General features: G+C 32.8%; 1 long non-coding RNA gene and 2 pseudogenes across 1 annotated transcript in view; 2 read left to right on the top strand and 1 right to left on the bottom strand.

Annotated features, from left to right (window-relative positions):
- Nucleotides 1–1,805, top strand: part of LOC149494809 (uncharacterized) — a 2,200-nt gene extending 395 nt beyond the window's left edge. Inside the window, exons 1-2 of the long non-coding RNA XR_016321883.1 lie at nt 1–266; nt 1,005–1,805. The exon at nt 1–266 is cut by the window's left edge and continues 395 nt beyond it. This is a non-coding gene — a long non-coding RNA (uncharacterized LOC149494809). The remainder of the gene's footprint in view (nt 267–1,004) is intronic.
- A 528-nt stretch (nt 1,806–2,333) lies between these two features.
- On the bottom strand, nt 2,334–6,365 carry LOC149494808 (uncharacterized; annotated as a pseudogene).
- A 26,541-nt stretch (nt 6,366–32,906) lies between these two features.
- Nucleotides 32,907–42,897, top strand: LOC149494807 (receptor-like protein 6; annotated as a pseudogene).
- The last annotated feature ends 29,192 nt before the right edge of the window (nt 42,898–72,089 follow it).

The following is a 72,089-nucleotide window of genomic DNA, read 5'->3' as shown; positions in this document are numbered from 1 at the left end:
AAAAAACCCATGGAAGGGCGGCTAGCAGAAGGTTCAAGGGCTATTTCCGGCCAAACAAGGCACACTTAGCTCAAATCGGATATATATTTGAGGTCCTTGCACGATTTCGAACACTTTGGTGTATGTGTTGCTCAATTCTGGCGAAGGTTGATTTTCCGGCCACCGTGCACGGCGACGGCGGGCCGGCGACACTCCGGCAAGGCACCAAAAGGCAGAATCTTCCTCTCCTCGTGTAGACTGTGGATTCGTTGTCCGATTATCGATCGGTACACTCTAAGACTCAATTCGCAATTTTCGAATAAATTCCGAATTAATGAATTAATTGAGTATTTAAGTGAATTAAATTGAACATTGTTAAATATAATTCATGAATATTAGGTATAAGAGTGATATCGAAATAAGAATTCTAGCTAGGAATTATATAAGTTAATTTTCGGAATTTTAAGAAATATAAATAGGAGGAATTAAAATTTATGGTATTATGGAAATATGCTTGTAGGTTAATATAAAGTAAAATTTAATTGGTATTAATATTATTATTATTATTCTCATGATAAAATACTTAACGAATAGTATCAGCATTAATATTATTATTCTTAATGATTATTATTATTAGTATTATTAGATGTATCTAAAGGTTATAAATTAGAATAAATAAATAAATAAGGAAACATTATATATATATAAATATACGATTGAGTTTGATATGTGAGTAGAGCGACTAGTCCAAAACTAATAATTAGGGTAAGATACATTTCTCGAATTAGACCTCTTATGTAGAATTTTCTTATTATTTTATTTTAGATGTTTATAAAGTCCCGAAAGGTGAAGACAAATGCTAGAAGCGTGCAGTAATAAAGATAGTCCGCTTGCATTCATGCATTCACGGCTAATTGTTATCATGCATTATTTTCTTGAATTGCCATATTATGATGCATTATTTGTTGATATTAAAAATTGTTTGATTACTTGTGTTGTGATATTGCTATGCGTTGTTTGTGTAGAATTGGGATGAAGTGGGTCACCATGGGTTTGTAAGGCTGTTCTTTGTGATATGGATCCTGAACATGATGAACTGATGAAATTTGACCGTTAGCCGGGTAAATGGGAGATCGGCGCCCCCGTATGCACTTGATGATATGAACTGTATAGAAACCACAGGATGGCCTCTTGTTGTTGCGCACCTGATAATCTAGATTTGATCGCAGCCAACAGGGTGGCCTCCTGTTGTGTGCGCCTGATGATCTAGATTGGATGGAGACCACCGGTTGCCTCATGTTGGTATGGAAAAGAAAAGAGAGAATGGAAAAACAATGAGAGAACTAGTCATGTGAGGATTAGACCAGTCGGCCAGGTATGGGGGATTGGCTCCCTGGTGCACACGTGAGTGGATGGGCCTTGTGGGAGGACAGCTCATCAGGGGTTTCGGTGACGCCACTGACTAATTTCCACGTGATGTGATTATATGAAGGTGATAATAAATGTGATTGCTGTTGTGTTGCCATTTGTGTAACAAACTGCATGATCATGTAACTAATAGAGTGACCAGATAAAAATATTTTAGCATTTGTGTGATTGTGTGGGGTGAGAGGGTTATCTAACCCTACTCATCGAGTTTGGCGCTCACCCTTGCCTACTATTTTTTTTAGGTAATAGAAACGAAGAAATGCCCCTATGGAGTTGAAACATTAATTATAGAAGACTGTTAATATACATGTAAAGGTAGAGTTCCGCAATTGTATTCCTGTTGGGTTGTAAATGAATAATAAGAGTCCATATTAAATATATGAACTGTATTTTGGATACGTATGTGAAATAAGTTATTGGGCCTGAATCCACAATAGAATATGAGTTTTAAATAATTTAGGCTTACTACGGGCTTCGGGGGCCTTAAGTCCACCGAGGTCCTAGTGCCGGTCCGGCTAGCGGAAATGGGTCGTGACATGAAGTGAATTGTCGATATCCTTGTTTGTCCTATATGTCTTTATTAGATTTGTTTGATGATATATGCAATCTCTCTAGTAAAATCTAACACCAAATTGACAATATTAATTTTATTTATTTATTAGTTTTTTTTATTCATTGGATGTTGCGCAGGCTGAAATAATATTATTGATCACATACAATAGGAGTATTTCCCTTTTAACTCGCTAAATTAAAATAAATTCTTATGGTGAAGGAGACTCAAACCCAAGACCTTATACTCAACCCAGTGCAATTTTTTTTTTTTCCTGTAAAAGGAAAAAAATAAAGCAAAATAAAAACACACTAGCAGACTTACGTACACAATTATTTGGGATAAGTTCATGCATTCACAGATTTGTAAATGGAACTGCAAGCTTATAACTTTTCCTCTGAGGTTTCAGTACGGAATTTGAAGCAATTGACGCCACTATAAACACCATCATGCTTGACTGAAACATTTAAATTGCCGTCAGTAAGGGTGTCTTGTTGAGTGTAGGAGAAGGGAACATTGCATGATCCAAGTGTTGCAAGAAGACTAACTGTCATCTTTGTCATTGGCGACACACTAACTGGGATTGTTTTTGTCAATTGGAGTGATCCATTTATCGTAGTTCCCCACTCGTATTCCTTTTCCCATTTTTCGTTCACTTCAATGGAAGAATCCATAATCTTTGGAATCCCAAGTGAGACTTTCATACTAATAGAAGTTGAGGTTGAGGTACTAGTAGTCCATTCATACTTCCAGGCTTCTGTGTATGACATTTTCACCTCTATTTTTTGGGTTTGTTGTGTACTGTTAGAGACACAGGAGCGAGCCAATTTTAGGATTGATTCATCATAAACTGTGGCGTCGTCCAGCAGGTACTCCATGTTGTAAATTTGCTTCACTTTGACAAGCTCTTCTAGCACCAGTGACTCTGTCTGTCAATACACTACAAAAAAATCACAAAATTGCGACTGACAAATCGGTCACAAATTATGAGAAATCGATCGCTAATTCCATTTAGCGATCGATTTGCGACGGACATTAATCGGTCACAAAAGTGCTCGTCGCAAATTATTTTGCGACCGAATTACTAAGCGGTCGCAAATTAGCGACTGATTAATCGGTCGCAAAATCGGTCGCTAATCAGAGACCGATAAATCGGTCGCAAAAAGTGGCAGTCGCAATTATCAAACTCGGTCGCAAATCAGTCACAAATTCTCGGTTATACTTTGGTTGCAGTTCGGTCGCTAGTCGGTCGCAAAATATAATTACAGGCAAAAAAAATAATTTAATAATATTAAAAATCACATTTTTTCCAGTGTCAAAAATCGACATATATATACATCACAACCACAAGCATCATCATCAAGATCAACACAGTAACAATGTAAGAATGGAATTGTAAATGTAATGTACTATACAAAATATGAAAAAAATCACTGAAAGCTAAAACGGTCCGAAATCAAATCTACGAGGTCGGTCCTCTACACAATCCAGTGTCATAGTGTCGACAGGAGTATTTGCTGGATGTGTCGTAGTGTCGGCAGGAGTGACCAAGGTATCGACTGTTAATATTATTAAGTTATAATAAGTATTGCATTTAATATAAATAAATTAAAATTGAAAAAATTGATTAATTACTCGTGATATTCTCAAAACGATTTATATTTATGAACAAAAGAACGATCCTTTAGGACAGAGTGAGTATATATATTTACTCATGTGTTTCGAGAATTACGACAATATTTAGATAAAATACTTTAACAATGATAATACCAAATAAACCTTTACAATAAGTGTGAATCGAAGTTTTCATTGAGTGTATTTTGCAAAGTCATTGATTCAAAATAAAAAAATTGAGAATATAAATAGAAACTAGTTTAATCATTACAAATAGCTAACCTAATCGTTTGGAGCTTGTTCATGAAATTGAAGGGGCTTCATATTCAAATGAATCATTTTATTGTCTATCTTTGCATTTCCATGATTTTGTTGATTCTCTCCCTTTGTCGTCTGATTCATATTAGATTGTTGGTGCTGATTTTGTCCTTTCTTGATCTCATCATTTCCATCTACTGCTTGCAAATTTGGGTCTACAGCTACTGTACTATCACTTGGAAACTAATCAAAATCAAAATTATTATTAAACATTACTGTTCGTTTAAACTTTTAAAAAAAAAATTGATAAAGGGCGAAAGACAAACCTCAACTCTTTGTCACAGCAGAAGAAATCTTCTATACGTTCTTTTACCTCCAACATGAACGCTCAAATCACATTGCAAACAAAGCGAATTTCCATCTACTTCACAGTAAAAGAAAGCTGCAATTTTCCAAGAAAATATAATGTAATTTTTTCATCCAAATTCTAACTTAATTAAGTTGGTTAATTACAATTATTAATTACCAGGTGCATTTTCACATATGTCACAGCAAGGAACATCATTGGGATTTGCCAAACCTACTCGCACGTGCCGGCTAGCAAGCTTATTACATATATGTACCTGCCATTGGTCTTGTATAGATCAAAGCTTTCACTGTATATATGTATATATATTTTAGGGGAAAAAAAAAAGAAGTTTCAAATTGATTGATAAAAAAAAAGAGCTTGCCAACTTGATTAATATACAATTCAGAACCTCAAATATAGTTAAAGTGTAATTAATTAAAAATTGAAGGTGTTTATCATACAATTTTGATCAATATCTGGTTTTCATTAGGTTTAACTAATTTACAATTAAGAACACTAATTTGCAATAACTTTAGTGGTATTGTAATTATCTCAAAAAACTATAAGATTCTAAGAATTCAAACTCCAATCAGAGTGAAATTAATTTAATACTTAATAATACTTAAGTATTAACTTAATAATACTTAATAATATTTAATTTTAATTAATCCTTAATTAACAGTCAACTACATATTACTTAATAATATTAACCCTTATTAGAAACTAAAACATCCTAATTATTATCAAATTCATGCATATAACTTATTTTGAACACTAACAAAATTTAATTGAATACTTTACTTATAAAATTGAATACTTTACTTATAAAATTTCATCTAGGAATAAAATTACATTGATTAAACATTCATTAAATTACATATATAATTTTGCCTAAAATATAAAAAATTCCAAAATTATCATTACAATATCACATTTTCTTTTTTTCCTTTTCTCATTCATTTTAATAACCCAAACAATGCAAAATAACAACTAAAACAACTAAATAACAACTTATTTTTTGTCATGCAACTACAAGAACAACAAAAAAAAATAGAAGTTCCCAAAAAAAAAAAAAAGAAAACGAAAAAAAAAATAGAAACGTACCTGAACTGACGACCCCGAACGACAAGGAGACAACACTCTCCGGCGACCGGCGCTGCAATGGAGCAGAGAAGGATGCGGCAAATGGCTGGGAACGGTGCTGCACACGGTTGGGACGGCGTTGCGAATGGAGGAGGAGAAGAAAGGAGGAGAAGAAAGAAGAAGAAAGAAGAAGGAGGGCGCTGGCGTATTAAAGCCCTAAATTTTGCGACCGACCAATCGGTCGCAAATTATGTAAAAAATCGGTCGCAATTTTAAATTCTGCGACGTCGTTTTAATGTAGAGCAAAATTGAGACCGATTTGCGACCGCCAGTGTCGGTCGCAAATAATCAGTCGCTAATCCTTCGCAGAAATTTGGTGCTGAATTGCAGCGCGCAATTTTGCAACAGAAAACTATCTGGTCGCAAATTCATCGCAAAATCGGTCGCAAATGCGTCTTAAACATGTCACAAAATGGAAAACAAACTGGCAGAAATTATTAGCGCTACAATTAGCGACGGATTGAGCATCGGTCGCAAATCCGTCGCAAATTCTGTCGCAGTTTGGTCGCAAATTGGTCGGAAGATATTAACTATCACAATCATCGCAATTGGTTGCAAAATAATCACAAAATTGCGATCGACACAAATCGGTCGCAAATATCAATCGCAAAAATGTGTTTTTTTTGTAGTGATAGTCGTGGCCCAAGAGCTGCAGCGAGACAATTCACCGTGCCACCATAATCAGTTCTACGTAAAAATCTGTCATTGCCCTTTCTACGGAGGGCAATAGCATTGCCCTCAAGTTTGATTGGCCAAAACGATACTGCTGGATCGGAGTTGGAAGCATCAGTTGTAATTGGGTATATCCAATTTGGGGTAGCCCTCCAAAATTTTCCATTGGAATCGTGCTTCACAAGGATGCTTCCATCCAGATTGGTGAAGATTTGCTCCCCAACTCTGTTATCGCCAATATCAGTAACTCCAAATTCCATGTGATCGTCACCACCACCTCCATGGTAAAATAGGTATTTCCCCATTATCGCCCTTGATCGCCACATGTTTGGGCAGTATCACCAAAGATTCCTAATCAGTTACAGAAAGGTGAAGGAGTATGAATTACTATGATTTAAATGAGATGATAGTCAATATTTAGAGTTTTTGACAAATTAGGAATCATGGTTATTCAGATTTGATGGAAATAGAAGTAATGATGCATCAGCGTATATACAAGAGCAGACTTACTATACTTTGAGATTTCATGAATATGTAAAAATTGTGGTTCGTATTGATCTCACTATGCTTATATGAGAATAAATTCTAAGCCAAAATGATCAAGAGTTTATAAGTGATCATTGTTAAGATAGAAAAGATTGGTTAATAGTTCATAGACGTATTTATAAGTCATGGAAGATTTATGGATTTATGTGAGATATCTATGATTAAAAAAAAAAAAGTGAAATTGCTATGACTTAGTGAGTTCTATTTGGATGGAACTACCAAATCATTAGGGATAAATGGTCAAGTTGGGATAGTTTATATGGCACATTGCATGATTTGTATAACTTTGTGATTGTGTATAACTCTTTTATGTATTGAAATTTGGAACTTTGGTTTAATTTTTTTTTCTTGAGTGGAACTTGCAAGTATGCATGTATGACTATATGTATATATGCATGCCAGTATTTGAGATTAAGTATCATGATGAAATTAAGTTATTAACATTGTTATGAGAATAAGCTATATAATCTCAGGATATGTTCATATAATCTCATCATGCTTTATGAGAATTTACCTTATGCAAATCTTTGAATATGTTATTTAAATGAAATGCCTTGATATGTATCTGATATGACGATATGTTTGGTATGGGAGTTATATAGGTCATTGGATTGAGTGCTAGATAGAATAAGAGACATTTATGGATTTTTCTTGTAAGGGAATTAAAGAGGATAATTAAGGATCTAATCGGTTTTATGCAAAATAAGTTTATATTATAATTATGAGATTAAAATTTTTAAATATTGAATGGTTAAATTACCTATTATGGATGTTCATTTGGGAGAATCACGTATAGAACATAAGGATAATAAGTGTTAGTCGATTAAGGAAGAATAAATTAAGTCGGAAAAATATTATGAGATTTGTAATTGATTAATTCAAGCGAATTTCGAGGACGAAATTCTTTAAGGGGGGTAGAACTGTAACGCCCCATTTTTTTGTGTCTGAAATAGTAAGTTTACCGGTGTGTGAATAGTACCACCAGTCCGGAAGTCGATATTATTTTGGTCCGAAAAAATTACTATATATGTTTTATATTTTCTTTAATATTTTTGAAGTATGCACACATGATTTGTATGGGTAGAAAGTAAGTAATGAATATTTTTGGAGAATTTAGATAATTAGTAAATAGTGAATTATGGTATTATATTAATTAAGGAAATTAGAAAAATTATTTTTATGGAGTAAATTTGAGATGGTGTTATATTAATTAAGGAAATAAGAGGAATTATTTTTAAGGATTAAATTTGAGAATTTTGTGGAGATAAATAATATTTTAAAGGAAATTAGTTGGAGAATAATTTTTAGCCATTGGATGAGATTACTAATGACTTAATCTTAACCATCCAATTATGGTGAAAAGACTAAAATACCCTTGTTGCTCAAATAATTGAGCAACACTTCTTCTTTTTCTTCTTCTCCTCCATTTCCAACGCCAACTTCCTCTCTTCTTCTCTTCCTTGTTTTCTTCACTTATACTCACTAAATCCACCAAATTTACACCATTAAACTTGATTTAATTAATCAATCTTTCAGATTAAAGCTTGAGAAATGATTTTTGGTGAATAATTTCAAGTAATTTGGAGGACAAAGGGTGGAGAACCTCCTACCAAAGAGAAGGGCAAACTATGGCTTCAAGAGTCTTATTTAAGCTTATTAGAGCTTATGTTTAAGGTAAGTGTTCATAAACACTCTTACCTTGTTTAAATTTTTGATTTTGTGAAGTTTATACTACTTTATGAAAATTGGGAATTTTATATGAAATGATTTGATTATTGAACTTTGGTGGTATAAATGTGTTCTTAGGAGATTTCTAAGCATGCCTATATGTTGAATTGATGAGGAAAACATTTTCTTCTTCATTTTCCAAGAGTGGCAGAACCTATTGATGAATAAGGCCTTAAATTTTCTTGTTATTCTTTGTTGTTTTATGCTCTTAAGATGATATTTGATGAGTATTCAGTATGTGGTAGAAATCTCTACCTTGTATATAATTTAAGTAGCTGAAATTGGGAAAAAGTGTTATTGGGTGTAATTAAGGACTATTTTTTTATCCTTTTTATTTTCCATTGGTATCTGAGTTCTTCATGAAAGTTGTAGGTCTATTTCTTAGCTTTCTAACCCATCCTCTTGGGTCCAATTTGGATATATATAGCTCAACTTATGGCTGAAACACCCAAACTGACTCTGTTATGACGGGCCACATGCATCATGAATTGAGTGCCCATTTTGACCACTATAATGACAAGATTATGTTTTGAGTTCTTCATGAGAGTTGTTTCCCTGTATCTTGAGACTTCTCTGGTTTTGGATTGGTTTAATTTGAGTGTTTTGTTAAGGAGGAATTCAATAAACATTGGACTTGGTTCTGCTGAATTAGGTCTGGACTGTTGGTCTGTGTTCCTAGCTTTTGTTTTCTACCTTACAGATTGATCTGGGCTGTGGTCCTTTCATAATAATTGTAGCATTTTGTCTTAGCTTTCTAATGAATCTAATTTCATTCAAATTGGAGCCCTATAACTCAAGTTATGTCTTAATAACACAGCAAAGGTCAAATTTATCTTCATGCTGGAAATTTTCTATGTCTTGAATCATAGGTTTATTTGGATAAAAGTATGTATGAATCAGGTATGAGGAAGTTTCTCTTGATTATTTGTATGTTTTAGGATTTATTTGACAAAAATAAAACATAAGTTTGAAAAATGTTGTTGTGGATATGTTTAAATGGATATAATGTGAAAAGGTGTGGAATTGGTTTAGATAATGCATGATGAGGGTTGAAATGGATACTTTTGTGTATAAGAGTTATGTTAGCATGCTTGATTGGAGAAGAAAATTTCTCCCCTTGGTTTTCATTAAGAGGTCGAACCACCTTAGGGTAGTAAGGCTTTCTTAATTATTTTTTTATATATGACATAAGTATGATTATTGTGATAACTTTTATATGTTTAGAGTTTTAAAAAGAAATGGGTATTTAAGGTGTATGTGCTTTGAATTGTGAATAAGGAAAGTATGATTTTATATGATAAATTTCATTATGACTTTAAGAAAGTTTTAAAAGAAAAGGAATTTATGAGAAATTTCCTATATTAACACTACAAAAAAAACGCCATTTTGCGACTGACCAATCGGTCGCAAAATGGCTCATATCGGTCGCTAATTTCACGTAGCGACCGATCTGCGACCGATAGATATCGGTCGCAAAATACCTGGTCGCAAAGATTTTTTGCGACCGATTATTTCATCGGTCACAAATTAGCGACCGATATAATCGGTCGCAACTTTGAATAAAGCGGTTGTAATTTTTGGTCGTGGTTTAATTGGAAATTCAGTCGCAAATTTGGTCGCAGAAGATTCTGTCGCAATTTTTTTAAATCGGTAGCAAATCGATCGCAAAAGGTAAATTTAAAATTTTAATTTTTGGTATCAAATCGGTCGCAAATCGGTCGCAAAAGGGAAAAAAAAATTAAATATTATTATGAAACCATAATTTTTCCGCACCTGTGAAAATTGACATATATACATATATATCACACACGCAATTCAAGAACAATATAAAAATGTAATTTTTATTGTACTGAACAAATTAAAATATCAAAATACAAGTGAAAAACTAAAAAGGTCCAAAATCAAATCTATGCTGCTGCTCATCTGCAGGATCCGATGTCGGATCTCCCGATGTCGGATCGCCGGGAGGAGTACCTGCTGGATGTGATGTAGCGCCAGGAGGGGTGACCAAGGTATCGTCTGTAGCATTGGGATCAGGAGCCGGTAGTGGCTGCTGCTGAGACGTCGAAACATTTCGATCTGTAGCAGGCGCAGGATCAGAGGAAGAAGTACCAGCACCGGGCTCACCGGACAGCCGCATCACATGCGCTCTAAGCTCTGCAATCTGTCTCTGCTGATCAGCAAGCTGAGCCCGTATATCAGTATAGTGCTCGTCAGTGTGCTCGGGCTGTGGTGCTGCGCTGGCTGTAGAAGCGTGAGCTGCTGAGCCGCAGTAAAACTGTGATGCCTAAGACCCGATGCCATATACCTTCCTCTTCTTCTCGCCCCCTACAGCCTTGAGATAAAGCGCTACCTCGTCAATTCTTGACTCAGCTTCGGATTCATCGGTCTGAGAAGTAACAATACGCTCCCGAGCTGTAGTATAGTTCTCCTGAAAACAAAAAATTAATTAATCAATGCAATTGTAAGCTTTATTATATTGAACTTTGTACATCTTCGCAATGATTAGAGGGTAAATGTAAATATTATTCATTGTTACTTACATTGACGCTCAGCGCAAGTCTGTCGACAAACGTATTACGATCGTGGTCCTTCGTGTGAGTGTATGTAAACACCTCAATCGGTGTGGCTCACGACCTAATTGTTTAGCCTGTAATGAATTTTTATGCATGATATATTAATATATATAGTGTCCTTTCATTAAACATCAGTTTCATGTAAAGGGACTAGTTCACTTACTAATAATCGAGCTGTCTCTATAGCAGATATAGATCCGCCTATGTGTCGCGAAGGTCCTGCTCCATCACCACCAGTCTCACTGCGCCTGTTTTGTGCAAATATCTCCCGCTTTCTCTTGAATGCAGGATCCTCCCAAGCCTTTTGCCAGCTCTCCCATATCTCCTGAGACACGCACCGCTGCTTCTTACCGCTTCTTCTCATCCTATAGGTGAAGTCAGCATATCGTTCAGCGCATATCTTCTCCCAGGCTACTTTCAGCATAGCCGTAATGGCCTCGTCCCATATGAAATGTTTTTGCAAAAAATGAAATATAGCGTTTCAACACTAAGGATGTATCTTGATGAATTGTAAACATTGAATGATGATATAACTTAAACCAAAGAGTACCTGAAACTCCTCCCAATAAAAGTCTCTCACCTCTTGTGGTACGGCATCCCATGTGTATCCTTCTTTATGCAGCTGTAGCTTGATTATCCTCAAAATTTGCCTCGCTGCTCGAGAAGATGGATATATGCTGAAAAAAAAAACAGAAGTGAAATATAATTACACGAAAGCATCACAATCTGAACAAAATATGCCTGTGGAAAAATTGAATAAGTACTTACTGTCCCGCTACCAAAGTGAGGGTGATACGTGGATCTGATGAAGCTGCAAAAGAAGTGACAAATGTTATAAATTTTTAGATAATTAATATATAATTAAAATGACAGTTATGACATTTATGATTACCTTGCACAGTAGGTGACTGTGCAGCTGGTGGAGTCTGTACTAGTCCAAAAATGGGGGTAGAAGAGGAAGGAGTAGAAGGCTGTGATGGCGGCAGTACTGGACGCTGAGTAGAGGATGAAGCCCCAGACGTACCTGAAGAAGGATGTGATGGCGGCAGTACTGGTCGCTGAGCAGAGGACAAAGCCCCAGACGTACCTGAAGAAGGATGAGGGATCGACCCTCCTCGTCCACGTGCACTGCGTCTAGGGCCACGACCTCCACGCGAACCACTGCCGGACGCGTCAGAATCAAAGGCTCTGCCTCTAGCCATCTGTACTGCAGATATCAGAACCTAGATAAAATGAATTTATACAATTATATGAATTGTAGAACATGTGGTAAATATGAGTAAAGAAAGTTAATACCATTGAAATTCTTCATTAATAATATTAATTAGATATACATTTATCAATTTGTAACAGTAAAACTGCTCTAAGTTTTAAGTGTCTTCAATATCATCTGCTTCCTCCTCCTCTTCATCAGCTTCCTCTTCTTCATATTCGTCTTCTGAGGTACCCATGATGATTTGATCTTCTTCCTCTTCATCATCCGATGCTCCTATTTCAACATAAGATCGGCTTTCATCATCTAATCTATCTGTTAAATCTTTAACAACTTGCATCGGTTGCGTTTCAACCCTAACTTCTTGAAATGGCTCCGATACTGCGAGTGAAGCAGATTGTTTGGTTTCAAGTGCATGAACAACTGATCTAGCCTTGATTTTACACACTGCCATCCAATCGCTTCGATCTCGTTTAAACGATGGATATGGGACATAGTACACCTGTGCAGCTTGCATTTCCAACACAAAAGGTTCATACTTTGTATATCTTCTTCTTTGATTAATATCTACCAGATTATACTTAGGATGAACCTTCGTGCCAATGTTTGGCGTAGGATCAAACCATTCACATTTGAATAAGATTGTGCACTTCATTGGTAGGCCTGGATATTCTAACTCCAAAACCTCAACCAATTTCCCATAAAAATCGTTTGACACGTTACTGTAGTTTGATCCCTTTATGCACACACCGCTGTTCATTGTCTTTCTGCTTCTCCCATAACCCTCAGTGTGAAACTTGTAACCATTTACAAAGTAGCCAGAGTAGGCATTAGCAACCGGTAACGGCCCCTTTGCCAGATCCATAATAAATCTGTTACGAATATCGATTCCCGAGCTTCAAGCCTATGGGAAATAGTAATGACATGAGTGAGATTTAATAAATGTACATTCCATGTTGTGTACATTGAAAGTTACTTACATAATATTTGAACCATTCTGCAAATTCGGTGTCCAGCTTTGCATCAACTGCAGTATCAGTCAAATTGGGATTTTGAAGCCGCAAAAGATTGATATATTTCCTATTTATCAACGAACCAAATTAGCATAAGTATGATTTAACAACGGCCCACGTCAATTTTAGACTGTTTACATTATGTATACTTACTGTACATATGGTGTGATCTCTTCGCAATTCAATAAAATATAGGTTTGAGCCGCTTGTATCTCTGCATCAGTCAATCGTCTTTTTTTTTATTTACCAATCGTATGCCCAGGATAGGTGAAAATTTTTAGATTTCCTTCAAACTCAGATTGTACGCGATCTCCTCCGTCATCATTACGTGGCACTCTCCGATGCTTGGTGAAAACATGTTGGTCAAAGTAGTGTGAACAGAATGTGGAAGCTTCTTCCACCAAATATGCATTGCAAATGGATCCCTCGACCTTTGCCTTATTGCGCACATTCTTTTTAATTTTCTGCAGGTGTCTATCATTGTACAATGCCAATATGTAAGTATAAGTTCAAATAAATGATGTAATCATTAGAATGAGATGTTAGTGAATCACCTCTCAAATGGATACATCCATCGATATTGTACCGGTCTTGCTAAACGACATTCATAGGGCAAATGAACCGGCAGATGTTCCATAGAATTAAAGAAGCCGGGTGGAAAAATTCGCTCCAACTTGCACATCACTACTGGGATTTCTCGTGCTAATTGGTCCATATCATCGCATCGGATAACAGTCATCGTCAATTCCTTGAAAAAGAGACTTAATTCTGTCATTGCTTCCCAAATTTTTCCTGGTAATAATTCCCGGAATGCCACAGGGATCAATCTTTGCATGAAAACATGGCAGTCATGGCTTTTCATGCCAAACAATCTGTACTTCCTCATGTCCACACATCTACCCATATTTGAACAGTAGCCATCTGGAAACCTTAATGATCATAACCATTCGCACAATAATTGCCTTTGGGGTTTATCTAAACAATAACATGCCTTTGGAAACTTACCAGTAAGTACAGATTGCTCGAGTTCTGGTCGACGACAAATTTCCTTCATGTCTGCTCTCGCTTTTGCATTATCCTTGGTTTTCCCTTCAATGTTCATGACAGTGTTGAACAGATTTTCAAACACATTTTTTTCTATGTGCATGACATCAAGGTTATGACGGATAAGAAGTGAACTCCAGTATGGCAAATCCCAGAAGATGCTTCGCTTTTTCCACCCGCTATTCCTGCCAATTCTTGTATTTACCTCATCTGCACCTAACTCTGTAACTTTCATAAGCCCCAGATCTTCAATTTCTTGTAATATTTCAGCTCCAGACTTCACAGGTGGAGGGGGTTCAACAATAGTCGTGTTCTTTCTAAAGCATTGTCGATTTCTCCTCTAAGGGTGAGATTCTGGTAAGAATTTGCGATGACAATCAAACCAACATTGTTTACCTCCATTCTTTAGTGTAAATGCATTTGTGTTTTCCATGCAATGAGGACAAGCTAATTTGCCAACCGTACTTGACAGCGTTTTTCGCAAGTGTACGAAATCGCAACAAGTAATATAGAGTAAGAAAGTATCGTATCCACAGGGATTGTATATCAATTACCAAAATTATGTTAACCTATTATTATTTAGACGATGATAAGAGAGAATCGCTATAAGGAAAATAAAATTTAAAGTAAAAAACAGAAGAGATCAAACACAAAATTCAGGTGAAAAGAAATCAGAGAATTAAACTACTAGGGAAATTGATTTCACTTAATTCTATCCAGCTTATTCTATTAGTTCATTAATCAACTTTAATTGTTCAAGTAGGAGAAACAACCCTAGAGTTACTAACAAGCTCTCCCGATGTATTGTTAGCTATTCTAATCTAGTTTAATTACCTATCTTTTAATAGCGAAATCAAACATAAATCAGATCCTTAGGTTTTATGGTTGTTTTGTGAGTTCATAACTTAATAATCAATAACTTATGAAAACCCCCCTTGAGTCAAACCATATAGCTTCCGCGTCAAGTTATTATTCTCAAGTAACTTATTATCTTTTTCATGTCAATAATCCTTCTCCCGATAGTGATTATTGAAATAACTCAATCCAGGGGAAATTTTCTGCCTGGAAGCCTTAAGCACAATAATAAGTTATAACAAGAATAATGAAAAATAAATCTAATATTATAAACTGGAATCGAATTAAGTTACATCAAATCCCTAGTATAAAAGTTTAGCTGGACATAGTAATTAAATAAAACTTAGTCATACTTGAATCATTCATCATATTTAAAGACAATAATGAAAAGAAAGAAACAAGATGAAGAGTTTTAGAATAAAAACTGTATCACAACTATATGGATGGCTTCCTTGATTCTTGGCACAATTCTTGGATGCTTGAAGTCTTGAGAGAGAGTAAAGTATGTAGAGAGTAACACCAAAAAAAATGAGATCCCTAGCACTGAGGAGTTTTCTTCTTTATATAGAGCTCCTGGAGGTGAATCTGATTCCTTTTAGGAAATACAATCCTTATTTAGTGCAAAATCCTTTGTAGGAGATCATGACTGTTTAGGCTTTTGATTTCCTCTTGATTAGGACTCCTTTTTCTCCAAAAATAGGTCTAGGTCTTGTTTAGTGTGTTTAGGAAACTCCCCGAGGTCGGCCCATGTGAGAGAAAGCTTGATTTGCGTATCTAGTTCACGCTGGTTCCGCCTGCGCAGCACGGGCGTGCTTCATGGCACGGGCTGGGTGTGCTTTAGTCTGGAAGTCTGGCTAATGAAGCACGGGGTGTGCTAGGCAGCACGGGCTAATGATTTCCTGAGGCACGGGCGTGCTACCAAGCACAGGCAGGGCGTGCTTTCTTCTGGAAGTCTGCCTAGAATTGCCATGGGCATGCTAGGCTTAACACGCCCTGGTCCCATTATAGCACGGCCGTGCTCTCTTCTGTCTCTCCTTTGGTTTCCTTAGCTTCTAGCACAGTTGTGCCTTCTAGCACGGCCTGGGCATGCTAGAAGCTAAGTGTCTTGCATTGTAAAGTTCTTTTCTACGCCAAATTCCTACAATTATCTCTTAGATCGAGCGGGTTAAGAATCAAGGAAGCTTTGAATACAATTATACTAGAAGTGAATTAAAATCAAATTAAAGTAACAAAAACTTACTGAAATTCTAATAAAAACTATATTAAAAACACTATGAAATTAACTCCTATCAGTACTCCACCCAGATAACATTCCAAATGCTGGAAAATCACTGATGGTCCAAAGCAAAGCAGCTCGCATTATGAAATTCTGATTGGTCGAAATATCGAATGTCTCAACCCCATATTCCCATAAATAATTAAGTTCGGCAATCAAAGGCTGCAGAAACACATCAATTTTATGTTTTGGATTAGTAGGGCCAGGAACAATAACACACAAACACATATATTCATCTTTCATACACATTGACGGTGGTAGATTATATGGTGTGACAATGACAGGCCATGATGAATATTGTTGTCCTGATTGGCCAAACGGCTGAAACCCATCAGTACAAAGCCCCAATCTCACATTTTTCATATCAGCAGCAAACACAGGATGAATGTTATCAAAATATTTCCACGCTTCAGAGTCTGACGGATGAGTCATTATACCATCATCATATTCATGCAAAGCATGCCATGTCATGTGTTCAGCTGTCGCCTTAGATGCATATAACCTTTGAAGGCGAGGAACAAGAGGGAAATAATACATCTTCTTGAAAGCCTTCTCTCTTTATACTCTACCAGTCCCTTGACCCCGCCGTTGATATCTTGGAAGATTACAAAACTTGCATTCTCTGAATTCCGAGTCAACACCCCAGAATATCATACAATTATTACGACAGCAATCAATCTTTTCTACCGGTAGTCCCAATCCCCGAACTAATTTTTTTGTCCGATAAAAATTATCAACCATTGAATGGCCTTCAGGCAACATTTCCTTTGCTAACTGCACAAAATCATCGTAACACCTTTCTGAAAAATGGTGCTCCGCTTTCATGTGTAGTAATCGTGCAACAACAGACAGAACTGAATGATTCTTGCATCCAGGCCACAGTTCACTATTAGCTGCACTTAGCATGTCAAACAATTGTTGTGCTGCTACGTTTGGCGATTCCTCCATATTATCCCAATCACATTGTACTTTACTCGCATCGATTACCATATCATTGCATTGATTACCATACAGAAATTGATAAGGCTGAACTTCTAAACTTACCGGAATGGAGTGGCCTAACCCACTGGCAACTCGAGCTTCACCATGATGTATCCATTCGTAATAATTTTCCACGAACCCATTTTTGCACAAATGAAGTTTCACTGTATCGATATCTAAGAAGGCTCGATTTCGACACTTATTGTGATTACATGGACACCTCAACTTATTACCATCCATAAAACTGGGATTACCAACTGCAAACTGTATAAACACCTCCAATCCTTGCAGGAACTCTTGTCTTAATATCCCATTGACCTCGAACCTCCAGTACATCCAATCTCGATTATTTCGCATTTTTTTTTACCTAATTAACAATGTGTTTATGAAGGGTAAATTATATGTAATTGCATTAGTCTAAACCATCCTTAAAACATGCCACTAATGTAATGTTCAATTTACGCTTATAACTAACTAAGGTTATTTCTATAATAAGGGTACCTATATATAAATGTAAAATCACTAAGTTCATTTATTCACTAAGTTCATTTATTACCTTTACCCTAATAAAGGTAAGTGTACGATTCCACATATTGAATTTTTTTGAAAAAAATTCGGCAGCACTTCGACACAACTCAATCAAATCTCAAATATAAAAACACTTCAATAAACACTCTTATATCATACCAACATTCTCCAAAAGCAAAATGGCCACTACTAGGCCTCCAACCAAACCAAACGCATCATTCATTTAAAAAAAAAAAAATAAGAATAATAACAACAATAATAAAAAAAAATGCATTATTTCATAATTATAAAAAAAGAGTAATTTCAATTACATGTATCATAACATAATTATTATTAAAAAAAAATTCAAACTATCATGTTTATGTCTTATTTGAAAATTAAAATTACATATTTTTTAATATTATCATTTTTTTATTTATTACTATGTAGTTATAATATTTAGTTATCATATATATATATATATATATATATATATGTTAATTTATTAACACTAATAATGATATTAATGGTTTTTATTAGTTTTTTATAAAATAATTTTGCGAAGTTTCTACAAGTATATTTAAAATTATCTAAATATTATTTTATAAAAATAAAGGCAGATAATTGTCCACAATTATTTTGTTATTCCATTCATAATATTATCATATTGCCCACCATATTTTATAATAATTGATATTACATAGTGAAAAAATATACTGAACCATACTAGAAATCATTCTAGAAATCCAGCGTGGATATTTGGTTATTGAATCTTTTTCCTTTTTTAAATTTTACCTTACTGAACAAAGTTTTTTCTTTATTGTCTTATGTAATCACTTAATTGTTATTTTTTAATTTTTTTTTTCATAATCCTCATTTTTTAGGAAACAATACTTAAAAATAATATCAATCTAATTACTAACCCTACTCTTTATTAATATTTTTTTTCCAGTAAAAAATCACTCATACTCTTAAATTTGCCAGTTGTCAATATTAAATTTCTTAAAATTTTTAAGTGCATATAATTTAAATTTCCTTATCCCCTTCATCTTACAATCCTTTTATTTATCCTTAAATAATTTTTAATTATTTTTAGATTTTATCTTTTTGGGCTATCACTAATAATTGTTGGGCTTTTACTAATTATCTATATGAATTTTAAATATACTCTTATCCCAATCAAAACTTCAATTAAAATGTATCCCAAATAGAGAAAAATTATAAACTGAACAACTCGAAAAATTATCAATATTAAATTAATTAGAGAATCAATAGAAAAAGATGAACCCAAAAAACTTGAAAGATTCTACAGTTAATACAAACAATTAATCACAGGAATCAAGCTGCATGCAATACATAAAAATTTTAGCAAATTAAATTGAAAAGCAAAAAAATCATAGCCCATTCATAAATAGCAGCAACAAAACCCTAATTCTCCAAATTTAAAAATTCTAAAACTAATTACAGCTCCATAAAAGTAAAAAAATCACAACCCATTCAATAAACAGCAGCCAAAAAAATCCTAAATCTCCAAATTTAAAAATTATATAACTAATCACAGATTCACAGTAGCCAAAAATACTTTAAAAAAAATCATAAATTAAGTTTAAAAAACTCGTACCTCCAAAATTTGGTTTTAAAGCTTAGATAATTTCAGTTTTCGATTCAGTTATATAATGTATGTGATTAATACTTTTAAATTCACTTTTATTCTATTTTCCTTTCATATAAATAATCAAATAAATTGTATGCAAAAAAGATAGACCTAATAACAAAAAAGAAAATATACCCAGCAAACAAATATACAAAAAATTATGTCCAAATACACATAAATCGCAAAAAAAAAAAAAAAAAAAAAAAAAAAAAAAAAAAACGAAAAAAAAAAAATTTCGAAACACAAATCGCAAAATACCTCAACTTATGTCCAAGAAGACGGGTGGAGTGACCGGAGGGGCTGGAGTGGCGTCAGGAGGGGCTGGAGCGGCCTGCGAACAGAGGAGAGGAGAGGAGGAGGAGAAGAAAGAAAGAAGAAGAAAGAAGAAGGAGGGCGTCTGGCGTTTAAAGCCCTAAAAATTGCGACCGATCAGTCGGTCACAACTTCCATTACTATCGGTCGCAATTTTTAACCCTGCGACGTCGTTTTACTTCGCAGTAAATTTGCGACCGATTTGCGACTAAACAAGTCGGTCGCAATAATTCGGTCTCACATCTGTCGCACATCGTTCGCAAAATTTATTCCTAATTTTGAACCGCGCAATTTTGCGACGGAATAACCCTTAGTCGCAAAATCGGTCGCTAATCCATCGCATAGTAGTCACAAACTGAGAAACAAAATCGCGGGAATTTTTAGCGCTACAATTTGCGACTGTTTGTTCTTGTGTAGCAAATCAGTCGCAATTTCGCGACCGATATTTGGCGGTCGCTAATATCGGTCGCAAATTGGCGTTTTTTTTTGTAGTGTAAGTAATTATATTTAAGTATGAATTTTTCATGAGTTACTTACGTTCTAAAGTAAGCTTACATTATGAATTTAAGAAGACTAAAGAATAAGACAAGTTTTATGACAAGTGTTATGAATTAAGAATTAAAACAAGGATTTTGGGCTCTAATATACTTGGTGTGAATTTGATGCGTGATTTGATTTTATTATGTATGATGAGCATGCTCGGCATTTGATGCCATTATGATAAGAAGCTATGATCATATGCTAGGCACGTGAGTGTCTTATGTTAGGGCGGACGCGCTCTATTTGTTATGAATAAGATGGCGACCTAAGGCCATTATGAAAAGGTTGGCGACCTAAAGCCATTATGAAAACCTATCTGCTTCTCTTTCTTCTAAGTGTATGTGAGCCCCTTCGAAAATATTTGTAAGGAAAGTAAATGAATGAGATCATATTATTTTTGTAAACTTTACTTCGAAAATTAATGATTATGTTATCAAATGAATTTTCAAAGCATGATATTTCGGTACATGATTTTAAAAATAAATAGTATATGTATTGGTATAATAAATGTTCAAGTAATGAATTTATGATTTGAAAGAATTAAATTATTTATATTATTAATTATAAGTTGATATTCTAAGTAAAGAACTAAAGTATTTATGGTGATTAAATGTCTAAGTAAAAGATTTATGGTATAAAGAATTAAATTATTTATGTTATTAATTAATAGTTTATTTGATATTTCTTTGCTATAAATGTAAATGTATGTTGCAATTTAATGATTCTATGATTATAAATGATTTTATGAAATTTGTGTTTTAAGTAAGTTGCCAACGCAACTTTGGTAAGTATGTGAATTATGAGCACCACTGAGTTTTATACTCAGCGCGTCGATTTTTATCACGCGTAGCTTGAAGACCGTGGTTGCTACTTGAAGATCAGAAGAGTAGTATTAGAACAGAAGTGACTATTTTGGTAGTAGTATATTGAGATTTATGTAATTAAGAATTATGACATGTATAATTATTACATTTTCGGAGATTTTGTTATTTGAATGATAACTTAAGCATGTAATTATCACTTATGTTGGTGTATATATTTGGAGATAAACATAAGATTTATTAAATGATTGAATATAAATTAGTTTAAGATAGTTGGTATGATTATTCATTAAGACTTGATCTATATAATAAATGAAATTAATTGATGGATAGTTAAATGCTATTAAGGATTTATGTCGATATGAAGAGATAGAAGTGTTGTTGTGTTCTGATGATTATTTGGAGATGTTGGGAGAGTTTGGAGTTTAATTGGGAGTGTTTTGTATTCACATGTTTGGCGAGCTCAGTTTTAAAGGGAACTTCTTATAGTTTTTATATAGGATTTTTCCCAATCTATTTAAAAAAAAAAAAATTCATTACTCGCTAAACTTGTGAATACTCAATTACTTCTAATTCATAATCAAATTTTATGATTTATATGTTAAGTTAAGACGGTGTCTCTGGCACCGAATGTAGCATCCGCTGTTGGGTCTCTCGGGATTAGGCGGTGGGTGTTACAGAGCATCTTTAGGTTGCTCACTTTTTCGTCATTTTAATTTTTCAGGTTTCTTTGAGTATTGGCAACATCTCTTCTACATTCTTACCTACTAATTTGAATTAATTGTAATTAAAAAACTTTTAGATTTTGGAACTGTAGAGTTGGACTTAGTCTAAACCCGGTAGAATGTATGAAATTGTTTATGAAAAATGAATTCTCAAGTTCATATTTTTTAATTTAAAATGAATATTATTATAAAAAAAAAAATAGTAAATCTACATGTATATATTTTTCTTTTCAATAGTTATTTTAGTGTAAGTGGCTCCTAATGAGAAATTAAATTACCACACGTGAAGCGAAATTATATTGTTAATGCATTCGTTTTTTTTTAGGGGGTCGGGGGAGGGGTTTCTATAAATATTTTTATAATCTTAGATAAGACTAATGTGTCGAGATATGATTTTATTTCTCCATAAGTGTAATGTATTGTTAATTTTAATTGACTTTTTTCGTTATTTAGTAACGAGGAAAATTTTTAGGACAAAAAATTTAAACAAAAATGGTGACATAGTATCGGAAATGAAAATTCATTTTTTAACGATCTTATTTCCCTCAGTTTCATGCATAAAAAGAAAACAAGATTTTGGTGACAACTAGTGTTTTTCAAATGAAGAGAATGAAATAATTATTTTAACTTATCGCTGAATATATCATCAGATAACAGATGACATAAATAATTGATGTTCACATATGTCTGTCACTTTGCTTGGAGAGAAAATAAAGCTTAAGTATTGTCAATTGTCACTTTTTTAAGGACTTTGATAAATATAAAATGTAATTTAAAATATTTATGGAATGTAATAATTATTCTATTTTTATGTTTGTTTGTAAATATACAATGTAACTAGCACTACTTTTTTAAAAATTGTATGTCCTACTTTTTTTAAAAATTATTGTATCTCGTACGTTTCGGTATCTCGTGTCTTGTTTCCGTGCTACCTAGCTCTTGGTATATGAGACTACCAATAAAAAATGAAATATTTTTTTAATTTATTTTTATACCGTTAAAATAAGAAATTAAGTATTTTTTATTTTATGTTTATGATTTATTATACATGATTATTTATTATTTGAAATGTTAATATATTACTTATTTAGTGTACTGTATCCTAAGCGTGTGAATGTCTTACTTTTTAAAAAATTGTCATATCCATAGGTTTCTGTATCTCGTGTTCCTTGTCCATACAACTTAGCTCCGGGTATATGAGACTACTTAATATACCAAACTAATCAACCAAGGTTTTTTTATTACCGATAAAAATGAATCGTTTTTTTAATTTATTTTTATACCATTAAAATAAAAAATTAAGTTTTTATTTTATGTTTATAATTTATTATAAATGATTGTTTATTTATTTGAAATATTAATGTATTACTTTTTTAGTGTAGTGTGTCCTAAGTATATGAATGTCCTACTTTTTAAAAATTATCGTATCCATACGTTTCCATATCTCGTGTTCCGTGTTCGTGCAACTTAGCTCCTGGTATATATGACTATTTCATACATCAAGCTAATCAGCTAAGTTTTTTTTATTACCAATAAAAATGAAGTGTTTCTTTCAATTTGTTTTTGTGTCATTGAAACAAGAAATTAAGTATTTTTTATTTTATATTTATGATTTATTATAAATGATTATTTATTTATTTAAAACATTAATGTATTATTTATTTAGTATATTATGTCCTAAGCGTGTGAATATCCTACCTTTTTTAAAAATTATCGTATCTCGTACATTCTTGTGTCTCGTGTTCCATTTCCGTGCAACTTAGCTCCTGGTATATAAGACTACTCTATGTACTAAGCTAATCAACCAAGGTTTTTTTATATCAATAAAAATGAAGTATTTTTTTAATATGTTTTGTGTAATTGAAATAAGAAATTAAGTATGTTTTATTTTATGTTTATGACTTATTATAAATGATTGTTTATTTATTTGAAATATTAATGTATTACTTATTTAGTGTACTATGTTCTAAGCGTGTGGATGTCCTGCCTTTTTAAAAAATTGTCATATCTCATACGTTCCTATATCTTGTGTCTTATTTCCGTGCAACCTAGCTCTGGTAGATGAGACTACTCTATGCACCAAGCTAATCAACCAGGGGTTGTTTTTTATTACCAATAAAAATGAAGTATTTTTGTTTTTAATTTGTTTTTGCGTAATTGAAATAAGAAATTATGTATTTTTTTATTTTATGTTTATGATTTAATATAAATGATTGTTTATTTAATTGCAATACTAATGTATTACTTATTTAATGTATTATGTCTTAAGCGTGTGGATGTCCTATCTTTTTTAAAAATTATCGTATCTCATACATTCTTGTATCTTGTGTCCCGTGTCCGTGCAACCTAGCTCCTGATATATGACACTACTCAATACATCAAGCTAATCAACCAAAGTTTTTTTTTTTTATTATCAATAAAAAATAATTTTTTTTTAATTTGTTTTTGTCTCATTGAAATAAAAAATTAATTTTTTTATTTTATGTTTATAGTTTATTATAAATGATTATTTATTTATTTAAAATCTTAATGTATTACTTAGACTTGGCCACGGTTCCGGAACCGGCAGTTTCGGTTCCAGAAAAACTGGAACCGGAACCGAACCGAAAAGGTCCGGTTCCGGTTCCGGTTTGGAACCGTCCAGTTCCGGTTACAAAACTGACAGTTCCGATCGATTTTCCGGCGAATCGCATGATTTTAAATTTTAAAATTTGAAGGCCGGTTTAAAAAAAAAAATATTTGAACATAAAAAATTAAAAAATACACCTAAAAAATTTTAAATTTTGAAGACCGGTTTAAAAAAAAATTATTTGAACATAAAAAATTAAAAAAATACTTCAATTAAATTTATTTTTTTAAGGACTCGAATTGTTGAGCGTTGAACATAATTATTTTTTTTAAAAAAAATTTCAACTGAATTTTTTTTTTTAAAGTTTGAACATAATTAAAAAAAAAAAATTGGGTTTAATTTTTTTTTTTGTTTTAAAAAAAAATTAAGTTGCCTACGTATCCTCTTGGGGTTTAGAGGAATCAAAGCCCACGTAGTTCTTACTTACTTTATACCAATTTCACCCCTTTTACCTTAATCGCTATTTGCACCACCGGTTAATGTTCCCGTTGAGGACCCATCGTATAAATCAAATAAATCTTCATTTTCTTTTGGATTTTCTTGGGCTCTTAGTTCGGCTTTGGTCCAATCATCCACGCACGCTTGTGCTTCTAATGAATCGGGTGTCATACGAGATCGTGTTTCATCAAGTATGTTTCCTCCTTGACTAAAAGCTTGTTCAACCGCAACAGTGGAGACCGGAGCTGCTAAAATTTGTTTTGCAAGTAAAGAAAGAATTGGAAAAGTATTTGCGTGACGACTCCACCAATCTAAAATTGGAAAATCTGCATCTGCATAATCATCACTAAACTCAAAAGAAGTTGTTAGATAATTATCAAATTCAGAAATAGAACTGGATTCCCTTGTTCTTTTTTGTCTTTGCAATAAAACTTGTTGAGCAACACCAACACCACTTACCCTTTGTGTTGAAAATTGTGGAATATTAGATTGAGAAGAAGTAGAAATAGAAGTAGATGAACTAGAAACTTGAACAAATTCATTATATAATTGCATAATATTTTGTTTAACTTCATGCATTACTACATTTATATTAACATTATCTTCTACATCAAGATTTAATACGTCATAATAAATAGTCAAATAATCACATAAAACATCCATTCTACATCTAGGATCAAATATAATAGCAACAAGATAAAGAGGTGGTATATTTTTAAAATAAGATAACCATTTTTTTTTCATTGAAAAAATACAATCTTTTAATAAATCATCATTTTGAAATTCTTGGAGTGCAGTAACAATATTAATACACATAGGTAAAAATAAATTAGATGTGGGATAATAAACCCCACTAAATTTATAGGTAGCATCATTAAAAATTTTTAAAATATCTAAAATTTTTGCACAAATCTCCCAATTTTGTGGATATAAATTAATATCCTCAATATTATTAGTAACAAAAAAACATAATAATTCTTTATAAGAAAAAGACTCGTTTAGTAATTCATATGTTGAATTCCAACGAGTTGGGACATCCCTTGGAAAACGTTTTGGTCTTTTATTATTTTCTTTACAAAATTTAGCCCAACTTTTCATCACTTGGGGATGTGTCCATAAATATGAAATAGCTTTTTTAATTGGAGAAATAAAAGAATCAAGAATTTTTAAACCATCTTGTACACATAAATTTAAAATATGGCATGCACATCTTATATGAAAAAATTTACCACCAATATTTGGTTCACAAATTTTTTTTAAATTCAATAATTGATCTAGTATTTGCAGAAGTATTATCAAATGAAATTGAAAAAATTTTTTTTGTCAACTTATATTCATCTAAAATTGAAACAATTACTTTATAAATATTATATGCAGTATGTTTATCATCAAAAACACGAAAACCAATAATTCTTTTTTGAATTTTCCAATCATCATCAATCCAATGACATGTAATACCCATATAAGAATGCATTTGCCAATGATCACTCCAAACATCACAACAAATTGAAACACGAATTTTCAATTGAGAAAATAAAAGCTCTAACTCTTTTTTTCCTTTATTATATAAAGAAATAATAGTTCGTTTTACAGTATTTCTTGGTACTCTTTTAGCAGAAGGATTTAAAGCTTTTTGACAATAATTATTAAAACCTACTTTTTCACCAAAACTAAAAGATAAATGTTCCATAGAAATCATTTTTGCTAATTCTTCTTTTTGTATTTTTTCAGAATATTTAAATAAAGAAAGGTTAGAAGCGTACCCGAAAATTTGTTGTTGAGACCGATCAACTCCTATTTTTGTTGGATGTTTTGTCTCCAAATGCTTCCAAAATGATCCATAGCCGCCCGCTTATTTAAATTTATAAGATTTTGCACAATAATTGCAAATTACATCGTACATTTTCTCACCTTTGAATTTTTTTGTGAAATGAATGGAAAATATGTCGGAACTTTGTCTTGCTCTTGGAACAATTTTTGCTCGTTGCTCTTGCTCTTGCTCTTCATCTTCTTGAAATTGCTCATTAAATTCAGATTCTTGAGTTGGAACATCCAAATTTTCATTTGGAAAACCTTCAAAATTAAATTGGTCGGGAATCATATCATAGATGTCGTTTGTAGGGATAGATGATTCTCCAATTTTTCCCTTGCCCTTACCCGAATTTGAGTTTCCTCCACTTGCCATTATATGATAATAAAATATAATTTGGAAAATTGAATAAAAAAAATTAGAGAGAATAATTATTTAATAAGAGAGATTGTAGAGTAGAGAAGAATAAATGAATAATATAGAGTAAAGCGTAGTATATTGTAGAGAGAGTAAGTAGAGAGAGTTGAGATTTTTTTGTAATGAATTTGTAAATAAAATGAGGTATTTATAATAAATCCAAAAATTCATTTTTCCAAAAATACCCTTGAAACTAGCTGTTATGTAGCCGTTTATGGCTGTTGGGAGGGGTAATTAAGACATTTCACAACAAATTAAAAAAAAAAAAAAAGCAGGTCTGACAGTTACAACGGCTAGAATCGCCGGTTTGAATCGGTTCGAACCTGCGGTTCCAGTCCGGTTCCAACCGGTTCCCTGGAACCGCCGGTTCTGGTTCCTCATTTGCTGGAACCGGAACCGAACCGGATTTTTCCGGTTCCGGTTCGTCCCGGTTCCGGTTCTCATGGTTCCAGTTACGGTTCCGGGCCGGTTCGAACCGACGGTTCCGGTTCCCGGAATCGTAATATGGCCATGACTAGTATTACTTATTTAGTTTAGTGTGTCCTAAGCTTGTAGATATCCTACTTTTTTAAAAATTGTCGTAACTTGTACGTTTTAATTTATATTTTTAAATTGTTTATATATTGTTTATTTAATAGTTATATATTGTTCATTCACAATTTTTTAATCGTGTGAATTACTTATTAATTATTTTGTAGGAAGAAATTAATTTATATTAATATATTAAATGCTAGAGATAATCTTTTTTATAGATATTATCTTGATAAAGAGATTATCTGAAAATATAAAATAATTGATATTCTTACAATTGTTACAATCGTGCTAAATTATATTAGAATTCTAATATCTGTCATTCTATAATCCAAAATACTGTCAAATGGTAAATTGTGTTAGAATTCTAACATCTGTCATTCTATAATCCAAAATAATGCCAAGTGGGAAATTGTGTCACTTACACTTGGCTTCCATATAAAGCAAACTACCTTACTTTTATACATTACTAGTGTTAGAACCCGCGCGATATGTGGAGCAATATTAAAAGATGAAATAATCATTTATAACATTATTCAAAAATAGTAAAATTATATAATAAAATGATAAATTGTATCTTATTGAGATATGCTGAAAAATTGCAATGCTACGATATGCTGAAAAGCTACAATGCTAAAATATGCCTTCTTAAATATCCTGCGAAACCTTTTTCACAAGGTATGTAAAAGCAAAAGTTATGCATGGTATGACCTATATCAAAAAATGCATACACACTATTAATGTATTTTTCAACAGTAATAATAATTTTGAGAATTTAACTAATTACATTAAAATAAGAAATTGATTATTTTTTATTTTATGTTTATGATTTATTATAAATGATTGTTTATTTATTTAAAATATTAATATATTACTTATTTAGTTTAGTGTGTCCTAAATGTGTGGATGTCCTACTTTTTTAAAAATTATCGTATCCTCTATGTTCCCGTATCTCATTTACCGTGTTCGTGCAACCTAACTCTTGGTATATGAGACTACTCCATATACTAAGCTAATCGACCAAGATTTTTTTATTACTAATAAAAAATAAAGTGTTTTTTTATGCTTATTTTTGTGTCATTGAATAGAAAATTAATTTTTTTTATGTTTATAATTTATTATGAAAGATTGTTTATTTATTTGAAATATTAATGTATTACTTATTTGTGTAATCTATTCTAAGCGTGAGGATGTTCTATCTTTTTTAAAAATTATTATATCTCATATATTCTCATATCTCGTATCCCGTATACGTGCAACCTATCTCCTAGTATATGAGACTAATCTATACACCAAGCTAATCAACCAATATTTTTCTTATTACCAATAAAAATAAAGTGTTTTTTTTTAATTTGTTTTTATGTCATTGAAATAAGAAACTAAATAGTTATATGTTTACAATTTATTATATATGATTGTTTATTTATTTGAAATGTTAATATATTACTTATTTAGTGTAGTGTGTTCTAAGCGTATAGATGTCCTACTTTTTTAAAAATTATCGTATCTCGTATGTTTCCGTATTCGTGTCCCGTGTCCATACAACCTAGCTCCTGGTATATGAGACTACTCCATATACCAAGCTAATCAGCCAAGGTGTTTTTATTACCAATAAAAAATGAAGTGCTTTTTTTTTTTTTAAATTTTTGTGCAGTTGAAATAAGAAATTAAGTATTTTTTTTATTTTATGTTTATGATTTATTATAAATGATTATTTATTTATTTGAAATATTAATGTATTACTTATTTAATGTAGGGTGTCCTAAGCGTATGGATGTCCTACTTTTTTAAAAATTGGATATCCTATTTTTTTAAAAATTATCGTATCTCGTATGTTTCGGTATCTCGTGTCTTGTGTTCGTGCAACCTAGCTCTTGGTAGATGAGACTACTCCATACACCAAGCTAATCAACCAAGATTTTTTTTTATTACCAATAAAAAATGAAATGTTTTTTTTTAAATTTATTTTTATGCCATTAAAATAAGAAATTAAGTATTTTTTATTTTATGTTTATGATTTATTATAAATTATGATTTATTTATTTGAAATATTAATGTATTACTTATTTAATGTAATGTGTCCTATGCGTGTAGATGTCCTACACCAAGTTAATCAACCGAGGTTTTTTTATTACCAATAAAAATGAAATATTTTTTAATTTATTTTTGTGTTATTGAAATAAGAAATTAATTTTTTAATATTTTATGTTTATAATTTATTATAAATGATTGTTTATTTATTTGAAATATTAATATATTACTTATTTAGTGTAGTGTGTCATAAGCGTGTGGATGTCCTACTTTCTTAAAAATTGTCATATCCATGCATTCTAGTATTTCTTGTCCCGTGTCCGTGCAACCTAGCTCTTGGTTTATGAGACTACTCAATACACCAAGCTGATCAACTGAGGTTTTTTTTATTACCAATGAAAATGAAGTATTCTTTTTTAATTTATTTTTGTATCATAAGTTTTTTTTATTTTATGTTTATGATTTATTATAAATGATTGTTTACTTATTTAAAATATTAATGTATTACTTATTTAGTGTAGTGTGTTTTAAGCGTGTGGATGTTTTACCTTTTTTAAAAATCGTTGTATCCCGTATATTCTCGTATTTCGTGTCCCGTGTCCATACAATCTAACTCCTGGTATATGAGACTACTTCATACACCAAGCTAATCAACCAAAGTTTTTCTTATTACCAATAAAAATGATATATATATATTTTAAAATTTACTTTAGTATATTTGAAATAAGAAATTAAGTATATATTACTGTTAGTCTAATTGAGAGAGAGAACGTTAAAATATAATTGAGTGGAAAATGTTAAAATATAAAAAATGAAAAAGATACCAAAAAATGAAAAGCTATGAGTATATATTATTGTTGGTCCCTACTGTAGAAAACGTAAAGATTTAGTTTGATTGATTTTGTAGAAAACATTTGTGATAATTAATTATTGGTCAAAAAATTTAATTGTTAGTCCCTATTATTTCTATTTTTGGTTTTTTAATATTTGATAATTAATCAAACTTGTTGGTCCCTACTGGTCCTCCTCACACTTGGCAATTTTAGTGGCTTATACTTAGCTTCCATATAATGCAAATTGCTCTGCTTTTATACATTATTATATAGATTATATAGATATAAAAAATAGTTTTTAATGTTTAGGTAACTTCTTAAATTTAGTTTATTAATGGAACTTTATTTTTACTATAAAAATATAAGGTCAAGTCAATAAAATAAATTTTTCAATAAAAAATAAAAATTTCAAATATAAACAGAAGTAGAACAAATATTAATGACAAAAAATTTCTCAATTAAAAAGTCCAGGTTCAATTTGCATGCCAATAAATGTAGTCTATAGTAGAATAGCACTGAAATATATTTAGTTGATCTATTTTTCTAAATTGAAACTACATCTATTTTTTACCACTCTCTCAGATTTTGTATCTAATTTACTTGTAGTTTCATCTATTAGTAATATCTTTGGACTCTTCATTATGGCATGAGCTATGGTTACTCTTGCTTCTGTCCCCGATAATTGTACTCCTCGCTCTCTTACCACAGTTTCGTACCCCTAGATTTTGGATTGGCATAGCAATACCAACCATGTTTAAGAAAAAAAAGACCTTAATAATTATTTTTCAAAGGAAACATTTGGCTGGCTAGCCTAGTGAAATTATCCGCTTCTTCTTTATTTACTACTACGCGATCAACATTAATTGGCAAAAAACAAAAGAAACACAAAAACCACGGTAAAAAGATATGTTTAATCAACACTAAACATAATATTGAAAATTATTCAAGAGAGGGGAGACCTTTAACTTCCGATGAAAGAGTTTCGATAGAAGATGAGAGATTAGAGAATATAGATCGCTATTTATATATTTATTTAACATATAAATAGTTAGAACAAAATAACAAAATAAGATTTTCAAAATTATAGTTATCTATATATCAATTTATAATTTGTAATAAATAGTTTGTAAATTGTAAAACTGAAAAATAAATGAAAGAAATACAGTAAAAATGTAGAAAATTTGTAAAAAAAAAAAGTTTTTTACTTCAGGATTATATAGATATATAAATTTTCGCACATTAAACAAGAGGGTAAAATGGAAATAAAAAGTAATTTATTGTACTTTTCTTTAATTGACTAATAGGAAAACCATCAAATTTCTCCGAGAAGAGTTATTTAGTTTGATGGATTCAAAAGTTAGGCATTCTTAAATTGATTTTTAAAATACAAGTCACAACTTATCTGTTGTAGGAACAAAATATTTCAATTTTGCCCTTCCCTCTTACTTTTAAGTTGGGATTGCTTCTTCATTCTCCGCCAAATTTAAGAGTCAAAACTTCCATTTCTCTGCGTTTTCCATTGAAAGCTGAGTCTATATAATTTAAAGATATTGTGAGATTCTTTCCACTCTATTTTGTCCCATGCCAAGAGGTGCTTATACTTCTTTGCTTTGTTCTTGGGATATAAAATATTTTAAGATTTTAAACTAATATTGATGTGTTGAAAATTTAGCACCCAGAAGAATAAATGCATTATTCTTCCAAAATTCTTTATTGTAATTGACTTTGACGAGTCCCAATTGGTTAAGACTATATTGCTATACTTATATTAAAATATTAGCTATGTATAGGCTTAAGTCTAGGGCTGAGCACGGTTTTGTTTGGTACTGTTTGGAAAAATGTTCAAACCGGATTATGAGTTACGATTTGAAAACTTTTCATATCAAATCAAATTATTTAGCCAATAAAATCAGAACAAATCAAACTACAATAGAACAGTTTGATACGGTTTCGTCTATGGTTTACTGTCATAAAAAATACTTTGACATCAGTCAATAAATATAATGACAGATTTAGTAGAAACGAAGAAAGGATAAATTTCTTTCATTTATAGTTGATTCATTGAAAATATTCATTAAATAATTAATAAAAAAAATTTTTAATTATTAAAAATCAACTTGCCCTGAAATCATTATAAAAAAAATCACATATTCCTATCTAAGAAATTAGAAATTGTTGCAAATTTTGATAATTTTTTAACTAAATGGTTTCATTAAATAAAAATCAAATTACACTATTTTAAAATTTGCTAAATTTTAAATCAAACCAAACCATTTAAAAGAAAATCCATTTAACGGTTTGAAATATTTTAATGCACACCACTAGTTAAGTCCATGATAGTCTCCACCAGATTATTAGCTGCCATATATATAGATAAAAGGTTGTTTAATAAATCTTCGCAAATCTCTAGCTTTTCATAAGAAATTAATAATGATGAATTCGTCATATTGGAAAAATCAAATCATCTTCTTGGTCCTATTGAATTTCCATTGTCAATTAGCATTATCTTCACCAATTTCTTCCTATTCTGCCCAATCATGCCTTAAAGATGAAAGCACTGCTCTTCTCCAACTTAAACAAGAATTTTACTATGATGCCTCCGCTTCAATAGACTGCGAACCTCCTCGTCCAAAAATGGGTTCTTGGGAAGTGAGATCAGATTGTTGTGTTAGATTATTTAATAATCTATATGTGGCCAATGTGATTAAAAGGCTGGTTCTAATTAAGGTGGCCCAAGATGATAGTTATTGGGCTTAATGGATAAGAGCCAATTAGGGTTTTAATACCCTTCCTCTGCCTTATAAAAGTAAAAGGAATCGACAGCTTAGGGTGAACACAGAAAAGAAAACAAAATAGAGAGTGTGACGGCTGCCTCAAACACATACGGTGATAGCTTGTTTGAGAGAGCTCATAAAAGAAACTCCCGTAGCTGTTGATTATTCTCTGACAATTGAGAGAAAACTTACGGACAAAAGGCCAGAGGAAGAAACATAAATCTACTGTTACAGTGAGAATCGAATTGCCGCAATGAGGTAACCCATAACATAGATCTGCTGTTATGGATCAAGGTACGCTTCCGATTATTGTCTGTTTCTATCAAACAAATTCTATGAACAATAGATCTAGGCTATATGAAAGATTATTCAACATGTGGTATCAGAGCCTATACCTGTTCTAGATTTGTTTGATAATGTTTTGTTTGGCTTAATTAATGAAAATTAATTTCGTATTGTGAAGTTGATTTCTCTGGTATAAGTGAAGCCAAAAATTATAGAAATTGAAAACTGTTTGTTTTCTTTATGCTCTATAAATTATTATGTTGTTATTTATAGAGAATGATTATGACATATTATTGGGTTATGTCGTTAAAGTTTTGAGATCTTAATTCAATCTCATAAAAGTTTTGCATATATCAATTTTTAATGAATGGAGAACTTGTTAGTCACCAAAGTGGTCTTGTTTGGATTATTTTAGACATTGATTATGCAATTTTCAATTGTTCATGTTTGTGTGATGCCGTCAAATGACATGAAAGTTAAAACTGAACAATTGAGATCATTGATTATAATTTGTTAGGTTACCTAAAGGTAGACCATTAATTATAATCAATGCCATTAAAGAGACTTATCATTGTACTAATTAATATAAATGTATATCCAAAGATAACATGCATATTGTATGGAGCATTATTGAATAGTTGAATGGAATAAAAAAAAAAAGGTAACTGGATTCCAGAACGGAGCACGGGCGTGCTACGAACTTCTAGAGAGAAGCACAGGGCGTGCTGTAATATAGCACGGGCGTGCTTCTCTCTGACTTGCATAAAGGCTCGCAAGTTGCTCCACAATGAAAGTCTATTAAAGTATTTTTCTTCTTGGCATCATTATTGATTAAAGCTATGCATTTAAATATTACCCAAAGGTGAATCTAGATGCATAATTAAAGTTGTTATTTATTTGAATCCATTTTTTGCTTACTCAAAGCATTATCGTATGAGTATATGTGTAATTTTGTAGCTTCCTTTAACATGTTTGCTATGGGCACTGGGTTGATTAAGTTCAATGGATTGAACTATGCTGATTGGTCCGAACAAATCCATTATCAGTTAGCAGTTCTGGACTTGGATCTATCATTAGTCTCTGAAAAGCCAGCATCCATTACAGAGACCAGCACTGAAGCTGACAAGTCTCATTATGAGGCTTGGGAGCGATCTAACAGGCTAAACTTGAACTTAATGAGGATGACAATGGCTGAAAATGTTAAGCCATCAATGCCCAGAACAGACAATGCAAGAGAGTACATGCTGAAAATTAAGGAATACTCCCAATCGGACATAGCTGGCAAGTCCATCGTAGAATCCTTGATGAGTGAGCTGACGACCAAAAAGTTTGATTGGTCACAATCCATTCATGATCATGTGACTGGCATGCAGAATTTGGCAGCCAAACTGAAATCAATGGGAATGGATGTGAGTGAATCCTTTTTAGTTCAATTTATTATTAACTCACTTCCTTTTGAGTTTGGTCAGTTCCAGGTGAATTACAACACCCTTAAGGAAAAATGGAACATTTAGGAAATCAAGGCCATGTTGATACAAGAGGAAGGGAGATTAAAGAAATTGAAGGAACACTTCGTTAATCTCACATTTCATAATGGAGCTAGCAGCAGCAACAACAAATCAGGGAAGAAAGGCAAGAAAAGGGACAGTGCCCCAATGAAGGTTAATGAGGGCCAAATCCGTAAGGAATTGAAGTGCTACTTCTGTAGGAAGAATGGTCACTTCAAGAAGGACTGTCCTAAAAGGAAGATTTGGTTTGAAAAGAAAGGTATACTTTATGTTTCAGTATGTTTTGAATCAAATCTTATTGAAGTGCCTAATAATACCTGGTGGTTAGATTCTGGTGCAACTACTCATGTGTCTCATATAATACAAGGATTTCTTTCGATATCAATCCATAAACGAAACTGAAAAGTTCCTATTTATGGGAAACAGAATGAAGGCACGAATAGAAAGAATTGGGACTTATAGATTGATCCTGGACACTGGTTGTTATCTGGATCTTGAAAAGTGTCTCTATGTTCCTGAATGTGCTAGAAATCTAGTTTCTATAGGGAGGTTGGATAATGTTGGTTTCAGTTTTAAGATATGTAATGGTGTTTTTTCATTATACAAACTTAAGTACTATTATGGTTCTGATACTTTGATTGATGGTTTGTATCGTTTTAATCTTGATGCTGAATTTATTGAATCCCTGTTTAATGTTGAACACAATATAGGTAATAAACGTAGTGCACATAATGAATGTTCTGCTTTCTTGTGGCATCAAAGGTTAGGTCACATATCCAAAGAAAGGATTTTGAGGTTAGTGAAAGGTGAAATCTTACCTCAATTGGACTTCACTGACTGGGATGTGTGTATAGATTGCATTAAAGGTAAGCAAACTAAGCACACATTAAAGAATCCAGCCACAAGAAGCAGTGAATTGCTTGAACTTATACACACTGATATATGTGGCCCTTTTGATGTTCCCTCTTGGGGTGGTGAAAAATATTTTATTACCTTTATCGATGATTTCTCATGGTACGGTTATATATATTTACTGCATGAAAAGACTCAATCAGTGGATATCCTTGAGATATTCATTAATGAGGTAGAAAGGCAGTTAAATAGAAAAGTTAAAGTGGTGAGATCTGATAGAGATGGTGAATATTATGGTAAATTTAATGAAAATGGACAATGTCCAGGTCCATTTGCAAAGTTTCTTGAAAGTCATGGAATTTGTGTGCAATACACAATGTCAGGCACACATCAACAGAATGGTGTAGTTGAAAGGCGGAATCGTATTCTTATAGAAATGGTTAGGAGTATGCTAAATAATTGTACTGTACCTTTATCATTATGGATGCATGCATTAAAAACTGCTGCATATTTACTTAATAGGGTTCCTAGTAAGGCAGTTCCTAAGACCCCTTATGAACTGTGGATGGGAAGAAAACCTAGTCTGAGGCATCTTCATGTTTGGGGTTGCCCAGCGGAAGTAAGGATATATAATCCATATGAAAAGAAGCTTGATGCTAGAACAGTTAGTGGATTTTTCATAGGATATCCTGAAAAGTCAAAAGGGTACAAATTTTATTGTCCTAACCATAGTACGAGAATTGTTAAGTCTGGTAATGCTCGGTTTATTGAAAATGGCCAACTTAGTGGGAGCAGTGAACCACGTAAGGTGAATGTGCAAGAGATTCAGATTGAAAATCCAATTCAGATGGATTTTCCTAATGTCTCTTCTTAGGTTGTTGTTCCACTTATTGTATCACGGTTTAACAACATGGTTGAACAACAAAACAACATTCCGAACCCACAAAATGACCATATAAATGATGAACCAGCAAACAATGAACAATTCACAAATGATCAAGTGGTTTCACAAGAAATAGCATTATGGAGGTCACAAAGGCAAAGAAGGCCAGCTATTTCTAGTGATTATGTGGTTTACTCACTTAAGCATGAATGTGAATTGAGCATTGATAAGGATCCAGTCTCTTTCCAGAAAGCCATGGAATGTGATAATTCTGAAAAGTGGTTTAATGCCATGAAGGAAGAAATGCAATCAATGAGTGATAATCAAGTCTGGGATTTAGTTGAGTTGCCTGAGGGGTCAAAACAAGTTGGTTGTAAATGGGTTTTTAAGACCAAACGGGACTCTAAGGGCAACATTGAAAGATATAAGGCCACACTTATTGCTAAAGGTTACACTCAGTAGGATGGCATTGATTATAAAGAGACCTTTTCTCCAGTTTCTAAAAAGGACTCTTTAAGAATTATTTTGGCTTTGGTGGCTCATTATGATCTAGGGCTTCACCAAATGGATGTAAAGACAGCCTTTCTTAATGGTGACTTAGAGGAGGAAGTATATATGGACCAACCAGAGGGGTTTGTGGTCACAGGAAAGGAAAAGTTGGTGTGTAGGTTAAAGAAGTCAATATATGGACTGAAGTAAGCTTCCCGTCAATGGTATCTTAAGTTCAATAATACCATCACTTCATATGGATTTATAGAAAACACTGTTGATCGGTGTATTTATATGAAGGTCAGTGGGAGCAAGCTCATCATGTTAGTCCTATATGTTGATGACATTCTTCTTGCTGCGAATGATGTTGGGTTGTTGCATAATGTAAAGAGTTTTCTCTCTAAGAACTTTGAAATGAAAGATATGGGAGAGGCATCCTTTGTGATTGGAATAGAAATATTCCGTGATAGATCACAAGGACTGTTAGGATTGTCTCAAAGAGCTTGCATTGATAAGGTATTAGAGAGATTCAGAATGGAAAAATGCTCCGCAGGAATAGTTCCAATTCAGAAAGGAGATAGGTTCAGCGAAATGCAATGTCCTAAAAATGATTTGGAACGTAAAGAGATGAAGTCTATTCCATATGCGTCAGTGATTGGGAGCTTAATGTATGTTCAGACATGTACTCGACCGGATATTAGTTTCGCCATAGGAATGTTAGGGCGATATCAAAGTAATCCCGGGATGGACCATTGGAAAGCTGCAAAGAAATTACTTAGGTATTTACAAGGCACTAAGGATCATATACTCACTTATAGAAAGTCCAGTCATCTAGAAGTGGTGGGATACTCAGATTCAGACTATGCCGGTTGTGTAGATTCTAGAAAATCTACATTTGGCTACTTGTTTCTCCTAGTTGGGGGAGCAGTATCATGGAAAAGTGGAAAGCAGTCTGTCATTGCTACTTCCACAATGGAGGCTGAACTTGTGGCATGCTTTGAGGCCACTGTTCATGCATTGTGGTCGTGGAACTTTGTCTCAGGTCTAAGCATTGTCGACAGTATAGCTAGACCATTGGGAATTTACTGTGATAATTCTGCAGCTGTCTTCTTCTCTAAGAATGATAGGTACTCTAAGGGTGCAAAGCACATGGATTTAAAGTACCTATCTATGAAAGAAGAAGTGCAAAAACACAAAGTGTCAATTGAGCATATCGGTACTGATCTGATGATAGCAGATCCGCTAACTAAAGGCTTACCGCCCAAAATCTTCACTGGCCATGTTGATAGAATGGGCATTATAGATAAGTCCTTGTTAGCATGATGTGCAGACTTGTATATATATATATATACATATGGTTATTTTGCTCATATTATTGTGACACTTGGGAATTCAATTAAAGATGTGTTTTTGCTTATTTATGTGTTATCCACATTATAGATGTATACAATAATGGTTTGGGTGAGATAACAATGACGTTGATTGTAACAATGTATTGTTTGTTGAATAGTTTCTCCATTAAAGTTTTATGAATTGAAGTGGTCTGTGATATATGGAAGGAATCATGTCGATTAATGACTTGTGACCGCCATAATCCGATCATCTTAATTCTAATTAAGGTAAACATGATAGATTCAAGAAATGTACATGGGCCAAGTTGGAGATTGTTAGATTATTTAATAATCTATATGTGGCCCATGTGATTAAATGGCTAGTTCTAATTAAGGTGGCCCAAGATGATGGTTATTAGGCTTAATGGATAAGAGCCAGTTAGGGTTTTAATACCCTTCCTCTACCTTATAAAAGTAAAAGGAATCGACAGCTTAGGGTGAACACAGAAAAGAAAACAAAATAGAGAGTATGACGGCTGCCTCAAACACATACGGTGATAGCTTGTTTGAGAGAGCTCATAAAAGAAACTCCCGTAGCTGTTGATTATTCTCTGACCATTGAGAGAAAACTTACGGACAAAAGGTCAGAGGAAGAAACATAGATCTGCTGTTACAGTGAGAATCGAATTGCCGCAATGAGGTAACCCATAACATAGATCTGCTGTTATGGATCAAGGTACGCTTCCGATTATTGTCTATTTCTATCAAATAAATTCTATGAACAATAGATCTAGGCTATATGAAAGATTATTCAAAATGTTGCTCTTGGGATGGAGTTACTTGTGATAATGTCACAGGTCATGTGATTGGCCTTGACCTTAGTTGCAGTGGTCTTAATGGCGATTTAACATCTAACAGCAGCCTCTTTAGTCTTTCAAACCTCCAAAGCTTAAACCTTGCTTTCAATGATTTTAACCGCTCTGGTATTCCACCTGAATTTGGTAGCTTTAAGAAATTGACTTTTCTAAATCTTTCTAGTACCTGGTTTTCTGGTCCTGTTCCATTTCAAATTTCTCACTTGTCCAATTTGGTTTCACTAGATTTGTCCGAAAATGAACCCTTGACACTTGAAACACCAACCATGAAAATGATTCTTGAAAATCTAACTCAAGTAAGAGAAGTTTTTCTTGATTATATAGACATTTCCTCTGTTGCCCTTAGTTCGTTGACAAATCTTTCTTCCTCTTTAACATCTCTCAGTCTTGTTTTATGTAAATTGCAAGGAGAATTTCCGGTAGCCATTTTTTGCCTACCAAACCTTCAATTTCTAAATCTAATGTTAAATAATGATGTGTATGGTCATTTACCGAAGTCAAATTGGACTAGTCCCCTAGAATCATTGACCCTTAGCTCCACGAGTTTCTCTGGAGAATTGCCTGATTCAATTGGCAATCTTCGCTCTTTATTGGTGTTAGAGCTCAGTGGCTGTCATTTCACAGGGTCAATTCCAGCTTCTATTGGTAGCCTCCAACAACTTATGAAGCTGGATCTTTTAAACAACAACTGGACAGGGAAAATTTCAGATGTTTTTGAAAAGCTTAAGGACATCAACCTGTTAGGGCCCGACAATAAAATTATGAGAATAATTACACAGCGGAAAAATAAAAATATGACACAGAAATTTACGTGGTTCACCCTTAACTGTTCAGGGCTACGTCCACAGGACCAATTCCGAATATTTCTTCCACTATTAAAATAGTAAGCTTACAAAGAGAGCAATACAGAAATAGTGGCACTCAAAAGTGTTTCCCAAAAAACACCCCAAATTATCTTCACTATTTTCTCTACCCTAGTATTAAAACCCTTTCTAAAACTGAAGAACTCTCCAAATGTTTTTTTTTTCTTTCGCTCTGCTTGTGTGTATTGAAGCGTTGCATCCTTTCCTATTTATAGGAGAGGAAAACGCGTCCACCGATTTCCTCTTTGTTTTTTTTTCTTTTGTCAAAGATTGTGGGTCCCACAGGACCCACATGCTTCCTCTTTTTTTTATTTTCAACAAGTGTGGGTCCCACTGAGTGGGCACCGCCACAACACAACCATCTATCTGTTTCAAATAGTAACTTCACTGGTATCTTACCATCGTCTATCTTTAATCTCACTCAACTTTACTAGTTGGATTTGTCGCAAAATAATCTGGAGGGTAGTATAGCTAATCAATTGTGTGGATTTTCCAAGCTAATTAAGCTGGACTTGTCTTATAACTTGCTTAGTGGCATAATCCCATCTTGTGTTTATGGTCTTCCATCACTAGTGTGGTTCTCCCTTAGTTTTAACCAACTCACTGGTGAACTTGGTGAATTCCGACCGAAATCTTTACTAGAAATAGTCTTGGAGAGCAATAAGATATATGGTCCGATCCATCCATCAGTCTTTGAACTGACGAACCTTACCAATCTTCATCTTCCGTCAAATAACTTAAGTGGCGTGGTGAACTTGAATATGTTCTCCAAGCTGAAAAATCTATGGGGTCTTGATCTTTCGAACAACCATTTTTCTGTCATCACTAGCAGTATTAATAACAGTAGCAACTCAAGTATGTTGCCTCAGTTTTACAGACTTGCATTGTCTTCTTGCAATATAAGTGAGTTCCCAGAGTTCTTAAAGACACAAAATCAATTGGGATATTTGTCTCTTTCTAATAATCAGATTCAAGGCGAACTTCCAAAATGGGTTTCAGGTAAGGGAATGCAATACTTACTATATCTAGACCTATCTCACAACTTATTGACAAAAGTAAGTCAACTCCCAAGCAATTTACAATTTCTTGGCCTCAGTTTTAATTTGCTTCAACAACCTCTTCCACTTCTACCTCCTTCAATGTACATCCTTTTAGTTTCAAACAATAAACTGACAGGGGAAATCTCACCTTCGCTTTGCAATATCACAACCTTTCAAATTATTGACTTGTCCAATAATAGCTTGAGTGGCATGATTCCACAGTGCTTGGGAAACTTCAGTCGTGAACTGTCTGTGTTGAATTTCGGGATGAACAATTTCAAAGGCTCCATTCCGGGAACATTTGCAGAGGGAAATAAGCTTTGGAATCTTAACTTGAATGGTAATCAGTTGGAAGGACAATTACCCCGAAATTTAGCAAACTGCAAAATGCTGCAAGTTCTTGATCTTAGCAACAATAAAATAAATGATAGCTTTCCTGAGTGGCTAGCAACTCTCCCAGACCTGCAAGTTTTTGTTTTGTGATCAAACAGATTCCATGGCTTGATAGGTTATCCTGAAGGGAACATATCGCCTTTTCCCAAGTTGAGAATCATTGACATCTCCTACAATGAGTTCTCTGGTCATTTGCCAACAAAATATTTCTCAAGTTTGCAATCTATGAAGAAAGATAAATTTAATAAGAAAGCCAACTACATGGAAGAAATTTATTATCAGGATTCAGTAGTTTTGACATTGAAAGGGATAGATCTTCCAATTGAAAGAATCCTAACTATTTTTTATAGCAATAGACTTGTCAAGCAATCGTTTTGACGGAGCAGTTGTGGACGTAATTGGGAATCTTAGTTCGCTTGTAGTGCTTAGTTTTTCACATAACAGCCTTACAGGTCAAATGCCATCATCACTAGGGAATTTGATGGAACTTGAGTCGTTAGATCTATCATCAAACAAGCTTATTGGTAGCATTCCTGAACAATTAACAAGCTTGAATTTTCTTGCAAAGTTGAACCTGTCATATAACCAGCTTGAAGGGCCCATTCCACATAGAAAACAATTTGGTACATTTGGTGATGATTCATAATGATGATGATTCTCCAAGCATATTTGATTGGAAATTTGCTATGTTTGGTTTTGGATGTGGGTTGGTGTTTGGGTTGTTTGTAGGATATATTGTGTTTTCCATAAGAAAACCAAAATGGCTTGTGAGAGTAGTTGAGAAAGGGCCAGAAAAATGGATAACAAGACAGAAAGGAAGACGAGGAAGAAGATGCAATTAATAAAAGAAGTTGCCCTCCAAAGTAAGGTTCCTTTTTCCATGTCTTTAGACTCGTAATTTTACTGGGATATTTCTTTTAAGAATATTCTAGAATGCCTTTAAGAAATTCAAGTTATGTAAAATTGTCAGATTACAAAATAATAATTTCGGTTACTAATACTTTGTAATATTTTTCAATGAGGTTGTAGCAGTAATTTTTCATCAAGGTTTTCACATGAATTTTACAACGAGCTTATAGCAGTAATTTATTATTGTATGACTCTATAGTTTGCTTATATTGCAACAAATATTGTTATGTATAATCTTGTACCATAATATCTTTAGAAAAAAATCCATGACTAGCAATATAACAACAAAGAGCTTTTGATTTGATTAATTGCTTTTAATTTTTAACTTGTAAAAGTTATTTTTAGGTACTTAAATGTTTGATTAATAGGTACCTTAAGGTATCTAAATGTTTTTTTTTTATTAGCAATAATAAAATTATTATTAAAGGATTGAAAAGGAAAATTAAACTTACCAATGTAAGAACTAATCCCCAGCCAATAGGGTATCCCATTACACCCACCCTAACTCAGATTGACAAGAAAATCCAAGGCCAACAACAAAAACTATAGAAGCTTCTCTTAAGGTAAGAGAAGTATAATGATAGTGACAAAAACACACAAGGCAGCAAACTCAAACTTAGAAACAAGACTAGAGAACAAAAACATCAATACGGTTCACACGATCATAGTTACAGTAAGAACAACAAAATTAAATCCACGCTAGGAACGGAGACGTAGCAGTTACTCCTTTTTTCGCTAGACTGTCAACAAAGTAATTCCCATTCCCATTGACGAAAACAAACTGAACCTTCTTAAGTTGATTCACAATATAATCAAAACTATTAAATTTTTCCCACAATCTCCAAGGTCTATTATGATTTTGTAAAATCCAACATAACACATTTTTTAAATCAGATTCCACAATCAATGGACAAAGCTTAAAAGCGATTCTCAATAAAAATCAATGGCTGCAAAATTAGTGAGAATTTCAGCTTCACTAGATTAAATAATCCCAACTGCATGAAAAAAAAAAAGAATTTCACATAACCTAAACTATCTCTCAAAACACCACCAACACTTGCAGGGCCCAACTTTCCAAGAGAAGAACCATCAATGTTGAACTTCATCCAACCTACTGCTGTATTAATCCAAAAAGCCTCCTTAATAGAAACCGACGACTTTTTGCCAACTGCATGACCTGACTTATAGACCTCTACTGGAAAAGCAAACCAATCACCGAGATTAAAGGATCCAATCTCATCTTTCGCTTTTAATAATTCAAACCTTCTAACTTTAATCAAATCCACCACTTTTTCCGTCCTCTTAATCTCACTATTGAAAATCACTTTATTTCTTACCCACCATAACAACCACAGAAGCAACACCCATTAATGAATTCCAGGGAAGAGATGTACCTTTTATTTTCAAGATACTTTACCATTGTCAACTCAAGTCTATCGAGGAACTAGGTAATGCCCAGTTCACATTCCACTATCTCAATACACCCTCCCAAATATTTCTAGCAAAAGGAAACAGCAGAATGAGATGAATAGCAGACTTAATCTCAGAAGCGCAAAGAGGGCAACAACAGTCTAGAGAAATTGATAAAATAAGCCGGCTGAGGAGATTACTTCTACATGGGATTCTATTAATCATAGCTCTCCAAATAAAAAAGGAAACTTTTGTTGGAATAATAGGTGATCACAGCAATTTTAGATTATAAGGAACTCTATCCACCTCCAACTCAGCCTTTTTCAATAAACATGACAAATTCTTGACTGAGAATTTACCTTATTTACAAAAAGACCAGACTAATCTATCCTCATTATTGGGCAAATCACACAAATTTTCTAGCCTCTTGAAAAGTTTATCTCAATACTCTTCTTTAAAGCTCCTCAATTCACGTAGCCACTCTACTCTCCACACTCATTTACTATTTTAAAAATATCCACACTCACAAACCCTTGCTCTTTTATTTTTAACCAATCTAGAGCATCTAAATCTGGATCAATACCAACAAAAACATCTCTAAACAAAGTTCGAGCACATGTGCCAAATCTGTTTGAAGAAAAAGAAGAGCAAACAAAGCATATCCAAAAGTAAACCAACCTCTTGGACTGCTGCAAAAGACACCATCAGATTTCAAAGTAGCATTATCTAATTCAAAAATTTTCACCCAATTTAGCACGTGTAGCATATTTTTCATAGTAGTAGGATCACTATAATTGACTCCATTTAGTTCACCACCATAGAACTCAATATTTACACATATTTGTTCGACACTATACTTTGCCTCTGCCCTTCGAAAAGGAACATCGACTCCAATAACCAGGGAAACAAAGAAGACAACGCCACATCTTCAACCCATAAGCCCATCCAAAATTTAATCAAAGACCCATCTCCTAACATCTATCTAAAACCCCTTTAAAAAAGCGGGGAAGAAACCCTTACCTCCATAATATCTTTCCACATAGTAGATAACTTTTTTCAAAACTCATTATCCATGTCAACATTCAGCATATCCTCATTACTATATTTTGAGATTAGAATTGTTTTTCCAAAGAAAGCCACTCTCAGCCTTAAACCTCCACCACCACCTACCTAAAAGAACTATGTTTTTCTATCTGAAATTAGGGATACCATAGCCCCCAATTTTTTTATTCCTACAAATGTTTTTCAAAGCAACCCAATTTACTGGTCTTTTATTATTCATCCCTTACCCCACAAGAACCTCCTCTGAATTGTCTCTATTTTCTTGAATACCACTGAAGGAGCTTTAAACACAGACATGTAGTAAAGAGGCAAAAAAGCTAAAACAGACTTGATCAATGCAATCTTACCCCCAAAGGAGAAGTTTCTAGCCTTCCACAAAGATAACCTTTTTTCAAATTTCTGAATCACCATAGACCATGTAATAATCTTTCTTGGACTGCTGCTAATGTGAATGCCAAGATACAAAGAGGGAAATTTGTTTGGCATCACATTCTAATATTGAATCAAAATTAATAAACTCTTCTTTAGAAAGATTTACCCCAAATAGTCTACTTTTACTGAACGAAGACCTGACAGAAACTAAAAACACACTAAAATTCTTCTTAAATTGCAAATTTGCTCTTCCTCAACGTCATTAAATATAACCGAATCATCCGCGAATTATAGATGAGATATTATAACTTCACCCTCCCCCACCTTAACCCCCTGATATTAGACCAGCACTACAAAAAAAAAATGCCATTTTACAACCGATAAATTGGTCGCAAAACGCAAGAAATCGGTCGTTAATAAAACTTAGCGACCGATTACCATCTGTCGCAAAAGTGCTCGTCGCAAAATATTTTGTGACCGATTATTTCATCGATCGCAAATTTGAGACCGATTTATTTGGTCGTGTTTTCCTTTTGAAACGCTGTCGCAAATTGGTCGCAAAAACAGTCTGTCGCAATTATAAAATGTAGTCGCAAATTTTAAAGTTTTTTGGTTGCAGTTCGGTCGTAAATCCGTCGCAAAATACAAAAAAAAATAATATTATAAAACCATAATTTTTTTGCACTGTTAAAATTGGCATATATATATATCACAAACGCAATTCAAAAACAATATAAAAATGTAATTGTTAATGTAGTTAATGTACTAAACAAAATTTCAAAAAACCACTGGAAAGCTAAAAAGGTCCGAAATCAAATCTACGCGGTTGGTCATCTGCACGATCCAATATCGAATCGCTGGCAGGAGTACCTGTTGGATGTGCTGTAGTGTCGGCAGGAGTGACCAAGGTATCGTTTGCAGCAGCGGAATCAGGAGACGGTAGTGGCTGCTGCTAAGATGTCGAAACATTTCGATCTGTAGCAGGCGCATGATCAGAGGAAGAAGTACCAGCACCGGACTGACCGGACAGCCGCATGACATGCGTTCTCAGTTCTGCAATCTGTCTCTGCTGGTCATCAACACGAGCCCGTAATGCAGTAAACTCCTCGGCACTGTGCTCGGATTGTGGTCCTGCGCTGCCTGCAGAAGCGTGAGATGCTGAGCCGCAGTAAAACTGTGATGCCTGAGACCCGATGCCATATACCTTCCTCTTCTTCTCGCCCCCTATAGCCTCGAGATAAAGTGCTATCTCATCAATTCTTGACTCAACTTTAGATTCAGCCTGAGAAGAAACAAGACGCTCGCGAGCTATAGTATAGTTCTCCTAAAAATAAAAAATTAATTAATCAATGCAGTTGCAAGCTTTATTATATTGAACTTTGTACATCTTTGCAACGACTAGAGGGTAAATGTAAATATTCTTCATTGTTACTTACATTGACGCTCACCGCACATCTGTCGACAAACGTATTAAGATCGTGGTCCTTCGTGTGAGTGTATACCTCAATCGGTGTGGGCTCACGACCAAATTTTTCAGCCTGTAATGAATTTTTATGCATGATATATTAATATAGTGTTCTTTCATTAAACATCAGTTTCATATACTGTGACTAGTTGACTCACTAATAATCGAGCTATCTCTATAACAGATATTGATCCGCCTGTATGTCAAGAAGGTCCTGCTCCATCACCACCAGTCTCACTGCGCCTGTTTTATGCAAATATCTCCCACTTTCTCTTGAATGCAGGATCCTCCCAAGCCTTTTGGCAGCTCTCCCATATCTCTTGAGACACGCACTGCTGCTTCAATATTAAGGTTATATATAGTTCTATATATATATATAAACCTACTATAATAAAGGTAAGTGTACGATTCCACATATTGAATTTTTTGGAAAAAAATTCGGCAGCACTTCGACACAACACAATTAAATCTCAAATAAAAACACATTTCAATAAACACTTCTATATCATACCAACATTCTCCAAAGGCAAAATGGCCACTACTAGGCCTCCAACCCAAACGCATCATTCATTTCAAAAAAAAAAATAAAAATAAGTATAATAACAACAATAATAACAAATAAAATGCATTATTTCAATAATTACAATAACACACAAAAAACATGAGAATTTTTTATTATGTTTCTTTTATTATTTAGATATATTTCAATTTTAAAAAAAAAATTCGGCAGCACTTCGGCACAACACAAACAAATCTCAAATAAAAACACACTTCAATAAACACTTCTATATCACACCAACATTCTCCAAAGGCAAAATGGCCACTTCTAGGCCTCCAACGCAAACGCATCATTCATTTCATAACAAAAAAATTTAAAAAAATTATGAATAATAACAACAATAATAACAAATAACATAAAATGCATTATTTCATAATTACAAAAAAACAAGTAAGTTTATTTGTCATTTATTTTAGTTACACAATTATGTTTATTTGTCATTTATTTTAGTTAAACAATTATATTTATTTACTTACACATATTTTAATTGATTTAGTTCTTTTTTTAACATTAATTAATAACATGTAATTTTTTTTATTTTTCAATCAATTCAACACCAACTAAAATTTTAAAATTGCATTAAATAAAATTACATTGATTAAATTACATATATAATTTTGCCTAATTCCAATTTTATCAATCTTTTCAATAACACATGTACAAAATTCAACACCAACTAAATCACAACTACAACAACTAAAACAACTAAATAACAACTCATTTTTTGTCATGCAACTACAAGAACAACAAAAAAATAGCAGTTCAAAAAAAAAAAAAAAAAAAAAAAAAAAACGAAAAAAAAAAAAAACAAATGTACCTGAACTGATTGACGACCGTGAACGACGAGGAGAAGTGATCCTCCGGCGACCAGCGTTGCAATGGAGCAGAGAAGGAGGCGTCAGGCGGCTTGGAGCGACGCGGCGTGAGGCTGGGACGGCACTGTGAACGGAGGAGAAGAGAGGAGGAGAAGAAAGAAGAAAGAAAGAAGAAGAAAGAAGAAGGAGGGCGTTGCTGGCGTTTAAAGCCCTAAAATTTGCGACCGACTGGTCGGTCGCAAGTTGCATTAAAATCGGTCGCAATTTTTAACCTTGCGACATCGTTTTTACTTCACACCAAAATTGCGACCGTACCTGTCGGTCGCAAATAATCAATCTCAATTCGGTCGTAAATCGGTCATAAAATTTGATCCTCAATTTTAAGCGTGCAATTTTGCGACGGAATAATTCATGGTCTCAAATCGGTCGCAAATCCGTCATAAACTAGTCGCAAAATGGAAAACAAACTCGCGCTAATTATTAGCGCTACAATGAGAGACTATTTGAATATAGGTCGCAAATCGGTCGCAATTATCGGTCGCAAAATGGCATTTTTTTTGTAGTGCAGCAGCCACTGCATTTCTCAACAGGATGTTAGACCTTCAGCCACTATGAGAAAAAGAAAAGGAGATAGAGGATCTCCACATTTTAACCCTTTGGACATCTAAAATTCTTTGGTAGGACACCCATTTACTAGCACTGATAAGAAGTCTGTAAACATTCCTTAATCCATCTTTGCCATTTTTTACCCAAAACCATGTTAGACATCATAAGAAAGAGAAAGTTCCAATTAACCAAGTCATACGCTTTCTGAAAGTCAGCCTTAAAGAGAATCGCCTTATGTTTCCTTTTTCTTCAAAGCATGTATTAACTCAATGCAAATCAGAATGCCATCTGATATTTGATACCCTCCAACAAAAGCCGTTTAGTTTCTCCTTATAATTGACTGCATAACTCACCTCAATCTCAAAGAGAGTAAATTAGATACCAGTTTACACACACTCCCAATCAGAGAAATTGGTCTATAGTCATTCAACCCTTGTGGCGATGAAGATTTCGGGATTAAAGTAATAAAACTGGAGTTTATTCCTTTAGAAAACTTACTATGATTGTAAAAATCTTGGAAAATCTAACTATGTCCCCTTTTATTGTTTCCCAACATGACTTATTAAACTTCATAGCGAACCCATCTAGTCTTCGAGCTTTAGAAGTACCACAGCAGCACATAAATTCCTTTATCTCTTTTTCTTTAAACAAAGAGTAAATACCTAAGAGTAATTTAATTTTCCACATTTATTAAAAAAGAGTATACAAATTAAATGTATAGAAATTCTAAAGATTTGTTAAAAATAAGTGTAACATTAATACTTTAAAAGCAATAGTAGTATTAGTATTTTAAAACTTATGAGGATAATTGTCCATTACTTGGTGGAAGAGTAGATTAAAAATAAGTAGATCTATACTATATACATAAATGTGGGAATAGGAGAGGGAGGGGGAATAATGTGATTTTCGATAGCACCCTTAATGAAATTTAAAAATCCTAAAATAACTTTAGTCATCACCAATTAGAAAATTATATTTTATTTAAATTATTTTTAAATAAATAGATATAGATAATTAAACATTTCAAAATTTTAAATTCTATCTATTTTAATAAATTTTAATTTTTAAGTTTTTTCTTTTAAATAAATACTAATTATTCTGAATACAATTGCTGTAAATAATACTTGATTTTTTTATTCTGAATATTTGTTTTTAACATTCTCTATTAATTTAATCAAGGTTCATGAATAAGATATTCAATTTAACTATAAATTTTATTTATTAGCCATGCAAATTTCTTTAAATATATTTTTGTGTATGTAATTTATGAATTTATTTTAATTGTATTTAGATGCAAGTCATTATAAGTAGAGGGAATTTATTATCAACAATTTTTCTTTTAATTTTTATTATAAGTAACCTCTAATATTAATATGGTGATGCAGAGAAATGCGGACAAAATTTTTTATTAAAAAAATACTATATTTTTAATTTGTATGAAAATAAAAATAAGTCTATATTTATGAGATGGAAAATAATATTTAATCACCACATCCACACTTCTATGCATCAAATCAAACACTTAAGCACATAATAAATAAATTAAAGACTTTAATAAAAACAAAGAAGGATTAACATTCTATCTCTAAATTTTTGTCAAAATTAGTAGCACATCATGAATTCATTATTGGGAGCTAAAACTATCAAATTATTATGTTTCTCCATTTAAAAAGTACTTCTTTACCGTTAAATATTCCATGATAATCGATTATTTAGTCCTTTATATTCTTAATGTCATTTTTATTTAATTTTTAATATTTATTATGAAATCACTAATTTAAGTGTATTAAACTAGGTCACAATATGAAAATATAATTCATATAACAAGGGAATTAAACCAGTTAGTATTAAGTTTAAAAGAATTCGTATCATAAACAGGTCACCCATACATGATATGAGTTTAAATGGATATTATCATGATTAACTCGCAAAATCTGAATAACCGGTTTAATATTAAGGATAACAAAGTAATTTCAATATAGTATATGTAATTTTATTTTGTACGTTAATTGTATTTTTTTATAATTTTATTTTTTATGATTTTTTATTTTGAATATTGAGCGATATATGCATTTTGTTCAGTGATTGTATTTTTAAGTATGTTTTAGTTAAATATTATAATTATCATATATATATATATATATATATATATATATATAAAGACTTTAATCGCTCTGATACCAACAAAAATATTAAAGCTATATATTTAGTTCAAAAGGTTTTATGAATACTTAAATAATTCATAAAGAATAATTTTATTTAAACAATATTTCTGATGTGGAAGATCAGATTAAGCTGCATCCACAGAGCATACTTATAACAAATTTAATCAACAATTTAGCACAAAGGTTTAGGGTTCCTGCAACCTTAACCTGGGATCCCCAGAATTAAGTCAGATTGTGGAGGGAGAAGAAGAAAGGTGCCGTCAACACGGACTTATAATAGTAGCAGTTTAAGATAAAATACAAACTTTATTTAATTACAAAATATAAATACAAGATTTAAAACTTACAACAAGTTTACTTTAGACTTCCTCCAACTTGAACTCTTACAACTTAAACTAGGAGCAAAGAAGGAGAGAGGGATTATGGGTAATAACTAAAACTAAAACTTATGCCTTCACAAGGGGAGAGGCTCCCTTTATATAGAAAAACAAAGAATCATTCCTGTTTACTTTTTACTGTTGATGCACATTACTCTGTCTGCCACGGAATTTTACTGTAGAGGAATAGTGCTTTGTCGGCCATTGGAGCTTGCCTTTTACTGTAGAGACATGTGAAGGAGTAAAGTTCCTTCTACCTTTTAATCAGAGGAGGACGAAGTGTCCTTTGTCTTTTTCTTTTCTTTTCTTTTCACTTTACTTTTTTGTTTTAACTTTGCTTTTTCTTTTTCTTTTTTGTCAGCTTTACTTTTGACTATGATTGCTTGAAGAATATTATCATTGCTATCTTTACCAGATGCAAGGGAAGATGACGATGATGAAGAAGAGGAATAGGATGCCATGTCTGCCCATTTAGCTTTGCCTTTAAGACTGGGTTTTGATGACGATTTTTCTGAAGAACTTCCTGGTTGTTTACTGACTGAGGTTTTTACTGGAGAATCTGTGGAAAGTTGCTGAAACATTTCCTGGCAGATCTGTTTATATTCCTCAGGAGTTTTAGCTGCTGCTAACCTGGCTTGACACTGTGCTTTTTGAATTCCAAATGTAGGTTGTTCCATTAAAGCAAGTGTACTGGCGTAGGTTAATGCAGGGGTTTGGGAAAGTTTATTCCAAATCCATTGATTAATTTTAATTTCAGTAGTAGAATTCTTGAAAGAACCCCACCATTTAATTTTGTGTTTCTTTACTAACATAGGAATTTGGGTTCCTATGGCATACTGAGTGTCCAAATACCATTGATATACTCAGGGCGTAAAGAAGGCCATGCAATAGTACATTAAGGATGGAATATGGGCCTCTTCAGGTCTTGGTTTATAATGGGCTTTAAAGTACTGATATAAAGAGATGATAGGAGGAGGGAGAATATCATTGGATAAACCCCTGGTTTGCCACCATTTTTTAAACCAGTTTGGAATCTTTAAATCAGTACGAAAAGACTGATCAAAATAAATTAACCACGAATGAGTAGCAGTGGGATTTTGAACATAAAAAACCTTTTCCCATGCTTCTTTATAGTCAAAATAATTATAAGTAGTACTATGCACATGCTTATATAAAACTTTGGATTTTACTGGAGTATAAAGAGATGGAGCAGGCCAATCTTTAGGATGAATAACTCTTTGAATTTTTATGGAAGAATACAAAATAATTGATTTATTTTTAGAATCCAGATTATGTTTAATTTTGACAGATCCAGTATCAAGTAAAATATTATGGTAATACTCCTGAGGTTTTGAAAGATCAGTTGGAATAAAATACCAATCCTCAGGGTAATAATGTTTTAAAATTAACCAAGGATTAATATTATTATATCCATCCTCGATTTCAATTTCATAATCAAAAATATTTTTAACAAACCATTTATGTATACTCTGAGGAGTATACTGGATTTTTGGCAAATCCACAGCCATCAACGGATTTGATAAGTCTTTACTGTCTACCGTTTGAGACAGACTAGCCGTACCATGAACGGGTACGATCGTTTTAGGTTTAGAGGACATACCTGCTTCTTCTGTGGAAGAAGATGCTATACTCTGCAATGCTTTTAGGACTTCAGGGGATTGACTGAGTTGTTCAATCCATCTTTGAAGGTCTTTAGAGGTTTTAGTGTTTAGGGCTAGGGTTTTAGTAAGATCTTCAGAATGCTCAGAAAGAGCTTTAGTGGGTGAGTCGGATTCTTTTTTAATAGCTTTACCTTTATCCTTTTTCTTGCCCATTGTTCTGTAAAAATTCACGAGTAAGAAAGTCTGGAATATTATTTGAAGTACCTTTAATAAATTCAATATCAAATTCAAATATATTTAAAAGTGCTTGCCATCGAGCAAAAATTTGTTTAGAGGCAAGATTTTGAACATCTTTTTGCAAAACATCCTTTGCAGATTTACAATCAATTATGAGTAAAAATTTTTGATTTAGTAAATCAGATTGAAATTTATTTATACAAATAACAATACTTAAAATTTCTTTTTTAATAGTAGAATAGTTTAATTGTGTCGGAGTCCAATGTCCTGAAGTGTATTGGATAATCCTTTCTTTATTATTAATTTTCTGTTTTAAAATGCCTCCATAACCAATATTAGAAGCATCAGTTTCAACAATTTTAAAAGCAGTTGGATTAGGAATATATAAATAAGGAATTTCTTTTACTAAAGTTTTAATCTTTTGTACTAGTTGTGTATGCTGATTTGTCCAAGGACCAGCATTTTTACGAAGTCTATCATGCAATGGTTTTATCATACAGTTTAAGTTTGGATAAAAATCTATAACATAATTTAAACAACCAAGAAACCGTTGTAATTGGAGTTTATTAGTAATTTCATCTGGAAATTTTTCTCCAAATACTAAAGTTCTTTCTATGGGTTGAATTTTTCCTTGTTCAATATAATGTCCTAAAAATCTTATTTTAGTTTTAAACAAATCCATTTTAGTTTTACTTAATGCTAAGCCATTTTGCCTGATTACCATGCAAAACGTTTTTAAATGTTTAAAATGTTCATGAAGAGTGGTACTAAAGATAAGTACATCATCAATATATACAATACAAAATTTAGAATAAGGGTTAAAAATATCATTCATGATCCTCTGGAATTCAGAAGGAGCATTTTTTAAACCAAAAGGCATTACATTCCATTCATATTGCCCAAATGGAACTGTAAATGCAGTTTTATATCTATCTTTAGGATCAATTTGAATCTGCCAGTAACCAGATTTCATATCAAATTTACTAAAAATATTTGCATTATATAATTTTTTTAAAAGATCTTTTTTATTAGGAATTGGATACCTAATCCATTTTAAAGCTGTGTTTAAAGGTTTATAATTAATTACTAATCTTGGAACACCACGTTCTATTTCAGCATTTTTATTTACATAAAAAGCTGCACAAGACCATGGGCTTCTAGATTTAGATATTAATTTTTTATTAAGTAAATCCTGAATTTCATTTTTACAGTGCTCAATTAGTTCAGGATTCATTTGAATTGGTCGAGCTTTAGTTTTAATAAGTTTTTCATCAAAATCTTTTTCATATGGTAAGTCTACTATATGTTGTTTACGATCCCAAAAAGCATGTGGGTGGTCAGCACATAATTCCTTTTCCATAGACTCTTTGAGTGTTGAGATTTTATCTTGTATTTCTTTAATTTCTAAGTGTTCTTTAATTTTATTTAAAAACATATGATTTTTTACATCTTTTAAGTCTTCTTCTCTGGATTTTATTAAAGAATTAATTTCTAATTTTTTAATGGAATGAGCTTTTAATAAATTTAATTGCTTCTTTTTAGGTTTTTCTGTGAATTCTAATCTAGCTTTACCATTTCTGATTTTAAATTTAATACAGTCCTCTTTAACAGAATATGGTGTTATTAAGTTTATAAAAGGAGTTCCTAATATTACCATATAATTGATTTGTGGTGATAGTAAAAATACAGTGTTTATTTCTAAGTCTTGATTTACTATTATTGCATCTGTTTTACCTATAATTTCTAGTTTAGATTTATTTGCTGTGCTTAATTTTTCATTAGTTTTTTACCAATATCTTTTAGGAATTAAATCTGATTTTATACAATTTAAATCTGCACCTGTATCAAACAGTGCAATTGCTTCTATATAGAAATCGTTGATTTTAATATTTATTTTTACTAAATATTTTCTTGAAGTTATTTCTTGTAATAAATTTAGAAAATTACTATCTACATCTTCATCTAATTGATTTATTTCCTCATTTAGTTCCCTATCTGATTCTTCAGAAGAAGAACTAGATATAAGTTGAGATTTTAATACTTTTATTAACCTATCATGTAATTGAAATTGTTTCTTTAATTCTCTTACTTCTTCTTTTAAAATTTTTACTTCCTTTTTTAATTCTTGAGTAGAAACGTCTGTGTCTACATTTTTAATTTTATGTTTATTTTTATTTAATATGGTGGTTAAATCATAAGTATTAGGTTGAATTTTAGGAGTTATATCTTCTTTTACTGTCTGAGTTTCTTCAAAACTTTTAATGAGTTTCTGGAGGAGTTTAGCGTTAGTGCTTTGATCATCTATAGAATTTACTACTTCTAAAAGTGTACTTTGATCTTTTGTTAACATGTTTATAGAATAATCAGATGAACTAGTGGTTGTTCCTAATTCATCTATTTGGTTATCACTTTCTATTTCTTCAGATTCGGAAGTATCAGAATCAATATAGAGTTCATAGATTTTATTCAATACTTCATCTTCTAAATGTAACTCATTTAATTTTTTATTAAATTTACAAAATTTAGAAGTATGTCTCTTTTTACCACAATTATAACAAGTTAAATCTTTAAAGGAAGTTTTATTAGAAGTTTTAGATTGTTGCTTTCTTTTAGATTTCCGATGAGGTTTATATTTTTCTTTAGAATAAAATTTATCTTGACTAGGTGTAGACCTGTATTTCTTTTTATGATATTTATTTCTATACTGTTTTTTAGGTTTATATGTTTTAGAACATTGGCCATCACATTTCTGTGGAGAAGTTATACTATAGTCAAATTGTTTACAAAAAGATCCTAATTCTTTTTTAGTTTTCTGCATTTCATATTTTATTGTTCTCTGAAGTTTTAGATCATGACATATTTGTAATCCTTCTTTTTGAATTATACTAATTAATTGTCCATAGGTTAACTTACTATAAGGTATAGGTTGACCATGTTGATTTTTAATATGATTTCTAACCTTTTCTCCCAAGAAATAAGGTAACCCGGCTAAAAACTTTTCTTTCCAAAAGCTTTGATTTGAGTCTTCCCTTAACATTAATCTAGTGAGAAAAGTTGTTTTATAATTTTGGAAATCACCTAGGTGTTTACATTTTAAATTACTTAGTAATTCTGCATTTTTATCTTTGAAGTGAGACGGATCTCCTATAAAATGTAAAGAAATAGTGAGAATTAAAGATGACACGGCATCTTGAATTACGTCACCATTCTCATCAAATATAGGTTCATTCTCCTCATTTACTTGAATTGAATTTAATATTTCTGAATGTTCTTGTTCAGAGAGATGGTAATCCCACCATCCTTTAAGTTGTCCTGTAAATCCAGCAATTAATATTTCGGCTATAGCTTTATCAGAAATAATTGACTGTGTTTTATAAGCATTGGCCGCCATTGTCATTTGTTGCAAAATACTTAAGATATTATATTCACTTAAACCATCTATGTTCCATTCATAGATTGTGGAAGCATTATATTTAAACTGGGATATAGTGTTAGGTTTATCAATAATTCCTAGGTCCGGTGCCCTATTTACTATTTCTCTATGATGATTTATAGGATTTAGTTCAAATTTTTTAATATCTTCTGAGTCAGGTTCACTAACATCAGTGTTGGTGTTTTCTTCTATAATATTTATGTTTCTTGATGCCTGAGAAGTATCAGGAGCTACTTGTTGAGTAGTCGCTGAATGAACCTCAAGTTTACTTAATTGATTTTTTAATGTATTTACAAATTCGTTTTTACTAGATTGAGAAATGTGGTAAGGTTTAAACATGTGAGTTTTTACCTTTTCTTTACTTTTCTCATCAGGTTTTAAGTCAGGCTTATCCTCCAATAAATGTTCTATACGTTTTAATTGTGAGTTTAAACAAATTAGACTTGCATTACTAAAGTTATTTTGTTCAATAAGTTTTTTATTTGCATCTTGTTCATGAGCAGTTTTATAGGGTGCACAAATTATTTCATGATCTTGATGTTTTAATTTACTAATTGTTTTAGGTGGAAAATCACTTTTAATTATTTGATCATTTACAATCCACTCTGGCCTCTTATCTCTGATAGTGATAGGATTTAGACTTTTATCAGATTGATTTTTAATTAATTTATACCAATCAAAGAATTTTAGTTCAGTTTGGTTATTTATTTTATAATCTAAATATTCATATTTTAATTCTTCAAAAGTATACATTTTTAATATCTTTTTCATTTTTATTAAATTTTTAGTTTTAGATATTTCTTTTATCAAGCTTTTTTCAATATCTTCTTTATTAAGAACATTTAATTCCCTATTTATATCACTAACATTTTCAGTAATTGCCGAAGCTGTTGGTGATTCAGGTGATGAATTTACTAAGTTGGATTGTTGATTTACATAATTATCTACAGGATTATAAACTGCCTGAGGTATAGATGAACTATAATCAACACCTTTCATTTTATTTGGTATGTCCGAGGTAGAATACCTTGGTTTTACAATTGTTTGAATTATTGGTTTTGATTCATTATCTTTATATTTAGCATAAATCACAGAAGGTATAGAAGAACTAGGTTTATCATTTTCATCTGTTGTAACAGAGGAAGATGACCCTGTATACCTCATACTTTGACTGCGATTAAATTTGAATGTAACTTTACCATCTTCAAATTGTTATATATATATATATATATATATATATATATATATATAAGTTAAGTGGGTCTGGTTGGGTTTTTTTATCCGTACATATTGGAGATAATAACAGATTGAGATATTCTTGGCTAGAGTTTATTAAGTTTGAATGAGTTTGTATCTATGTAATCCCTGAGTTTTAGGGACTAACTATGGTCTTCCATAAATTTTTGTTCCTACTGTTGCCCCAGCCTGTACTGATGTGATACACCATTCTGGTTCAACCACAACCTCCTTCGTTCAGCCCACGTCGGCTTCCACTCCTGCACTTGACCAACAGATTGTACCTGTTTCGATAACAGCTTCTCAATAACAACTAGTGTCGGTTTCTTCAACTCAACAGCCGGTAGAAACCACTGCTCCGCGTCGTACACATCCTATGCAACTTCGGACAAATCCAAAGAAGAAAAACTTTGCTTTTACATCTGTTGTACGTGCAGTTGAACCCACTTGTTACACGTAAGCCATGAAACAATCGGTTTGGCGTGAAGCAATGAGCAATGAAATTACTGCATTAATTCACCATGGAACGTGGGATCTTATGCCAAAGCCATGTAATACCAACATTGTTGGTTGTAAATGGATCTTCAAAATTAAATATAATCCAGACGGCAGTATCGAGCGATGTAAAGCACGGTTGGTGGCAAAGGGGTATAATCAAGTTGAAGGTGTTGATTACGCAGCGACGTTCAGTCCTGTTATCAAACCAACTACGATCCGAATTGTATTATCATTGGCAGTTACAAAGAAGTGGACCATTCGGCAGTTGGATATTTCTAATGCCTTTCTTAATGGGTATTTAGAAGAGACTGTCTACATGCAACAACCACCAGGTTTTGCAGATTCTAGATGCCCGGATTACGTATGCCGATTGCGAAAATCAATTTATGGGCTTAAGCAGGCTCCTCGTGCATGGTTTCAGCGGCTAAATTCATATTTATTTAAAATTGGTTTTGCAGGCTCTCATACAGATTCCTCTCTTTTCATTAAAGAAACGGCTGGTGATGTTATTTACATCTTGCTTTATGTTGATGATATTGTTATTACTGGAAGTAGTTCAGTAGCGATTCAAAAGTGTGTTCAGCAACTTTCAACTGAATTCAAGCTTCGTGATCTTGGGAAGTTGAGTTATTTTCTTGGTGTTGAGGTCTCTTATCACTCCAAAGGTATTTTACTTTCTCAACAAAAGTATTTGAGTGATTTACTTGCTGCCACTCATATGGATCAAGCTACAGAAGTTACCACACCTATGGCTACTATATGTCAATTGACCAATAATGATGGTGAACCGATGGCTAATCCTAATTTGTATCGTAGAACTGTTGGTGCTTTGCAATATGCTTGTTTAACCCGTCCAGATTTAGCATTTGCGGTGAACAGATTATGTCAGTTTGTGTCCACTCCAACAACAGCTCATTGGACAGCCTGCAAACGTGTTCTACGCTATGTTAAACGCAAGCTAGCACATGGTCTCTTTATTGGGTCTGCGTCAAGTTCTCAATTACAAGCATTTTGCGATGCTGATTGGGCGGGGAATGCTTTCGATCGTCGTTCAATAGGTGGTTTTGCCATTTATTTGGGTTCCAATCTGATCTCATGGTCGGCCAAGAAGCAACCAACTGTTGCTCGATCATCGACGGAGGCCGAATACCGTGCTGTGGCTAACACCACTGCAGAGATAATATGGATTAGATCATTGCTGAAAGAATTACAGCAACCAGTTCAGAATCCTACAATCATTTAGTGTGATAATATTGGAGCTTCCTATTTGGCGGTGAATCCGTGTTTCAAAGCACGAACAAAACATATCGAAGTCGACTTCCATTTTTTACGAGAGCAGGTTAAAGCTGGCCACATTAGTGTACAGCATATATCCACGATGGATCAAATTGCGGATATTTTTACCAAACCTTTGAGTTCTCACAGGTTTGCTCAGCACAAGAACAAGCTCCGAATTCTTACACGAAGTTCATAGCTTGAGCAGGGGTATTGGAGATAATAACAGATTGAGATATTCTTGGCTAGAGTTTATTAAGTTTGAATGAGTTTGTATCTATGTAATCCCTGAGTTTTAGGGACTAACTATGTATATATATATGTTGTATCTCTTTACTGGATATAAATACAAAAACACTTTTCTATCTTCTTCAATTGTACACAACCTTTTTACTTAAATGGATAATTTATATTATATCTATATTAACTGTTCATATTCAAAAATTTGACACAATTATTAAATAAATTGTTTTCTTGTTGACCAAATCTTATTAAATAAGTTGTTTCGAATCCGGTATTCGAATCCATTTTGACGCCCGTATGACAAAATCACTATTTTGTTTTTCACTTAACAGTCAAAATGACTCTTCAGACATGAAAGGATTAAATCTATTACTCTATATTTATAATAATCTACCTATACTGTATATAAACATGGAAATAAAGAGAAATAATGAGATTTTTGATAGCGCTCTTGATGTAATTTGAAAATCCCAAAATAACCTTAGTCATGACCGATTAAAAAATTATATTTTATTAGTTGATTGGACATACTTTATTAAAATTATTTTTTAAATAAATACATATAGATAATTAAGCATTTCAAAATTTTAAGTTTTATCTATTTTAAATTTATTTTTTCATAAATATATATGATAATGAGACATTTAAAAATTTTTATATTTATTTTTCTAAAAGTTATTTTTAAATATTTGATTTTATTTTAATTATAACTAGATGAGGGCCCACACATTATGCGGTTATTTTATTGTCATATTATATATTATATTTTTTATAAATATTTAATAGTGCAAAAAATTTAAAATTTAAATATATGAAGCCATGATATTTAACCAAATTCAAGAGAATTAGCAAAACCTTTGAGTAATATGGTTATTTTTTATTATATATTTATTTTTTTATTTAATTTTTTTCCAATATGTTTCAATTAATGCTTAAAATTCACATGAACACAAAATTATTTTACACCCTATCCATGGATTCAAAATGGGTGTGTCACTCCTGATTTCAAAAAAAAAAAAATTGTAATATATATACAAAATATAAAAATAAAATAAATAAGGACTCCAATAGGAAGGAAATCATCTGAGTCTCTGAGTATTTGAGGGAAAGAGAGAAGTGATATATATAAAATATGATACCATGTTGAATTTCAAATTTTAAAATCCAACTAATGCTAGATAAAAGCTAAATTTATAATTCAAATAATTTAAAATATTTGTTATATTTATTAATGAGAGTGGATAAAAAAAACATACAATCACAACACATAAATAGAACACCAATCAGCTTTTTATAACATTTTTTTGCTTCAAGATTATATATATATATTTAAAATATTTTATTTAGGAGATAGATAAAAAAAAGTATATTTTATACTATTTTTTTTTTATGTTCATATAATTTGATTGGATATATATTTTTAAAAATAAATTTTCAAATAGAATATACATAATTAAGTCTTGCAAAATTTTTAAATTTTTACTTTTTAAAATTTATTTTTAAACAAAATGAACATGTGTGTATGGGATAATGAACCATTGAAAATTTTAATTTTAAAAATATATATAATATTTTATTGTTATATCTATATATTGAAATGTATTTATTAAGTGATACTGTGGAATTGTAATGAATTTTAGATAAATGACGATATAAATTGAACTGAAGTGTGTCTGTAAATACATATTGCTGTTTTATTAAATAACCGTTATACTACATTAATCTTATGTGAAATTTTGTTTTAACATTATAAAAATCTAAATAATATAAAGGAAAAATTATAATCAATATTTAATATTAAAAAATAAAAACGAGTATAAATAACAAGTAAAGTGAACAATGACATAAAAATTAAACGAGTATGAATTACGAGTATAATCAACGTACAACGCACGATAAAAAGACTAGTGATTATAAATAAGTAGAATATCTTTGTTATGACTTTTGATTTATTTTAGGTAAAATTTTTAACTTATAAATTAACCAAGCATTATTCTGAATATGTTTGACTAAATCAAAAATCAAACTAAATAACCTCTTAATCCTAAACTAGTTGAACTCCATTGTATAAATTGATCTATAAATATTTGATTAATAGATACCTAAGGGTAACTTACTTTGCCACATTTATAAAAAAGAGTATATTAATTAAATAAAAAGAGTATAAGAGTAGCATTGATATCTTAAAAACAGTATTTTCAAAATTTATTAGCCTAATACTGTCTATTATTTGATTTAAAAAATTAGATAATTATAGATAATTAAGGGATACCTATTTAACTGAATTTGATTTAAATTCAACTTGTCTTAAAAAAAAAAAAAAAAAGAACATTACAAGCAATTACTTGAATTGAAGTTAAGATGTCTAATTTCTACGGGTCCATTCCTTATATTTCTTATCCTATATTTGGAATATCTATTATAAAGAGCATATTTAAAATAAGTAGATAATTATTAATAAAGATTAGCTATTCAAATTAAATGCCTAAGATTAAGTACATTCTCTAAGCTAACGGCTCGCCTCTAAGTGCCTTCAAAAGGCTAAATGCCTTCCGAGCTAAGAGCTCGTCCTACTTTAAGTGACTAAAAGTCTAAAACTTTTGAAGGAAGAACCAAACACTTTTGACCACAACTTTTAAAATTATTTTTTAAAGTAAAAATAAATAATCAATTTGTCCCAAAAAGATAATTCAGCTTCCATTTTTTATTTGTTTTAAAATATAGTTCACTTTCCTTTTTTGCATTAATAGTTAACCCTTAAATTGTCTATTATACCCTTATTTTCAAAAATCATCATTAATTATTACTTACTATTTCAATATAATAATTATTCATGTGTTATTTAAGATGGACATAATTGAAAAGTTATATGAATACAATTATCATTTAACCATAATAATTGCGACTTTCTTAATCTGTGTGAAAATAGAAAGTGAATTATCTTTTTGAGACAGAGGGAGTAATAATTTGGACATAAATGACCAAAATAAAAAGGGGACATATGATAGAATATAAATATTTATCAGGGACCAAATTGTAATCTTTACACAAAGCTTCAATAATTATAGAGGCTAAATTGATATTTAGCTTCGACTCCTAAATAGGAAGGTATATTTTTCCTAAAGAAATACTAAATTTGAGTTTAAGAAAGGATCATATATATATAGTGATGGAAAAATCATACAACGAAAGCCATAAAAAATACACATGCATAATATACAGGCAAATCACAGAGGTATAGAAAGTATAATCAAAGTTATGAAATGATAAATACCTTTCAAGCGAAAGAAATCAACAATGATTTTGATTTTACTTCCACGCAATAGTTCTTGCGCCAACAGTTCATGCTCTAACAAAAATGCACTGTTTTTCTTTACAGTCTTATACTGTGTGACCTATACTATTTCTTTAAAACTATCTATGTGGGCAGATGACTGTTGAGAGGGTAAACAAAAATAATAAAAGATTGACATCTAGGTTTAGCATAAACGTCTCTTATATATTTTTTCAATTAAAATTAATATTAGTAAAAACGATATATATATATATATATATAATCACATTTTGCAATATTAACATTAAATTTAATTAACATCTTAATTAGTTTTAAATAACATAGGCACAATAGGGACTTGCTGAAATAAAATTAATAAGGCTACCTTATAATAATAATGTATCTATACAACCTTTAAAATATTATTATAATAAATTATGAATTATTCCACTAAAAATTCATAATTGAACTTCTTATTAATTTCGAATCTCCTAACATTTAAATATATAAACTCCTTGTGTTAAGATTATAGATACTTGTCAATTAAATTAAATTACCGACTATTTAATTTAATCGACAATTTAATTCCTCAAGAATTCTACTTAACTTATTTCATGTGTCGGATACGAAATCCTCCTGCAGAGTTTTACACAATGAAAACTTATACGTTTCTCAAGGGGTATCATCAATCACTATACTGAGACATGAACTCTATCAATAAATTGATATTTCACAAATGCATATTGTTATTGTCCAATTCACTGAGTTTATTGCCCCATAATGAAACTCACTCTTTTAATGAATCAAAACAATAGATAACATATATTACTAATAACAGTCAAATCAAGATTAAGAGTAATTAATATATATCTATTAATGAGCTAGAGAATTTATTTTATTTAGTCAGCATAAAAATACTTAATCTCTGCTTGGTCCACGTTCAATACATACAATATGCACTAGTACAAGAAGTTAGAATTTAACCATTCCTATAATCGAGATAAACTACATATAATCCTGTGCTACAATCATACCGATGGTTTGTTAGCTCCATCTTAAATTGTGAACGAACTTTATATCTCATATAAAAAAATGATTTAATCTTCTATGCATAGAATAAACTCTATACATCAAATCATCTACTAGTATAAGATAAAAGACAGTAATTATAAATATACCATAAATGATTTATTAAATGTAAATCTCAGTTTCAACAATAAGAAATAATAGTTATACTAATACAAAGGCATGATTAATAGTATAAACTCTATCAATCTCCTACTTAGACTCATAATCATGCATCTACAACTCTAACTCCCATTCCTTCTACATGACTTTCAAATGTCTTTGTTGGTAAGCTCTTCATTAAAAGGATTTGCCAGGTTGTTCTTTGATGCAATCTTGGTTAACACCACATCACCCCTATGAACTATGTCTCGGATCAAATGATACTTATGCTCAATATGTTTTGCCCTTTTATGGCTCCTTGGTTCCTTCGAATTCGCAACTCCCCTGCTATTATCACACTAAAGTGTAATTGGCAATTTTGCTGAAGGAACAACACCTAGATCCAACAGGAAGTTTCTAAGCAAAACCACTTCATTGGCTGCCTCAGAGGTTGCCACATATTCGACTTCCATGGTAGAATCAACAACACAAGTTTGCTTAATACCCCTCCAACTTAAACTCATAATCATGCATCTATAACTCTAACTCCCATTCCTTTAACATGACTTTCAAATGTCTTTGTTGGTAAGCTCTTCGTAAAAGGATCTGCCAGGTTGTTTTCTGATGTAATCTTGCTGAAGGAACTACACCTAGATCCAACAGGAAGTTTCGGAGCTAAACCGCTTCCTTGGTTGCCTCAGAGGTTGAACATATTCGGCTTCCATAGTGGAATCAGCAACATAAGTTTGCTTAATACTCCTCTAACTTATGGCTCCACCTCCTTGGACAAACAAATTTTCTGAGGTAGATTTTCTAGAATCTTTATCCGACTAGAAATTTGAATCTGTATACCCAATGGGTATAAGATCAACTGATTAGTAGGTCAACATATAATCTCTTGTCATTTTCAAGTACTTGATTATATTTTTTACTGTAGTCTAATGCTCTCCCCTTAGATTAGACTGATATCTGCTAATCATGCCAACAGCACTACAGATATCAAGTGTAGTACATAACATTGCATACATGAGGCTTCCTAGTGTAGATGCATAAGAAATTGCCTTCATGCTTTCTATCTCATCAGGTGTCTTAGCACACTAATCCTTAGATAGAATAACTCCATGTCTGAAAGGAAGAAATCCTTTTTTTAATTCTGCATGTTAAAACGAGCAACAATCGTATCAATATAAAGAGCTTGCGATAAACCTATTATCTTATTCTTGCGATCTCGCATAAGCTTAATCCCTAGAATGTGAGCTGCTTCTCCTAAGTCCTTCATATCAAAATGTTTGGACAACCAATCCTTAACTGAAGATAACATACCTATATTATTTCCTATAAGCAGAATATCATCCACATACAAGACTACAAACACCACCTTGTCCCCATTCCACTTCTTATACACACAAGACTCATCGTGACACTACTCAAAACCAAAAGTCTTGATGGACCTGTCAAAACAAGTATTCCATGAGATAGATGCTTGTTTAAGTCCATAAATGGACCCATTCAACTTACAATACATGTGCTCTTGGCCATTTGGTACAAAACCCTTTGGTTGCATTCATCAAGACTTTCATTCAGGAAGCTATCTTGACATCCATTTGCCAAATTTTATAGTTGAAATGAGCAGCAATGGATGAGAGAGTCCTAATAGACTTAAGCATGGCTGTCGATGAAAAATTTTCCTCATAATCGATCCCTTCTTTTTGAGTAAACCCTTTCGCAACAAGCCTAGCTTTAAAAGTTTGCACTTTTCCATCTACACCTCTCTTTTTCTTATATCTCCACTTGCATCCGATGAGTTTTAACCCCTTCAGGTGGTTCTACAAGTTCCCAGACTTGATTAGAGTACATGGACTCCATCTCTGATTTCATAGTAACAAGCCATTTATTGGCTTCCTTATCCTGTAGTGCTTCATCATAATAGAGTGGTTCGATATTCAACTTTTTAGAAATTCTATCATATGGCTCCCTTAAGAGTGTATATTGAACTAGCTTCCTAATTACTCTTCCACGACAATGAGACACTATTTGTCCCGACACAGGTGATTCGATGGGTTTAACCCCTTCAAGTGATTCTACAAGTTCCCAGACTTGATTAGAGTACATGGACTCCATCTCTGATTTCATAGCAGCAAGCCATTTATCGGCATCCTTATCCTATAGTGCCTTGTCGTAACAAAGTGGTTCTATATTCGACTCTTTAGGAACTCTGTCATATGGCTCCCCTAAGAGTGTATACCAAATTGGCTTCCTAATTACTCTCCCACTACGACGAGACACTACTTATGCTGACACACCTTCATTTTGTTGTGGTTCTAAGATTGGCAAATCTATGACTGGTGGTGGGACTGTGTCATGGTTAGAACCCTGCTCCTTAACATCTCCTCCACCACCATTTTCAGGTAATGGAATGGCAACAGGGACTTCTACTTGTGGTATATCCTACTCAACATTATTTATTGTGTTAGAACATCACTCTTACTACTATGTTGCTTGACAGCTTATTTCGCAAGTGTACGAATCGCTACAAGTAATATATGATGAGTAAGATATCGTTCCCACGAGGATTGTAAACCAAGTACCAAAATTGTGTTATCTTGTTATTATTTAAACGATAATTAAGAGATTTGTTGCATAAATGTAAAATAAACAAGAGTCAAGTAAACAAAAATTGATTAAAAGAAATCAAGGAAGTGAAGCTACTAGCGGTTTTGATTTCACTTAACTCTATCCAATTTATTTCATTAGTTCATTGATCAATTTAATTATTCAAGTAGGGGAAACAACCCAAAAATCACTAACAAGCTCTCCCGATGTATTATTAGCTATTTTAACCCGGTCTAATTACCTATCTTCCAATAGCACAATCAAACATGAATTAAATCATTAAGTTTTATGGTTTGTTTTGTGAATTCATAACCTAAGGTCATTAACTTATGAAAACCCCCCATGAGTCAAACCGTATAGCTTCCGCATCAAGTTATTATTCTCATGTGTTTTATTAACCTTTTCATATCAAAGATCCTTCTTCCGATAGTGATAATTGAAATAAATCAATCTAGGGGAAAATTCTGCCTAGAAGCATTAAGTTCATTAATAAATCATAACTTGAATAAGGAAAAATAAATCTAATTGCATAAATTGGAAAAGAGATTAAGCTACATCAAACCCCTAGTATAAGAATTTAGTTACACATAGTAATTAAATAAAACTCAATAATACTTGATAAATATTCCATAATCAATAAAGATAATGAAAGAAATAAACAAGATTAAGAGTTAGAAATAAGAACTAGTGATAAATTGCTTGGATGGCTTCCTTGAAAACCTTGCACAACTCTTGAATACTTAACTTCTAAAGAAAATAAAACTATGTACAAGACTAAGAAATAAGAGATGGAGAATGGAGTGTAGTGTGTAGGATATGAGGATGCTAGATGCCTTTGGAGTGGTTCCTTCTCTTCCTTATATAGACTACTTGGGGGAACAAGCCTTGTGTTTTAATGAGTAAAGTTCAACTTTGTGAGGTGGAAAAGTTTGTAAATCAAGCCATGAATTGCTCTCAATTATGGTTTCTCAATTGCACATGGTTGAACTTTGACTGGCATGTGAAGAAAGTATCCAAAGCATCTTTGTGAAAATGGTAGAAATTAGTTGGCAACTTTTGACTCAAAATATAGAATTCTTGCTTGCACGGGCGTGTTGACTGGCACGGCCTGGGGCGTGCCAGTCTTTGGAGGATTAGAAGCTCTGGCACGGGCCGTGTTCCGCAGCATGGCCTGGCAAGCTAGCGCGCACGGGCGTGCAGTCTCCTGGAAGTCTGGTTGATAGCGCGCACGGGCGTACGGGGTAGCACGGGATGGGGCGTGCATCTCTCTGGAAGTCAGAGGCATGTGAGGCACGAGCGTGTTCCGCAGCACGGCCTAGGCAGGCTAGCGCGCACGGGCGTGTTCCGCGGCACGGCTTGGGGCGTGCACCTCTCTGTCTCTTGGTTTGTCTCGCCTTGTGCCAGACACGGCCATGCTTATCGACACGGGCTGGGGCGTGCCAATTATATCTTGTTTTATTTTTGTTCTTTTCTTTGCAAAATCCTACAATTTTCTTTCCAATCAAGTGAGTTGTGATTAAAGGAAGCTTTTGAATAAAAACATCTCAATATTACATAAAAACTAATTTAAATAAATTAAAAGTAATAGAAATTTCAATCAAAATTACAATAAAAATACTATAAAAATCAATACTATCAAAATTCCCCAAACTTAAACTATTGCTTGTCCTCAAGTAATAAAACTCTTCTGAAAATGGCATGGAATAATTAATTGTGAATTTAATTAATAACCGAATTAAACATAAGAATAAATTATATATATATCCTACGTAAGTTATTTTTAGCCAAAATTAATATAACATATTCTTTTTATTAAACATGAGTAAAGAACATTTTGTCTCCTTCTTTTAGAATATTAGTTACTTGGGACAAGTTTAGCCTACATGTAATATTTCTCATCTCAAGGCATTTTTAGGTAACCTACTTCTATTAAAGAAATTGGTTGCATTTTATGCTCCATACCACTTCTCATCTTTTTCTTCTTTTGTGGTTGCATTTTATGCTCCATACCACTTATATATATAGGAATATAAGTATTAAGTAGTTGCATTTTATGCTCCCTGCTACTTTGTTTAAAATAAAACCTTCATCCTTTATTGATTTAAAACATACATGTAATATGGCTTTAGTGTCCCTTGTTTTATATTCAAGTTAGGATTCAAAATTGCTCTAAACAAATGGTTAAGTCCAAGAAGTATGTTAAAACCAATTTTTGGTTTAAAATAATTTACTTTGGAAATATTATTAATTTATTCAAAAGTTCAACTAAGATAGATCATAAATTCATACTAATAATTATTCCATACTTATTTTATTGAAATAAAATTTTATAATTTAGATAAAACGTCCACCCCCTACTTAATGGAGCACATTGTCCAAAATGAGCAATTTTCCAAACTTATGGTAGTGCAAATAATAAGAAGTTCAAAAGTGTACCATTGTTGGGGCAAGAGAATGCAATGGAGAGAGGTAGATCATCCAAGTTCTGAGGTTAGAAAAATAATAACCAAAATGTGGAAATGGACAAACAATTTAAAAAATTCCGAAGAAGTAACTGGAACTAAAGAAAATCCAAGGTGTGCACATTAAACCAATGTCAAAATGTGTGATAATTAGAAAAATAAGAGAAAATAAATAAAGGAGTGCAAAAAGAAATCAGGCCTCTGGTGGTGGAGGAGGAGGAGGCTGTAGCAACTGGATCACAGTCTGAAGCTGAGTGGCGAGGCCCTGGTAGTGACTCTGCAAGGTGTCCAAGCGATAGTCAATGCTGCCCTGTGTGATCTCAAGAGACTAGAAGCGATCAGTAATCATGGACTCCATGCCGGTAAGCCGAGTGTCAAATACATCCATGCGAGAAAGCATACGGGCAAGCAACTCATCATTGGACACGGTGGAAGTCCCCTGAAATGAAGGTTCAGCTGCGGAGGTACCTGCACCAAAACTAAAACCAGGGAAAGGAGGTGGCTGATCCTCCTCAGTGTCAGCTGCGGCATGCGCGTCATCATCAGTAGTTTCTGCTGGGGTACCTATGACACGGTAGGAATCTCCAAATTTCTCTACAATCTTCATATGAAGCATCATATCAATATCTAGTTTAGTCCCTCTACCACCTCCTAGGCTTTCATAAATGGGTCGAGCCGGGTTCCATATTCTTAAATAGGTAGCAATACGGGTAACAAAACAACCGATCATAATGGCTCCGTTCTCGGCCCGTGCGACTCGGGCCCATTTTTGGCACAACCAATACCCAACATTAAGCAATACTCCATGATTAATAGCCCATAAAAAATAAAGTTCACTGCGGCTTACAACTCCCTCACTCTCATTTCTTCCAAAAACTGTATGAACTAAAAATTTGTGGATGTATCTTAACGCAGGGCTTTTTAATTTGGATGCCTTAGACGACCTAGCACTATAAACACTATTGTCTGCCACTTCACCCCACCTATGACGATCCATAAAGTCATTTGGAATTTGAGTAGCCGCATTTTTGGTAGGAAAACCAAAAATGTGGCTAACTTCGTCAATGGATAATTCAAAATTTCTTCCAAGAAGCCGAAATTTAATATTATTTCTAAAAGAATCAGCTGGAAATCTAATTGATGCAGAAAGTGAACTTAGAAATTCTAAGGTGAGGGGAGGATACACAGGGTCTTTCATTTCGATAAAGGATCCCCACCCCACACGTCTCAAAGGTTCTATCACAGCATCTTTCAGTCCAACAATTGACAAGGCATCAACATCAATAAACTTATTTGGTAAAATGGGACATAGTAGAAGTTTATTGTACCTCTCTAGCTGTTCATCGGAACCCATATCAAATGGAGGAAGTGGTGTAGTGTCCGATGGTGGAGAAGGCGTAGAAGATCTTGTGGTTGAGCCTCGTCTAGCCGCCACCGATGAAGAAGGCCTGCTACGTTTGTACCTGGGAGGCATGATGATGAAGATTATGAAAGAAAATCAGAGAATAGTGCAAGAAAATGAGAGAAAATGAAAGAATTTGAGAGAAAATGAGAGAAAAGGGTTGTTGACGGCTAGGGCGTGTTGAGTTGAATGAAACAGCGCTAGGGCGTGTTGTTTAAATATGATAGCGCGCACGGCCGTGCAACATGACACGGTCTGGACCGTGCAACTCTCTGAGAGTGCAATCGCAAGCGGGCACGGGCGTGCTAGGTGACACGGCCTGGGGCGTGCGCGTCTCTGGGAGTCCAGCGCAAGCGGGCACGGGCGTGCTGGGGGACACGGCCTGGGGCGTGCGCGTCTCTGGGAGTCCAGCGCAAGCGGGCACGGGCGTGCTAGGGACACGGCCTAGGGCGTGCGCGTCTCTAGGAGTCCAGCGCAAGCGGGCACGGGCATGCTGGGGGACACGGCCTGGGGCGTGCGCGCGCCTCTCCTGCAGAGGGAAATTTTACTTACCTTGCACGGGCGTGCACCTGGGCACGGCCGGGGGCGTGCGATGGGGCACGCCCGTGTTATGTTGCACGGTCTGGGGCGTGCACCCTTTTGACTCTCAGTTTTCAAATTTTTCCTGGGGTACGTCATGCTTAATTTACACACTCAAGGCATTTTACTTCATCAAGGAAAAATAAAATTTTATTATTCCTAAAAATTTTAAACAAAGCAACAAAACAAACAAATAATTAAGATAAAAATGGGTTGTCTCCCATAAGCACTTTTGTTTAACGTCATTAAGTTCGACGTATCAAACCTGATTTCAAGTTATTCAAGATTGATAGCGGTTTTTACAGGATCAAAATTTCCACCTTGGTAAATTTTTAAACGGTGTGCGTTAACTTTGAAGCTTCGATCACCATCCATTATTTCAACTGCTCCATGCGGAAAAATTGCCTTGATTGTGAATGGGCCGGACCATCTTGAGCGCAATTTTCCTGGAAAAAGGCGGAGTCTAGAGTTATAGAGTAATACCTGCTGTCCTACCCTTAGGTCCCGCGAAATAAGATGCTTGTCATGCCACTGTTTTGTGC

Source organism: Jatropha curcas, chromosome 7 (assembly GCF_041381405.1).
Source record: "Jatropha curcas cultivar XTBG-Jc1 chromosome 7, XTBG_Jcur_1.0, whole genome shotgun sequence".
NCBI lineage: Eukaryota > Viridiplantae > Streptophyta > Magnoliopsida > Malpighiales > Euphorbiaceae > Jatropha > Jatropha curcas.
Note: the sequence above shows the minus strand (reverse complement) of the source record. Positions and strands in the feature narration are given on the sequence as shown.